Below are 72089 nucleotides of genomic sequence, written 5' to 3' on the forward strand. Positions count from 1 at the left end.
TGCCTACGCATCTTAGTAAAAGGGCCCCTGAGCCCCCTTTTTGAATACACTTGTAAAATTTAGATGCATAAATTGTAACTAAAGCCAATTAGCACCAATAATTGATTGTTAACATTCCTATTGGTGCTAATTGGCTCGTTATTCAATTTAGTGTGCTATTTATAGAATCCAAGGGTATTTGTCTTAGCCTTAGGGGTCCTTTTACTAAGGTGCACAGAAAAATGGCCTGCAGAAGCATAGACATGTGTTTTGGGTGCGCATGGAATTATTTTTCAGTGTACCTACAAAAAATGCCTTTTTTAAAATTTTTTACCAAAAATGGACCTGCCGCAAAATGAAAATGGCCACGCCTCCATTTGGGGTCTGAGACCTTACCTCCAGCCATTGACTTAGCAGTAAGGTCTCATGTGGTAACCGGGCAGCAATGACCTATGTGTGTTAAATGCCACTTGACGCGTACCGCACATTAAAAAATATTTTTGGGACGTGCGTCAAAATTGAAATTACCATGAGGGCCATGCAGTAACTGGGCAGTAACTCCAATTTAGTGCACGTTGGATGCACATAGGCGCCTATGTGGCTTAGTAAAAGGGCCTCTTAGTATATACATGAGGCAACTAAAATCAGAAATATGACTGAATTATGTGCTCATTATCTATTTTGTATTGCACACAAATATATTTCAAAGAATTTTCATGTGGTATCTTCATTTAAATACAATTTTATTAAGAATAGATGGGATTAACCTCTTCATGTGCATCCTCTTTCATTAAGAAGTTTTGTTTCCCCTAATAAGTAAACACTGATTTCCTTGAGAAATTCCCTTTGTTGAAAAACTATTTGATTGTCTGGAGGAGCAACAACATAAAATAGTGATTGCTAGAATGATGGTCTCTTTGCTATTATTTTCTGATGATGATAAACAGGGGAGGAAATGAAACTGACAGAACTTGGAAACAATCAGCATTAGTGAGACAGAAAAACAGAAAATAATGGTGCACTGTGGAATGCATCAGTATCAACTTCAAGTCACTCAAGCATATTTCAGTAGCCTAAACTAATCAGAATGAGATAAAAGGAAGCTCTGAACAAACAACCCGTAAGGAATAAATATCACAGAGATGTAGTTTTTAGTCATTAAAAAATGCTTCAAAGTATTACTACGTCTTAGTACCTATTGTTATCAAATCATTTCAAGTTTTACTTTATTTTTTTATATGACCATTAAAACAAATTTATATATATATATATATATATATACACACACACACACACACACACACACACACACACACAGAGGTAACTATTCCAAAGACTGCTTTTCATATCAACTCTCTTCACCTCCTAAAACTGTCCAATGGAGGATTTCATTTTGTGAAAAAAAAATGCTAATGAATGTCAAAAAGATTCACCCCGATGAATTGCCACTACTTAAGTGAACTATCAGGCTTATTTTCGAAAGAGAAGGGCACCCATCTTTCAACACAAATCGGGAGATGGGCGTCCTTCTCTCAGGGTCGCCCAAACCGGCATAATCGAAAGCCAATTTTGGGCATCCCCAACTGCTTCCCACCGCGGGGACGAGCAAAGTTCTCGGGGGCACGTCGGAGGCATAGCAAAAGTGGAACTGGGGCGTGCCTAACAGATGGGCATCCTCAAGCGATATTGGAAAAAAGAAGGGCGTCTCTGAGGAGCACTTGGGCGACTTTACTTGGTCTATTTTTTCTTATGACCAAGCCTCAAAAAGGTGCCCGAACTGACCAGATGACCACCGGAGGGAATTATGGATGACCTCCCCTGACTCCCCCAGTGGTCACTAACCCCCTCTCACCCTGAAAAAACAAATGTAAAAACTTTTTTTGCCAGCCTGAAATGTCATACTCAGGTCCATCACAGCAGTATGTAGGTCCCTGGGGGGGGAGGTATGTGTGTGTCAGCGGAGGCATAGCGAAGGCGTGGACTTCCTTCTTTCAAACATTTTGGACGTCCTGAACTGCCCCCCCCCCCCCCTCCACAGGGACAGCCAAATTTCAAGGGAGTGGAGTGGAGGAGTGGCCTAGTGGTTAGAGCACTGGTCTTGCAATCCAGAGCACTTGGACGTTTTCACCTGGACTTGGTGTTTTTCTAAGGTTGTAGACAGCTATTATACACGCAGCTTGTCTGCATGTATGAAGCCATCTTTGGCATGCGCAGAGCAGACACACATAATGCTCTGCTGCTCTGCACTGGCTTCCCCTCCTTAGGAAGGAAATCGTGTGCAAATGAGCTAACAGCGAGTAGCTCATTTGCATGCGATTTCCTTCATGCATGCCCGTTCCTTTCTGAATCGCTAAGGGATCGGTAAGGGAAGGGCTTTTTCCATTCAGTTAGTGCATCTGGCTGAAGGTAAGGGAGCTATGTACCTGGGAGCAATTTGTGAAGTCCACTGCAGTGGCCCCTAGGCTGCCCGGTTGGTGTCCTGGCATGTCAGGGGGACCAGTGCACTTCGAATGCTGGCTCCTCCCATGACCAAATGGCTTGGATTTGGTTGTTTCTGAGATGGGCGTCCTCGCTTTCCATTATCGCTGAAAATCAGAAACAACCAAGTCCTGGGGATGACCATCTCTGCTGGGGACGACCATCTGTAAGGTCTACCTAAATCTGCTGATCTGGGCGTCCCCGACTGTATTAGTGAAACGAAAGATGGACGCCCATCTTGTTTCAATAATATGGGTTTCCCTGCCCTTTGCTGGAGCCATCCTGCAAGGACATCCCCAGGAAAACTTGGACGTCCCTTTCGATTATGCCCCTCTATGTGTACTAGAGACATTGTTATCACTTTGGTGTTGTGAAGAGTACTTGAAGTCTGGCAGAGGGCCAGATCAGAACTGGAAATGAGATTAGCGAGAAACATGCTTAAAAGAGAATAATCCATTTGTTTATCTAAACTGTAAATTTCTACAGAAGACATGAAAATGTGATTCCATAAGCCCCAATGAAAGGAGAGTTTAATTTTACTTCCACTTAATTTAAATATATTCCAGCTGTATAACACCAAACTTCCCAAGGCAGATTTCAACAACAGTTAAAATGAACCCATGAGGAAACAGGATATCCTCACTGAAATTTAGCCATGTATTACTGTATTCTACAGAACAGTGTAGAAAAATGAGCATTAAATACAGAGAGTTTAATACTACTGTGTCTACCAACTACAATAATCTTTTATACTGTTTCAGTGATTTTCAATTTATTTATTTATTTATTTATTTGTTGCATTTGGAAGAGTGGCCTAGTGGTTAGGGTGGTGGACTTTGGTCCTGAGGAACTGAGTTCAATTCCCACTTCAGGCACAGGCAGCTCCTTGTGACTCTGGGCAAGTCACTTAACCCTCCATTGCCCCATGTAAGCCGCACTGAGCCTGCCATGAGTGGGAAAGCGCAGGGTACAAATGTAACAAAAATAAAATTTGTATCCCACATTTTCCCACCTATTTGCAGATTCAATGTGGCTTACAATTTTCCCACCTATTTGCAGGCTCAATGTGGCTTACAATACATCATGAATTTTATTTCATGATATATATATTTACATATGGGAAGCTTTCAAATAAATAAAAAAAGCTGTCAAATAAAACTGGTTTACTACAATGTGTCTAAGAGTCATGGTTTCTGTCATTTATATGCAGTTTTCTCTCCATCTTCAATGTCATTACTGCTTATGTTGCTGCATACTTTGTAGCTGGCTGTTCATGTTTGTTACTTGTCATAAATAATTATTTTAAAAAATAGCGTTTGCTATTGTTTTTATGTAGAAATATCTTTATTGTCATCACAAACAAAAATAAAAGCATATAGTGCAGAACTGAAATCCACATTACAGCATTCCAAATAACAAAGCAAGCACTTGAGCAATGACAAAAACATTATCAATATAACCTGCCCCTTTCACAAACCCCTCAAAAACTCCCTAACCCCCTCAACTCCCCCTACACCCCCCTTCTGATCCCCTCCTAAAAAGAATGAATGCAAAACAATATAAACCTCACAAGATTGCTATTGTTTCAGACGATTCAATCTGGTGGCAAGCTCTGCCCACTGGCTTCAACTCACATAATGGGCCAGATAGACTCAGGGAGTAGCCTAGTGGTTAGGGAGTGGACGTTGATCCTGGGAAACTGGTTTGATTCCCACTGCAGCTCCTTGTGACTCTGGGTAAATCACTTAACTCTCAATTGCCCCAGGTACAAATAAATACCTGTATATACTATGTAAACCGCTTTGAATGTAGTTGCAAAAACCACAGAAAGGTGGTATATGAAGTACCATTCCCTATCTCTTTTCCCCCTTGTTTTATTAAGCCTCCTTGCTTGGAACACACTGAAAGCAGCAGAATGAGGTTTGGAATACACCAAGAGAGGCTATTGGAGCACCAGAATGAGGCTTGTAATAAACAAAGAGGCAGCCAGAAGGCTCATGGTTGGAGGGTCACACTGTTGCATGCCCTGTCAAAAATTCCTGACTTTGCCACTGGCCTCCACTGGGAAGGTTTTAGGAGGTAACGAAAATTGATATGAAAAAGACACCCTTTTGGAATAATAAAAATAATCTGCTTTATGGTCAAAGTGATTTAACCGGGCAGGAGAGGCTTCTGCCCTCTTAAGTCACATATGGCTACCTAACCGTGATATTCAGTGGCACAACCGAAGAGTGCTTCTGAATATCTAACCATCCCTGCACTGAACAGTTAGTGTAGGGGTGGTCCATGGGCAGAGTTTGGGCAGAGCCTGGGAGGAGCCAGTACTTAACCAGTTAGTGGTGATAACAAATAACCATGTAAGTAAGTGGCTAAAGTTAGGACAGCAAAAAGGCTAACTGAGCACCAGTCAGAATATTGGCCAGTGCCCGATTAACTTCCAGGAAGTGGCATCAGGACTTCTAGGTCTGTCTGGTCTTGACCCCCTCCCTCCCAAAGATTAATCAAGCCTGGGTCAAGCCCCACCCACATTCCAACCCCATAAGCCCACCCAGGCATACCTCAGAAACTCCCAGATGGTCTCCATGGTGTGATGGCATCTCAAAAAAGATAGTGGAATAAGAAAAGGTACCAGAGAAGGGCAATTAAAATGAAAAGGGGATTGAGCAACTTACCTATGAGGAGAGGCTATGGTTCTTCAGCTTGGAGAAGAGAAGGCTGAGGGGAGATATGATACAGGTCTATAAAATCCCTCAAGGAGTGGAACGGGTAGACATAAATTGCTGTTTACTCTTTCCAAAATTAGAAGGACCAGGGTGCATGCAATGAATCTATTAAGTAGTAAATTTAAAACAAATTGGAGAAAATATTTCTTCACTTGATGTCTATATTTTGCTATTGAGATAGACATGGGAGAAGCCACTGCTTGCCGTGGATCAGTAACATGGAATCGTACTACTATTTGGGATTCAGCCAGGTACTTGTATCCTGAATTGGCCAGCTGTTGGAAGCAGGATACTGGGTTAGGTGGACCATTGGTCTAACCCATATGCTATTCTTATGTTTTTATAATGTACAATTAAACTCTAGAATTCATTACCAGAGAATGTGGTATAAGTGATTAACACAGCAAAGGTTCAAAAAAGCTTTGGATAAGTTCCTAATAGAAAAGTCCATAAGTCATTATTATGTCTATTGTGGCAAGCAGGGCCAGACACAGTGTGAGAAGACCAGGAAAGAAAAGGTTAGTAGGCAGGAGAAGTACTGTATTTTTCCCTATTCTCCAATAAAGATGGAAAAAGGGAGAAAACTGTCTTTATCTGAACAAGTGGGCTGGCAGGTTCCTGGAAAGCCTGGTTACTGAAACAGACAGAGGTCCTGGAACAAGGAACAAGTAGAAAGCCAAGCCCAGGAAACTGATCAGGCAGACAGCTTGGGGAACATAGAGGAGGACTATGGGAATTGTAGTTCCCTGCAAGTGAGCAGCAGATTCCTTAATTGCCCAACAAACCGTGTGAGAAACTTAGACAGGCAGCCTGGGAGCTGTAGTACTAGGAGCTGTTCTCTGCAGGGGAGCAATTAGTCAGTTTCTACCTTCCATAAGGAAGAAGGTGTGGCTCTCTGGTTGCAGCAGGCAAGTAGTATTTTAGTAGGCTCTGCATGCACAGGAGAGAGGGCTAAGGAGATGTGAAGCAAATTTCAGTTGGAAGGGGAGACACTAGCCCTGGAGAGGAATTAGGCTGGGGAAATTAGGCTGTTCTCAGTGCCGGACTTAGCAATTGTGGGGCCCTGTGCAGACCATTTTGGTGGGGTCCCCCCCCTCCCCGTCCCACCTAGCCCTGCCCCTTGTTGACAAGATGTGTTTTAAACATTTTTTTAAATTTCAAATAAAGATAAATCAAGCAAAACGTGTACAGAAAAACTAATTCAAATATGCACAATGCTATCATAGGAAACCTTTGGGTTTAAAAAGCAACACCATGTGCATGTAAGGACTGGATAAATGAATTAAAGCAAATCTCCTAATATATAAAACTTGGTAGCAATAATGAAACAATGAATATTCACAAAGCAAGCAGCCTGAATTAACAAATTTATTTTCCACTGAACATAATTAATTTTGTATGAACTTGGCTGCTAATAGTGTGCCGAACTGGACAATGTTGGCACATTTAGACTGACACTGGACAGTTTTGCACAAAGGAAACCCTTCTCTCATTAATCAATACCGTCTCTGTGAAATAGTAATAATAATAAAAAAGACGAGTGCACTTTTATAATATACCACTGCATTTCACAAAGCAAAAGGAGCAAGTTCCCTCATACCATCTTTTTTTTTCATTTGATGTAGGCACAGGAAAAAAAAAGGTTTTAGATGCTCACAGGTTTCAATCTAATTCATGTTTAATGTGGAATAAAATACTATAAGTAAATAGAAATGCTGAATGTTGAGCACCTAATTCTCATAACATGATGTCTGTTTAGTGGCCCTTTACCAGGAGAAAAAAAAATCTCTGCACGAATTTAATAGTACTAGGGTATCCCTTTATCCATCCCCTCCAAATGACATAGATATTACCTTGATTTTTTTATATTATCCTCCCCTCCCCCTCCCTTTAATCAGCCCCTCCAAATGACAGAGATAATACCTTGATTTGTTTTACAGTATCCTCCCCTCCCCTCCTACCCACCTACCCACCTATTCCAGACCTCCTCCCCACTCCCCCCAGCAGCGGGGTGCCCTCCCGGCACATACCTGAAGCCACCCTGGTGGTCTAGTGGAGTCTTTGAGGCGGGAAAGATCCTCAGTCTTTCCTGCCTGCTGCCAGCGTTGACCCTCATGTTGCTGCATCTTCTTTAAAATGGCTGCCTAGACTTCCAGGCTTCTGAAGATTGTGAAGCCTGTTAGGAACAGGACATAGTAACATAGTAGATGACGGCAAATAAAGACCTATACAATCCATCCAGTCTGCGTTTACAGGAACCCTGACTGCATATAGAGACTGTGAAACTTGTCAGGGACAGGATTATAAGAAGACTACAAGAAATTAAAAGGCATTACTTTATCCAGTCCATGAGCTAAACAGGCTTATGTAAATGAAAATACAATAAAAGTGCTTGTGTTTTGCTCCATCCCTTTATCTGACTGTATTTCTGAGGGTTCCAAACCTGACCGTGGGTCCTCGCTACCACCCAGAGAATATAGAAAATTGTCATGATGAACGTGGGGAAGAAGGGAGTAACAACAAAAATGGCATAAATAAGCAGGGTATATCCGAGAGCTGAAGGAAAAGAAAGGTACAGGGAGAGGGGTGGGAAAATCAGATAACCGAAGCCAAGAGAAAATGCTTAGAAAGAGAAGAAAAAAGACAAATATATAAAAGTTAAAGAGTGAGGAAGTCAAATAAAAACTATAAACTTTGTGGTCTATGTTTATAGTTTTTATTTGACTTCCTCACTCTTTAACTTTTGTGGTCTATGTTTCTATTAAATTTTGGCTTGGCATTTAAAAATATACCCAGATATTCAATGCCAGTCGCTATGTGGTATGGCCAATGATTGCCTGAATTATCCAGATTTCGGCACTATTCAGATACCTATCCAGACAACTTATGAAAGCAGTTTTTCTGTCCAAATCGTGATACTGAATATCACCACTATCCAGATAATTTCCTGCTCTGCTCTTTTACTGCCTCAGCGCCATCTGGACAGCATCACTGCAGTCTGTAATGATTTTCAGAGGCAATATCCAAATAGTGCTGCTGAAACTGATGGATGGCGTCAATGTGTGGCCTTTAGCCAGCTAACAGGTACTCCTACCCGGATAAGTGCTTTTTAATATCAACTCTGTTAAATTTTGATAGACTAGTTTTCTGGTTAGTATGAAAGACCTTTAAAGATTTGATTGAATTTGAAAGGGATAGAAGGATCCAATATTTGTCTGTAGAGAGCCAGGGAGAAGAGTGCTGTCTACTACTACTACTACTACTATTAAACATTTCTATAGCGCTACTAGACTTACGCAGCGCTGTACAAATTAACATGAAAAGACAGTCCCTGCTCAACAACAGAGCTTACAATCTAAATTGGACAGACGAACAGACAGCTAGGTGTGGGGAAATTGCAGTGGTAGGGGTGATAAGTGAGGGTGTTGAGTAAGAGAGTCATGGTTAGGAGTCGAAAGCAGTAGCAAAGAGGTGGGCTTTAAGCCTAGACTTGAAGACAGCCAGAGACTGAGCCTGACGTACTGGCTCAGGGAGTCTATTCCAGGCATAGGGAGCAGCGAGATAGAAGGAACAGAGCCGAGAGTTAGCAGTGGGGGAGAAGGGGGACGACAGGAGACATTTACCCAGCGAACGGAGTTCACGGGGAGGAGTGTAGGGAGAGATGAGAGCGGAAAGGTACTGAGGAGCTGCGGAGTGGATGCACTTGTAGGTCAAAAGGAGAAGAGTGCTGTCTATGCAATTATGGAAGGAAGAAGCTGTTTGACTTCTGCTATGTCAGGGACAAAAAGCATGAGTGTGAGACAGGGAAGAGAGGTCATTGTAAATTATGTTATCATAGAGAAGGGACAGGGCAGGGACAGGGACAGAACCTGCAGGGATGGAGACAGGGCCTGTGGGGATGGAGATAGAACCTGCGGGGATAGGTTGGGGATGGAGACAGAACCTGCAGGGACAAACTTTGTCCCCATGTCATTCTCTAACTTCACTGTCCCTGCACTGCTGGACCTCAGTCCCAAAAGGAGGGGTCACTACTCTGCTACTTCTCAGCTGCCAGACCTCCCTCCTGCCGTCCTGCAGGGGCACCTCTCTGCCACACATCAGATGTTGTAGCCCCTCTTTCTGGACTGTTTTGTCCAGGACACTCTCCTTATGAATCACCTTCTCCAGGCACCTCTCAACTACTCTGTTGCTACAGTTTGCGCCCCTGTGTAAATTTAAGATATTTTTTATTTCATCTAGTAGAGCCCATGGACCACAGTTACCTTACTCAGCTTGGAGAAACCTCCCCCCTCTTAGCTAAGAACTAGGCAGATGCACAAGATCTCAACTGCCTATTTTGTCTCTCTCTCTCCTTTTTTTTTTTTATTTGCTCTGAACACAGATATTAATGTGAAATCCTAGCTTTTCTGGTTATGTTAGAGAGTCTGCCTTCTCAGGGAATATGTTCCTGCCACCTTCTTAAAATATAGTATATATATTCCAATATATATGTATTTGTACCCTTCAGCTTTGAATGCTATTATTTATGTGTGTAAACAAAACTGCTGGTACGTAATTTTTTTCCATCAGTGAGTCAGCCATTTGTATGTCCTGCCCAGTAGCGCCCTCTAGATTGGGAACAACAGTTGCCTGGTTACCCACTGATGTATCATATTACTGTTTGTAACTCCTGCTTCCCTGTGCTGGCAGTTTATTCCAGCTATCAATAATAGCCTTCTCCATAAACAGTTTATTCTAGCAAAATAATCCTTCATCTCCCTAAAACCCCTTGGGGGAGAGGATCACAGTGGCAAGTAGACAACTCAGCTCTTGAAGGATTTCAACTGATTCATAATTATAAGTATTAAACCATACACTTCCATTAATAAACACTTTGAAAGCAAAATTTCTGCTCTTTATTTTTGTAAAAATAAAATATGCAATGGATGCATTGCAGTTTTGCAAAACAAATCATATTTCACAGTATTTTCACCCAGCTTTTTTTAAACTTTATTCTTATTCCAAAAAAAAATGTGGATTATGGAGGATTTGTCTCTCTCTCTCTCTCCCTCTCTCTGATTCAACTTTTCTTCAGACTAATGCAATATTGCATAACAAGAAACAGGTGTGCAAGAGTACCCAACAATAAGCAATTGGCAGATGGGTTTTTATAACATATTATGATTCAGCTCTCCATAGACAGAAACAAATGGCAACCCTTAAAGAAAGTGATTTCCTTTCTCTTTGATAAAGGTCAATGTTTATGAAAGTTGGGATCTGGGGATTTTATTGAATACTGAAAACAACTCTCTTTTATCCCACCAAGCATGAAAAATTCTGGGAGAACATGAGTCAAATTACTATGAGGGACAATATTATTAATGTTTGACAACATAACAACTTATAAGAAACCTAACATTTAAAGATGGACTAGTAGAAACAGGAAATTTGCATCTTTAAGATGTTTTTTTTCTTTTTTTAGCTCATGATTTTCTGAGTACAAATCTGCAGCTTTCATAACAAGTATAGAACTATTAGCCACATCTAGGTATTTTACTTACTTTGAGGACAATTTTCAAAGGGATATGCCCCAATTGTACCCACAGTAATCAAGACTGAGAGAATCAAGATGGCGTCCGTGGGAGGAGCAGCGTTTTGAAGCTCGGAGACGCAAGTAGGCTTTCTCTGTGTTTTCCCTTACCTTGCCCATAATATGGTCAAGAGGAAGGGAAAGATCGGTGCTAAAGCCGCCCCTAGCACCGGGGATAGCTTATCGCAGCAACAGCTGACTTTGGAAGCCTTTGGGCTTCATACGCTGGGATCACAGGTTCTTACCCAGGTTGGATCCCCAGAACATCATCTTACTGGGGATCTTGGCGGGGAGGTGGCGTCACTGAGTCCGCCCCTTCAGGTTGCGCCGTCGAGACCAAATGAAGAAACGGATCCTACAGGGGGCCTCTCTTGGAAAGTTTTGAGGCTGGTAGTGGCCCTGTAGGTTTTTCGACGCCAGATGCATCGACATCTGAGCGCAGGGCAGGAGGAATAAAATCTATGCCCCCTTCCTCCCAGACGCCTCCACCTGTGAGAATCGGTGAAATAATACGACCAGCAACCGTTACATTGGAGACCCTCTGGGATGCCATCCAGATGATGAATGTATCCCTACAACAAATTTCATCTGTATTGACTGCTGAAGTAAAGGAAATTAAAAACCAACAACAGCTAACTGAGTCAAGAATAGCGAAGCAGGAGGAGAGAAGTGAGTCAAATTTGCTTGCAATTAAAAAATTACAGACTCTAGTAGATAATGTTCTAATGGAGAAAGGGAACAAAGGAAAGTTGAATTTTTGGACAATTGCCTTAGACGAAATAATCTGAGATTCTTAAACTTTCCTTAAAACCCTTTATTACCTCCAATAGAGATGTTACAGAAATATTTCCTTGAGGTATTAAGGATTCCAAAAGAGGTTTTTCCTCCAATTGTGCAGGCCTATTATATTACAGGAACCAAACCAAAATTGGGGACAGTTCCAGATTTGAATCTTACTCAATTTCTTGAAACTTCTCTAGAGACTATTACTGAACGCACTACTCTCCTGGTGTCCTTTGCGTTCAAGACTGATGATCGAAATAATATACTGAGACTTTACTTCAAATCTATGGCAGCCCAGTTTTATGGATCGAAAATACAGATTTTCCCAGATGTCAGTAAGTCTACACAGAAAAAAAGGCGAGAGTTTTTGGGACTTAGGCCTCGAACTCTCTCTTTGGGAGGAACATTTAAATTAAAATTTGCATGTGTCATTAGGCAATGTTTATTACGTATTTTTTGATCCAGAAAAGCTGAAGCTCCTTTTAACAAGTAAAGAAAATAGGGACGTTCAAGCCTCGGTGACACCAGTAGGGAGCTGAAACCACTGGTAAAACCTGGGATTTCATCCTCCTTATGATGTTATAAGAGTTTACTCTAATTTTTCCTAGTGAAATTACTTTGTATCTTGATCATATTTACTTGTGGTCTAAGAATATAAGACATTTTCCGTAATCCATGAAAATGTAACGGATGAAGTATTTTTTCTTTTCCTTTGGTTGTATTGCCTGATTGCCAACATTTATTATATATGAATGTATTATATTGAAATTTAATAAATAAATAAAAATATAAATAAAAAAGACTGAATATTGCACTCCCTCAGTAATGCTATTCTTCTCAGCATGTTCGACAATAAACATAAGCCACATTTAGAAAAATCCCCAAGTGTGTGCTTACAGAAGCTTGCAAACATCTTCACACTCTTGTACAAGTTCTACTTCCTGCTGTCTAGAAAAAAAAGACTTTAGATGAAGAGGAGTAATAGAAAAGGGAAGATGACAATAGAGGGGAGAGAGGCAGAGAACAGAAATGCAACAGAGATGCAAAGATGAAAGAGAAAGAAAGAAAAGTCCAGCTGGAAGAAAAACATATAAAGAAAGATAAAATGAAATGGAGAATCAGGAAAATAAGTCAGACAGAGAAAAAGATGAAATCAGAAGAGACCCCAAGAGCAGTAATCAAGAGGAAAACTCAGAAAACAAAAGTAAAAAGTATTTAATAACTACTAAATATTACATAATCTAATGTCTCATTTATATATTGTACAATTATTATTAATTATGCTACCTTTTAAATAATAGAGCAGTTTCAGACAGCCCATGGGACCTGAAGGATCGTGTGGACATTGTCTAAAAGCCCATTTTCAAAAGTTTTCCTTTGAAAATGGGGCTAACTACAGGAATGGGATGCCATTCTTGACACAAATATTTACATCATCTTTGAAGCAACTGCAAAATTACCAAGTGCCCGTGTCGTAGACCTGTTCTATTTTGACCATGGGTAAAAATGTCCTGATTTTATAACAGGATGCCATTGTGACACTGATCTATAGAGTGGCCGAGAGCCGTAATCGACTGATCGGATAAGGAAGGAAGGAAGGAAGGCCATTTTGAGAAGTCCAAAAGATGACTATTTGAAGCAATGTTTATACACACATTTACCTGTGTCAGAGTAAGTGTAAATATGTGCATTTGCTTTACACAAGTAATCATGCATTTTATGAAAAATGCAGGTATATTGTTTGTTTATGTCTATTAGAGCTTGATATACTGCTTTTGCTAACTGATAGGACAAAACGGTTCACAAATAAAACAAAACAAATCATAAAAGCAGAAAAGGGAATGCCACAAAATGGAAAGAAAGAGCTTTTCATCCATGAATAAAGGATAGGGGAGAGATGGGAGACAGATCCCAGGAGTTAAATCTATGTGAAACACAGGAGTTAAATCTGTGCGAAACAGTCTACCATACAGAACCTTAGGCTAGGTAAAATAGATACATCTTCAATCGGATTTTAAACTTTTTAAATGATGACTTGGAGCGGATGCTGGAGGGAAGAGAGTTCCATAGGAAAGGTGATAAGAAAAAGAAAGCTGGGTGACGTGGATTCCCCATCGAGTGAGTCTAGGAGAGGGAAGAGTGAGCCAGTGAGAGTCCAAAGAGTGTAATGAGCATGTAGGGATATATGGGGAAATTAAAGAAAAAAGATAGGGAGGAGTACTTGAATAATAGGCCTTGTAAGTTAAAATAGTATCTTAAACTGGATTCTATAGTGAATAGGAAGTACATAAGTATTGCCATACTGGGAAAGATCAAAGGTCCATCAAGCCCAGCATCCTGTTTCCAACAGTGGCCAATCCAGGTCACAAATACCCGGTAAGATCCCAAAAATGTACAAAACATTTTATACTGCTTATCCCAGAAATAGAGGATTTTCCCCAAGTCCATTTAATAACGGTCTATGGACTTTTCCTTTAGGAAGCCGTCCAAACCTTTTTAAAACTCCGCTAAGCTGACCGCCTTTACACATTCTCTGGCAACCTCTCCCCCCCCCCCCCTGCAGTGCTCTGGAGTGGACTGGACTGGACTGTACCGTACTTACAGGCAGGCAGTGATTAGGACAGGATGCCGGCATCTGAGTCCTTCTGCTGCCACGTCCCACCTACTCTGATTCAACTTGCTGTTTCCACTTAGGCAGGATGCGGCAGTCAAAGGACACCATCGGGACCAAGGAGGTTTAATGTAAGTGAGCCTCTAGTCCACGGTAAGCAAGGAAGCCAATTTGGTTAATTTCTGTTTCCACTTCCCCCCCCCCCCCCGCGCAGCCGTCATCTCCTCTAGTACACTCAAACCAAAGCAAGGAAACCTATGAGCTGCTGCATCCATGTTGTCATTCTTTATTGTTTGTCCATCTGTAATAAGTCTAAAGCTATTTCAATTAGATAGGCAGTGCCTTAAAAGGTGGAGGTCAAAAGTTTTTGTTTTTTTTTACTTATTGGACAGCTTTTTAATTTATTTGAAAGCTTGTCATATAGATATAATTAACAATAATTGAATATCACTGAAACAGATTAAAAATTATTATAGCTGGTAGAAACAGCAATTTTAAGCTCTGTGTTTTGTGTTCATTTTTCTACACCGAAAAAATAATAATAATAAATAAATACGCTGTATACAATACAGATGGCCAAATTTCAGTGAGGATATCCTATTTCCTGATGGGTTCATCTTAACTGTTGTTGTAATCTGCCTTGGGAAGCCTGGTGTTATAAAGATGACGTAAAAAATTGAAATTAAATGGAAGTAGAATTACTCTCTCCTTTCATTGGGGCACATGGAATCACATCTTCATTTATTTATTTATTTATTGCATTTGTATCCCACATTTTCCCACCTTTTTGCGGGCTCAGTGTGGCTTACAATACATTATGAATGATGGAAATACAGTTTGTTACAATTCGGTTATGGATTACATAGTGAAGAGTTATACGAGACAAAATCAAAGTATCGTTAAGGAATATATCAATGGAAAAGAACATTGAAACATTGGAAGGAAAACAACGGGAAACTAGAGGGTCTGAGGACAATATATATATATATAATATATAACAACGAAAAACATATGGTATACATTTTCTGTGATTAAAGGTATGAGTGTGGTGAGATTTCAGGATTGAGAATTCATAAGTGGATGTGTTGATGTATAACTGAACAGTGAGTGTGGATTTTATATGTTTTGGTTCTTTCCGTAGATTTTATCAAAAAGATGTGTTTTCAGTAATTTGCGGAAGTTGGTTTGTTCGTAGATCGTTTTCTTGTAGAAGTTTACCTTTTAGATACACAAATGGATTATTCTGTTTTGAACATGGTTCAGGGGCAAGTGGTTTTATTAGTCAAAATAAAAATAACTGTTTTGTTTCATGCAGATTTCTTTTGTTTAAACATAAATGGGCTATAAGCCCCTAATGCAGCCCATTGGTTTTCTTATATTTTGTTCTTGTGATAAATTATTTATTTATTTATTTGTTACATTTTGTACCCCACATTTTCCCACCTCTTTGTAGGTTCAATGTGGCTTACATAGTGCCAGAGAGCAGTTGCAGACTCCGATGTATACAAATAACAAGGTGAAGTTGTGGTAGGATAAGGTTCATGTGGTAGGACCACATAGAGGAATCGTTTGACGGGAGAGTTTGGTGATGGCCATTATGAACTTTTGCGTTGTTGTGCCAAAACTGAAAATTCTATCTGGTCAATAATAAAAATCCCTGTTTGATCTGATTGTATAATCTGACTGTGTTTCAAACTGTTTGTGTTTCAAACTGGTTTATTGATATATGTGAATCTGAAAACTAGATTTCTGATTTCAAACTGCCAGCAAGTATTAGAAATCTTTCTTTTGCCAAGTTTCTGAGCTCCTTCCTTCCCCCACCCCATCTATCTCAGTTCACCTGGTTTTTTTTTTCTGCAGCCATTTTAAAAGCACAAGTGTGTTTTCTGTGGAGAGCTGTGTTGCTGGTCTCTGGCTGGGAGAAACTCAGATAAGATTTGTGCTGGCTATATTTGTGGCTTTTCCTACCCTAGAACTGTGGGGTTTTTTGCACATCTCTACCTACTATCCTTGTCCTCCCCTTGTCCCAATCAGCTTTGTAGAAAAGAGGCTTAATACAGGCCTAAGATAGGTTTTACAGCAAACACATTCCACAAGTTTAGGTTTATTCCCACCCACTCCAAGACTGACACTTCCTAAATCCCTATTCTAACTATACTACTTATCACAACTTAACTCCACCTGAATTACAACTGTCTCAAATTGCTGAGGAGTAAAGTTAATCTTGTACACTGTCAAGTCTCATCATAAAATACCTATTCATACCCATTCAACAAATCAAGATGACTTTTATTCTCTATAATAATTGTGGTGCTTTAGTTTCAAGGCCAATCATCTGGAAACTTAAGGCTTGTCCTATCTGTAATCAGCTCGCTAGTTTAAAACAAGAGGTCAGTAAATTAAAGCAGGAATTAGATGCACTTAAAGCAACTTCTAAGACTGCACAAAATCAAACCAAATTCACACCACTGCCTCAAAGGATAAAACCTCCTAAGAATAGATGGTTCACAGTAGGCTCAGGCAGACTTCGTCATGTGACACAGAGGCATACACCCTCACAAGTGTTACCCCTACAGAATTCTTTTGCTCCATTAGAGCTCTGTGAGGTTCCTAAAAATAGAACTGAGCCAGAAGAAACAGCAAAAGCAAAAGAAATTAAGGTGGAACAAAAAGATATGGAGGGACCCAAAGACAGAAAACACACCAAAATATCAAATGTTGAAACACATACCAGGAAATGTAAATGTAAATGGAAAGTGATGACCACAAATGCTCGCAGTCTTGGCAACAAAGTTCATGACCTTCAAGCCCTGATGTTGGAGGCAGACTTAGACGTTGTTGCAATCACAGAGACATGGCTCAATGGTTCCCATGAATGGGATGCAAACATACCAGGCTATAATCTATTTAGGAAGGATAGAGAGGGTCGTAAAGGTGGAGGAGTAGCTCTATATGTGAGAAATGATATCACAGCAACCGAAATGACAGGGACCTGGGGTAAGGAAGAAGTGATATGGATCACCTTAAAAAGAGATGATAGAACCTCTGTCCACGTGGGTGTTGTCTACAGACCTCCAACACAATTGGAAGAATTAGATAAAGACCTGATCGCAGATATTCAAAAGTTGGGAAAGAAGAGAGAGGTGCTGTTGCTGGGAGATTTCAATCTGCCGGATGTAGATTGGAAGGTTCCGTCTGCGGAATCGGAAAGAAGTAGAGAGATTGTGGATGCTTTCCAAAGTGCTCTGCTCAGACAAATGGTCATGGAACCCACGAGGGAGGGAGCGATGCTGGATCTGGTGCTCACAAATGTGGATAGCGTGTCAAATGTCTGAGTGGGTGCCCACCTGGGCGGCAGTGACCATCAAACGGTTTGGTTTGATATGACGGCTGAAGAGGAGGGTTGCCACTCAAAACTCAAAGTCCTGGATTTCAAGCGTGCTGACTTTAGTAAAATGGGGGAATACCTAAGGAGGGAGCTGATGGGCTGGGAGGACGTAAGAGAAGTGGAAGGACAGTGTTCCAGGCTGAAAGAAGCTATAAATAGGGCCACAAACCTTTATGTAAGGAAAGTAAATAAAAGCAAGAGAAAAAGGAAACCGCTATGGTTCTCCAAGAAAGTGGCTGAGAGAATAAAGGCTAAAGAGTTCGCATTCCAGAAATACAAAAAAACTCAAGACGAGGAACACGGGGAGGAATACCGGAGGAAACTGAAAGAAGCCAAGAGAGAGGTACGTCTGACGAAAGCGCAAGCAGAAGAACAAATGGCTAGAAAGGTAAGGAGGGGTGACAAAAATTTCTTCAGGTATATTAGTGAAAGGAGAATGACTAAAAAGGGAATTGTGAGACTAAAAGATACTGCAAACCGCTATGTAGATAATGATGAAGAAAAGGCAAATTTGCTAAATAGATACTTTTGTTCTGTTTTTACTGAAGAGAATCCGGGAGAAGGACCACGATGGACTGGCAAAAGTTCATTTGAGAATGGAGTGTATATAGCACAGTTTATGGAAGAGAGTGTGTATCAACAACTAGAAAAACTAAAGGTGGACAAAGTCATGGGACCAGATGGGATCCACCCCAGGATATTGAGGGAGCTCAGAGAGGTTCTGGCGGGTCCTCTTAAAGATTTGTTTAATAAATCTTTAGAAATGGGAGAGGTTCCGAGGGATTGGAGAACGGCGGAGGTGGTCCCTCTTCACAAAAGTGGTGATAGGGAAGATGCTGGAAACTACAGGCCGGTAAGCCTCACTTTGATTATTGGAAAAGTAATGGAAGCGATGCTGAAGGAAAGGATAGTGAATTTCCTGGAAGAAAATGAGTTGCAAGATCCGAGACAACATGGTTTTACCAAAGGGAAATCGTGCCAAACGAATCTCATTGAATTCTTTGATTGGGTGACCGGAGAATTGAACCGTGGACGTGCTATAGACATAATCTACTTAGATTTCAGCAAGGCTTTTGACACGGTTCCCCACAGGAGGCTCTTAAATAAACTGGATGGGCTGAAGATAGGACCCAAAGTGGTGAACTGGATTAGGAACTGGTTGACGGACAGGCGCCAGAGGGTGGTGGTGAATGGAGTTCGCTCGGAGGAGGGAAAGGTGAGTAGTGGAGTGCCTCAAGGATCAGTGCTGGGGCCGATTCTGTTCAATATATTTGTGAGTGACATTGCCGAAGGGTTAGAAAGTAAAGTTTGCCTATTTGCGGATGATACTAAGATTTGTAACACAGTGGACACCCCGGAGGGAGTGGAAAACATGAAAAAGGATCTGAAAAAGCTAGAAGAATGGTCTAAGGTTTGGCAATTAAAATTCAATGCGAAGAAATGCAAAGTGATGCACTTAGGGAGTAGAAATCCAAGAGAGGCGTATGTGTTAGGCGGTGAGAGTCTGCTAGGTACGGATGGGGAGAGGGATCTTGGGGTGATAGTATCTGAGGATCTGAAGGCGATGAAACAGTGTGACAAGGCGGTGGCCATAGCTAGAAGGTTACTAGGCTGTATAGAGAGAGATGTGACCAGCAGAAGAAAAGAGGTGTTGATGCCCCTGTACAAGTCGTTGGTGAGGCCCCACCTGGAGTATTGTGTTCAGTTTTGGAGGCCGTATATTGCTAAGGATGTAAAAAGAATTGAAGCCGTGCAAAGAAAAGCTACGAGGATGGTATGGGATTTGCGTTACACGACGTATGAGGAGAGACTTGCGGACCTGAACATGTATACCCTGGAGGAAAGGAGGAACAGGGGTGATATGATACAGACGTTCAAATATTTGAAAGGTATTAATCCGCAAACAAACCTTTTCCAGAGATGGGAAGGCGGTAGAACGAGAGGGCATGAAATGAGATTGAAGGGGGGCAGACTCAAGAAGAATATCAGGAAGTATTTTTTCATGGAGAGGGTGGTGGATGCTTGGAATGCCCTCCCGCGGGAGGTGGTGGAGATGAAAACGGTAACGGAATTCAAACATGCATGGGATAAACATAAAGGAATCCTGTGCAGAAGAAAGGGATCCTCAGGAGCTTAGCCTAGAATGGGTGGCAGAGCTGGTGGTTGGGAGGCGGGGCTAGTGTGGGCAGACATATACAGTCTGTGCTGGGGCTGGTGGTTGGGAGGCGGGACTAGTGCTGGGCAGACTTATACGGTCTGTGCCAGAGCCGGTGATGGGTGGCAGGGATAGTGCTGGGCAGACTTATACGGTCTGTGCCAGAGCTGGTGGTTGGGAGGCGGGGTTGGTGGTTGGGAGGCGGGGATAGGGCTGGCCAGACTTATACGGTCTGTGCACTGAAGAGGACAGTACAAATAAAAAAGTAGCACATATGAATTTATCTTCTTGGGCAGACTGGATGGACCGTGCAGGTCTTTTTCTGCCGTCATCTACTATGTTACTATGTTACTATCCACCCTAAAAGGTTGTTTTGTGGCTGTGCATGAAGAATTATGATAATGACTAAATATGTGTATGTGTGTGTCCCTAGTGATGCATCTGAAGTTTATATAATCCTTTCAAGAAATCCAGTTAATCTTTTAACTTATTAGTGGAGCATAACGACAGTCATGGTATGGTCATATTTTCAATTGGTAATTCTAGGGCCCATCTAAGGAACAGCCAGGTTATTTTGAGTTAGTTTTCACTGGACCAAATTTGCTTTCCTTGTGCCATCACTATCCAACAGGTAGGCAGTGTCTTAAAAGATGGAGGATAAAGGATATTTTTATTTTTTTAACATTAAAAGAAGGTAAATTTGGATGTAAGGATTGTTCAAAAGCACGCTCTTTCCCTGGGTATAGCCAGCTCTGCAATTTGGGGGGTGGGGGGTGCAGAGGTGGACCAGGGAGAGAGCCTGTTGTTAAAACTTTACCAGCACACCACTGCTCCAGACCTTACAGACAGAGCCAAACCTTCCAAGTCTCCCGCATTCAGCAGTAGACTCCCACTTTAGTGGGCCATCTCCCACACTCTCATCAGAGGGACAGGACTGATAAAACTAACAGTGATGTGCACAGGTCCTGCACCTGCTTCTTTTATGCTGCTTTTACCAAAGCCAACCAAAGAAAGCAGCAAGTGAGTACATAGGATGGAAGGTAATATATTGAGTTAAAACAGGTAATTCTGGAGTAGGGGGCGGGGAGAGATGGAGATAGACAAGCCATGGTGGATGAGGGAAGAGAGAGAGGTAAGGCAATTCTGGATTGGAGAGCTAGGGAGAGAGACAGATAGATGGGGTGATGCTGGATGGAGAGGAAGAGAGAGATGGATTAATGGTGGATGAGAGAAAGAGAGAGAGAGAGAGAGATAGAGAGAGCCTGAGTGCTGGTGGATGAGAGATAAGAGACAGAGAAAGAGGGTGATGCTGGATGGAGGAAGACACACACACACACACACACAGGGTGATGCTAAATAAGGAAAAGAGGTATGGGGTGATGCTGGATGGAGGAAGATAGAAAAACATGGGGTGGCTCCGGAAGGGGAAATAAAGACAAAGAAAGAGAGAGAGAGAGAGAGACTTGGGGATGGGTGAAAGCCAGAGAGAGAGACTGTGAGATGCTGAATGAGAGATGAGAATCACACAGAGAGAGAGAGAGAAGGTGATGCTGGATAGGGAAAAAAGAGATGAGAGAGATGGGGGAATGCTACATGGGAGAAGAGAGACATGAGGTGATGCTGAAGGGGGGAAAAGAGAGAGACATGGGGTGATGCTAGATAGGGAAGACAGAGAGAGAGGTGATGCTGGATGGGAAAGACAGAGAGAGAGAGACAGAGTGATGCTGGATGGAAGAAAACAGAAAGAGAGACAGGATGATACTAGATGGGGAAAGAGAGATGAGAGGGGACTGGAGTGAAACTAGTGGAGAAAGAGAGAGAGAAAGGGCAATGCTGGTTGGTAGGGGAGAGAGACAGAGAGAGGAAATGGAGTGAGAGGAAGAGAGGAGATGCAGCATAGCAGGAAAGAGATAGAAAGAGTTACTATATGATGGTGGAGAGATAGATGGGAGGTACTGGTTTGCAGGTGGAGAAAGGGAACGTTAAGAAAATGGGAAATAAGGAAAAAAAATTGGAGTGCTTGTGTGAGGAAAAGAGACAGAAGTCTGTAGATGGAGTGAAAAAAGGCAGATTGAAGATTAGATAGTGAGAATGAATGAACTCTGAAAAGACAGAAAGGCGGAAGAATAGAAGAAAACTGAAACAAAAAGATCACTGTCAGAGATAATTGTAGTGAAAGAAGTGATGAAGATAGGGGAGAGAAAAATGACAAATGAACAGGAAACCCTGGAAAGAGATATAAGGGAAGACAGGAAAACAGTAACCAGAAACTGGAGCCAACATGATTAGAAAAATTAAATGGCCAGACAATAAAGGTAGAAAAACAAATATTTTCATTTTTGTCTTTCAATGTCCAATTTTGTGAAGTATATCTACTGTCTTTATGTTGTTGTTTGGTACTCAAGAGTCTGTCTATTTCAGGGTTGCTGAGCCCCTCTTGTTGTTTTTTTTTTTTTTGGAACAGAAGATTTTATCTTGGTGGCAGCAAACTCTTTCAGGCACTAAATAGAAATTATGGGGTCTCTTTACTAAGGCATGCTGAAAATGGCTTGCAGTAGTGTAGGCGCGGGCTTTGGGTGTGCGCCAATCCATTTTTTAGCACGCCTGTAAAAAAGGCCCTTTTAGACGTGCGGCAAAATCAAAATTGCCGTGTGTCCATTTTTGGTCTGAGACCTTACTGCCAGCCATTGACCCAGTGGTAAAGAATCCGGGCGGTAATGACCTATGCATGTCAAATACCACTTGGCATGCGTCCGTTACACGCGCCCGAAAATAAAAAATATTTTTCAGACGCGTGTATCGGACGCGCGCCAAAAATGACATTACTGCAAGAGCCATGCAGTAGTCGGGCGGTAACTCCATTTTGGCACGCGTAGACGCTTATGCAGCTTAGTAAAAGGGCCCCTAAGAGTTCCTTTTGTAGGTTTAGGAGAAGCTTAAGGACAACCAAAGTTGAGCGGGCAAGGCTAAGGGATGTACTAAAATCTCCCTGTCAAAAATTGGACCCCCTTGGCAGCCCCGCAGAGTGGCCTAATCTTATTAAGGTTTCAGCATCTGTTGGTATTATGCAGGACTAATACATGGATCTATAAAGAGCAGCTTGTCAGGTGTCACTTGCTGGAACACCATGTAAATTGTTTACAGAGATGGCTGGAACATTTCTGGCAGTTCACTTACTATCCATCTCAGGCCTTGTTCTGAGATTTCAAATCAGAATCCTTAGTCCTAACTATTCTATTGTCTACTAAAGTAACACCTACTTTCCACCTTAACAGCAGCAAAGAGCATGTAATAAAGCCCTTGTCATGTACTAAAGCTTAAATAAAGCAGGGGTCTTACTGAAAAATAGTATGTTAATGGCTTTGTAGGTGAAAAAAAATCTAAAACCGCAAATCAGGTACCAAAATATAATAATCAGTTCTTGGATAATTTACTGGGTATTAGAAAAAGGATTGTATGCTTCATTGTGGAGAGAACAAAAGGACAACAGGGGAGCAGGTGAGAAGATGGAAGGAAGAGAAGAGATGCACTTGTAAGTAAATGCAAACAGCTTAAATATTATTTGCTACTTTATGGGAAACTAGCAGAGCACATGAAATTGAGGAGTGACATGTGAGTGGTGTGGGCGGTGATAAAGCAGATGGGTTGCTGAATTCTGCAAGAGTTTGAGCAGGAGGGAGACATTTAGCAAATATACCAGCTGCAGTAATGGAGTGTGAGAAAGAAGTACAGTGAGTGTAAGAAGGAATTTTGTGAATGCTAAACAGATGATAGTGTAGGAAAATATAAAGAGAAGAAATGTATGGGTGGAGGGAGAAGCACAGGCCAGAGGTGATCTCACCCTTCCCCCCACCCCATGCTCTTAATGAAATTAGAACTGAACATAAGTACATAAGAAAACCAAGATGAGTCAGATCAAGGAATATCAAGCTCTGCATCCTGTCTACAACAGTGGCAAGTCTGTCACAAGCATTTATACATTTATTTTTAAGGTTTTATCTGCCCCACCAAGAGACACCCAGACTAATTTATAGCATAACTAGCCGTTGAGCCCGTGAAAAGGGGCTACTTTTGGAATGGGGGCCCCCCCCCCCAGGAGTCGCTGCTGCCGCCCCTCCACCCGTCCCGAGCAACACTGTGAACTTACATCAGCACGCAGCAGCAGGCACATCAGCAAAGCTGCCATCGGGGCGGGCTTCCTTCTCTGCCTGTGTCCCGCTCTCGTGTGACGTAACGTCGGCGAGGGCGGGACAAAAGCAGAGAAGGAAGCCCAACGGCAGCTTTGCTGATGTGCCTGCTGCTGCGTGCTGATGTAAGTTCACAGTGCTCGGGCCAGATGGAGGGGCAGCGGCGACTCCGGGGGAGGGGGGGAGCGGTTCCGACGTCTGCAGCATGCCAGTAGAGACTTCCCTCTCTGTCCCGCCCCCATCATCACGTATTGAAGCGGGGGCGGGGCAGAGACGGAAGTCTCTACTGCGCATTTGCGAGTGAGTACGGTCACTCGCCGTTTATATGTTTGATATTTATAATAAAACCATAATGTAATACACAACAGATAAGAATAATAACATTGCTGTAACTCCCGAACCTGGTGCACTGCTAAAGGGAGGCTGTTCCATTACTGTGGTACTTGCATGAAAAAATACACACTCACATCCTTGCATATCTCATATCCCTCAGTGTGCGAGCAAACTGCCAACCCCTTGAAAATGCAAGGAGCAAGTTGCATGATATGACGGCAAATGCTTAGACAAATATTCCAGTCTCATCCCTTGCTGCAACTTAAATAAAAGAACCAGCACCCTATTTATACAGAGTGAATGTGAGCAGACATTTGCACAATACAAGTCATTAATTAGAGAGTTGACTTCATCTGCCTCTATCATTGGTGGGCTGTATCAGTTTGTTTCAAGTGGTCATATTTCCCAAATGGTTGTATGATTTCTAATTTTTCCCTCTTTGTTTGTTGATCTCAGTACTCAGTTGAGTGTTTTCCATTGTTGTGTAATTGCTACATGCTTCTCTATGTTTTTCAGGCTCTCCGGTGACTTTTAATGCTAACTTCTCACCCCGTTGCAGGAGCCTTGGGCTCCACCCACCAGACTCATGTGACCTGTTGTCTCAGCGACACTCTCCAATGACTTTGAACGCTAACTTCTCATCTTGCTGCGGGAACTTTGGGATTCACCCACCCAACTCATGTGACATGCTATCTCTGCAACGCTCTCCAGTGACTGTGAACGCTAACTTCTCACCCTGCTGCGGGAGCCTTGAGCTCCACCCACCTGACTCAAGTGACCTGTTGTCTCTGCGATGTAAGCAAGCCTACCTGGAAGCGTCCTTTAGTTTCTCTATATTTAGTTGCTTTCAGTACTCATTTGAGTGTTTTCCACTGTTGTTGTGTGATTGCTACATGCTTGTCTGTATTTTTCAGGCTTTACGGTGACTTTGAATGTTAACTTTTCATCCCACTGCGGGAGCCTTGGGCTCCGCCCACCCGACTCATGTGGCCTGTTGTCTCTGCGATATAAGCAAGCCCTACCCAGAAGCTTCCTTTAGTTTCTCTATATCTTATGGCTTTCAGGTGCGCTGCTTCATTTTTCTCAACTGTCTTTACTTTACACTCTGATTTTTTTTATTGCATCTTACTATACCACTTATCATGTCTATCTACAGTCTTGCGATTCTGAGCATTGGTCTGCGTCTTACACGGTTGTTGTTGTTTTTTTTTGTCAAATGATTCGCTCAATACTGTGCAGGGTTTTCCAATTTTATTTATTTTTTTTTTTTGTTTAACTTATTTTATTGAATTTTAACAAACATAAATCACAATAATGCTTGATAATACACAATTCAGAAACTTTTACAATTACATTGGAATTCAAGGCAAAATTTCAACTTAATATCGACCACTAGTTAAAGAAATTAGACAAGATGGAAGATTATATACTATAATCTAAAAGAAAATGTATAGGAAATAAGTAATAAATGATGCGCCTATCCCGGGTAATTCCTCCTAGCTCGAAAAACAGTGAACGTATGAGATTATACCTTTACATTTACTTCCTCCCTGCTAACTAGAAATTCCTCTAGCTGATTGGGGTCAAAGAATTGAAATTGTTTAGACTGAAACATAATTCTGCATATGCAGGGAAATTTCAATAGGAAACTAGCTCCTATTGCCAGAGTTCTTGTACGCAGAGCCAAAAAGGCCTTGCGTCTCCTTTGGGTTTCTCTCGATAAGTCTGGGTAAATTCTTATTTTAGACCCCAAAAAACTTGATTCTAAATGCCTCAATGAAAGTCTCAGTATTGCATCCCTATCTAGTTCCAAAGCGAATGAAACCAATAAGGTTGCCCTCTTTGTCACAACCTCCAATGATGATTCCAAAAAAGCAGTCAGATTCATCTCTCTGCCATCCTGAGACGTTGCTCCTGTTACATGAGGTGTATCAGTTCGTAAATAAAAAGCTCAAGTTATAGGTGGCAAAGAGGAGTCTGCCATACCCAAAATTTCAACGAAATATTTCTTCACCATTTGTACCGGTGGAATCAAAGGGGAACTAGGAAAATTTATAAATCTTAAATTTAATCTTCGAGACTGATTTTCAAGATGTTCCAACTTTCTAGAAGTAAAGTTCTTATCTTTAAGAAATGTCTGACCCACCAGTTCCAATTTAGAAGTTCTTTCAGTAAGAGATTTTACTTCCATAGTTTGAGAATCAGTCTTTTCCAATAAAGTTAGTGCAGTTTCAGATAAAGACTTTATAACTGCTGCATTCTTAACTACTAGAGATTGCAGGGAGGCTTGTGTTGTAAAAGTCAAATCCCATAGTGAATCTAAAGTCACTAAGGCTGGTTTTTTCAAGTTCCCCATTTGAAACTCAGGAAGGGGTGCTTTAGCCGCCTGCTCCAAAATACTCACTGTCTGTGGTAACAGCACAGGAGACGATGACCCTTTCGGATTTTCCAGGCTGGCAGCAACCAGCTCTAAACTTGTCTCTGAAAGGCTCCCTCCCTGGTCTCTCCGAAGTCCATTCCGGGCTGGAGTACAAGGGCTCTGACGGAGACTTTGACTTCCTGGTTGCGGGGGAGCCTCACGTTCGGCGGGGCTCAAGGAAACCCCGTCTACACTGTCGGAGAGCGCCGAAGCGCCAACATCCTCGGGCGGAGAAATATTCTTTCCGGGATCCTTCGCGACTCCATAATCCTCTATTTTCGTCTGACGAAGCTGGTTTGCCCCGTCCTGGAGAGAGGGATTCTCCCTGACTTTGCCTCTCCGTTTTCCCATAACATGGGACAGGTAAGGAACCTGCTTTGTCAAGTTGATAAGAAGAAAAGGAGGCGCGTCTGGTAGCGCGTCTCAGACCGCGGCCATCTTGTCCTTCCTCGGTTTTCCAATTTTAGTACTCCTTGGAAATTGTTACTACATCCATCCCACCTCCTCTTGTAACCCCTCCTCCCAAGCAACCCTTCCAAGTTGGTCTGTTAAACTGCAGGTCTTTACAATCCAAAACAGAGTTAATTCAGAACCTTATCCTCTCATCTGGCTTGAAAATCCTTTGCCTAATGGAAACATGGATTAAATCAGGTGAGGAACTTCATCTGAATAATTGTCTCCCTCCGGGCCCGCATATCAAGAGCAGGTGGTGGCCTTTCCATCTCTACCAAGTTGCAATTAGTTGAAGTGCCCTCTACTGAGATTCTTACTGTCCGTCTTTCAGGTCCCTCACCTGTGGTTGTTCTCCTATGTTATTGCCCCCCATCTTTTTTTCAAGCACAGTGGGACTCTTATTTCCAGGCACTGACAGAAGCCTTGATTCATTATAAGGACATTATTAATCTAGGTGATTTTAATATTCATATTGACACACTCACCTCTGTTCAAGATCATTTTTGTCAACTCTGGATGATTTGAAATTTCAGTAGTGGGCATTTGTCCTGACCATAATGGAGACCACATTTTAGATCTTATCATTACTCAAAATGATTCCTCTCTCTCCCCATATGCTTTGTTTTTTTACTTCGGTTCCGTGGTCAGATCATTCAATTATTCAATTTTACTACCTACTACTACTACTACTTAACATTTCTAAAGCACTACTAGGATTAAGCAGCGCTGTACAATTTACATAGAGGGACAGTCCCTGCTCAAAGAGCTTACAATCTAGAAGACAAGTGAACGGTCAGTCCGATAGGGACAGTCAAATTGGGGCAGTCTGGATTTACTGAACAGTAAGAGTTAGGTGCTGAATGCAGCAATGAACAGGTGGGTTTTAATTTTCTCTGTTGCTTCCCCTTCCTCAGTGCGATATTCATCCTAGTCCTAAACTTTCTAGATTTTCTGGCCCATGTTGATCCTCATGATATTCCCCATTCACTGCTCTCCTTCCCTTCCAATTTTGAAACTCTGGACCTTGATTCTATGGTCACTAGCTTTCATTCTACATTGTCCTCTACCCTTGACCTTGATATTGTATATCTGGATTTTCAGAAGGCGTTTGACAAAGTGCCGCACGAAAGACTCCTGAAGAAATTGCAGAGTCATGGAATCGGAGGTAGGGTATTATTATGGATTAAGAACTGGTTGAAAGATAGGAAGCAGAGAGTAGGATTGCGTGGCCAGTATTCTCAGTGGAGGAGGGTAGTTAGTGGGGTCCCGCAGGGGTCTGTGCTGGGTCCGTTGCTTTTTAATGTATTTATAAATGACCTAGAGATGGGAATAACTAGTGAGGTAATTAAATTCGCCGATGACACAAAATTATTCAGGGTCGTCAAGTCGCAGGAGGAATGTGAACGATTACAGGAGGACCTTGCGAGACTGGGAGATTGGGCGTGCAAGTGGCAGATGAAGTTCAATGTTGACAAGTGCAAAGTGATGCATGTGGGTAAGAGGAACCCGAATTATAGCTACGTCTTGCAAGGTTCCGCGTTAGGAGTTACGGATCAAGAAAGGGATCTGGGTGTCGTCGTCGATGATACGCTGAAACCTTCTGCTCAGTGTGCTGCTGCGGCTAGGAAAGCGAATAGAATGTTGGGTGTTATTAGGAAGGGTATGGAGTCCAGGTGTGCGGATGTTATAATGCCGTTGTATCGCTCCATGGTGCGACCGCACCTGGAGTATTGTGTTCAGTACTGGTCTCCGTATCTCAAAAAAGATATAGTAGAATTGGAAAAGGTACAGCGAAGGGCGACGAAAATGATAGTGGGGATGGGACGACTTTCCTATGAAGAGAGGCTGAGAAGGCTAGGGCTTTTTAGCTTGGAGAAGAGACAGCTGAGGGGAGATATGATAGAAGTGTATAAAATAATGAGTGGAATGGATCGGGTGGATGTGAAGCGACTGTTCACGCTATCCAAAAATACTAGGACTAGAGGGCATGAGTTGAAGCTACAGTGTGGTAAATTTAAAACGAATCGGAGAAAATGTTTCTTCACCCGTGTAATTAGACTCTGGAATTCGTTGCCGGAGAACGTGGTACGGGCGGTTAGCTTGACGGAGTTTAAAAAGGGGTTAGATAGATTCCTAAAGGACAAGTCCATAGACCGCTATTAAATGGACTTGGAAAAATTCCGCATTTTTAGGTATAACTTGTCTGGAATGTTTTTACGTTTGGGGAGCGTGCCAGGTGCCCTTGACCTGGATTGGCCACTGTCGGTGACAGGATGCTGGGCTAGATGGACCTTTGGTCTTTCCCAGTATGGCACTACTTATGTACTTATGTACTTATGTTCCTTTGAAACCAGTGACCGCACTATCATCTTCTCGGAAACAGCCCTGGTATCATTGTGGCTTGCAGTTGCTCAAGAGGCAACTTTGCAAAGCTGAAAGAAAATGGAGGAGGACAAAAGTTAGCAAGAATCTTCTTAACTTTCACATTAGACTAAACAGATCTGATCTAAGTATCTTAAAGAACGTATTAGGAAGGCTCCTAATCCTTCTAAGGAATTATTCTCTATTTTCCATAAACTGACCTCTCAGGCTAAGGACATCACCCCAATCTTGAACAAATCTCTTAAACCTTCAGCTGAAATACTATTGCACCATTTGTCAAGTCTTTTCCAACCTCGGGCGCTTGTTCAGTCCCATCCTTATCTTCTTCTACTCCATCATCTCCACAGTCTTCTGTTCACAATCTTATTCCTTCTTTTGGGCCTTCCTCTTGGTCCACCATTCAATTGTAGACACTATATTCACTTTTAAAGACTTTTTTTAAAACATGTCATTGGCTTATGATCTTGGAACTTGATCTTCTTCCAAAGATTCTTGCCATAATCAATTCCAGTGTCTCAATTGGTTAGGTTCCCTCATCATGGAAAATCAGCAATTATGTATACTATTCTTAAGAAACCACCTACAGACCCCCAAGTCCCCGCTCACTACTGCCCTGTATCCAACCTCTGTTTTCTTTCTAAGGTTCTGTAAAAAATATTTTTTTACCCAGCTAACATCTTTTCTTGATAAAACTTTTGCACTCCTCCCCAGACAGTCAGGATTTAGGCCTCATCACAGGACAGAGACCACTATAACGGCTGTTCTCAATGAAATTTACTTGTACCTGGATAATCAGCTTGGGTGGTATAACAAGTTTTAATAAACTATTGTAAACCCCCCATGGGGTTAATATTGTTTATTTCTTACCTGGGGCAGTCCGCTCTGTCTTCGGCTGCTTCAGGCCCTCTGCAATTTGTTGGTGGTTGGTGGGAGTCCCTGGTGGCAAGTGACTGCATTGGTGGCCAGTGGGCAAGTGTCGGTATGCTCCAGAGGTGTTTCAGGTATCCAGAGCTGTGCTTTTCGGACTGGGTCACACAAGGAAAATGAGAAAATTGCTGTCTTTGGCCTAGGTGCATTCCCAGAGCATGCATTTTCTTTTTGTGCATTTGCAATGGTGTACGGGAACGTGACTAGGCCTAAACTGAACCCGGGGGCTTGATTTTTGAGCTGCCTGGCCGGATTTTCATAGATTTCGCAGTTCTCTTTCAGTGGCTCTGAAATCGCTGGAGTCCGTCAGAACTCATACCAATGGTGGTCACCAGTTGGAGGGACCCTAGGGACCAAGGTAAGGGGTCTGGTGGCCCAAGGTTATGTTTAGTTTTTTTGTTTGTTTGTTTGAATGTGTGTTTTTTTTTACTTGGGCTGGGAGACAAAGGGTTAATGTTTAGTGAATTTGTTTGGAGGTTGTGAGTTCCTAAGAACCTCCTGTGGTGGGGTAGTGCTTTGAAATTTTTGGCAAAATTCATTTTTTAAGGGAAATCAGAAGGTTTTAGTTTTAGGTATTTCTAGCTTAAAATTTTGGTTTTCTTATATAGGAGTTATTTGGGGGTGTACATGGAACTTTAATGAATATTTTTTGAGAGGACATCTCTGGTTTTATTTTAGGGGGGTAATATTTGAGAAAAATGTGTTACCGCCTGTATATGTGGAGCTACATTTATGGGGTAAATATGAAATATGGCATTTGATGGGCTCTCAGGGAATATGTTTTTAGAAGTAAATTTTGTGATCATTTTTGTGTTAATTTTGGTAAAAATGTTTTTTTTCCCATTGATTTTAATGGGATCAAAATGGAGACTTTGGACTTTTCAGTTAAATTCCATAAGTTTCAAAGTTTTGTGAAAGGTGATCTGATTCGCCACTGGAGGTCAGCTGGTGACTCCGAGTCCTCGTCTCCCCTAGCAACAGCAGCAGAGGCTGTTGTCAGAGGGGCTGAAGATCTCTGAGAGGTTGGTTGCCTGTTTGTGAGCTCTGTGTGACAGAGAGGGTTTAAGTTTTAAAAAGCTGTCAGCTGTTTTAGAAAATCAGTGATGCTGACATTGGGGTTTAAAAGAGCATTTGTGTTCAATCTACTACTACTACTACTACTACTATTTAGCATTTCTATAGCGCTACAAGGCATACGCAGCGCTGCACAAACATAGAAGAAAGACAGTCCCTGCTCAAAGAGCTTACAATCTAATAGACAAAAAATAAATAAAGTAAGCAAATCAAATCAATTAATGTGAACGGGAAGGAAGAGAGGAGGGTAGGTGGAGGCGAGTGGTTACAAGTGGTTACTAGTCAAAAGCAATGTTAAAGAGGTGGGCTTTCAGTCTAGATTTAAAGGTGGCCAAGGATGGGGCAAGACGTAGGGGCTCAGGAAGTTTATTCCAGGCGTAGGGTGCAGCGAGACAGAAGGCGCGAAGTCTGGAGTTGGCAGTAGTGGAGAAGGGAACAGATAAGAAGGATTTATCCATGGAGCGGAGTGCACGGGAAGGGGTGTAGGGAAGGACGAGTGTGGAGAGATACTGGGGAGCAGCAGAGTGAATACATTTATAGGTTAGTAGAAGAAGTTTGAACAGGATGCGAAAACGGATAGGGAGCCAGTGAAGGGTCTTGAGGAGAGGGGTAGTATGAGTAAAGCGACCCTGGCGGAAGATGAGACGGGCAGCAGAGTTTTGAACCGACTGGAGAGGGGAGAGGTGACTAAGTGGGAGGCCAGCAAGAAGCAGATTGCAGTAGTCTAAACGAGAGGTGACAAGGGTGTGGATGAGGGTTTTTGTAGAGTGCTCAGAAAGAAAGGGGCGGATTTTACGGATGTTGTAAAGAAAGAAACGACAGGTCTTGGCGGTCTGCTGGATATGAGCAGAGAAGGAGAGAGAAGAGTCAAAGATGACCCCAAGGTTTCGAGCTGAGGAGACAGGGAGAATGAGAGAGCCATCAACAGAAATAGAAAACGGGGGGAGCGGGGAGGTGGGTTTGGGGGGGAAAATGAGAAGCTCGGTTTTGGTCATATTTAATTTCAGGTGGCGTTGAGACATCCAGACAGCAATGTCAGACAAGCACGCTGAAACTTTGGTTTGGATGCAAGGTGAGATATCAGGGGTAGAAAGGTAGATTTGGGAGTCATCAGCATAGAGATGGTAGGAAAAGCCATGGGATGAGATTAATGAACCAAGGGAAGAAGTGTAGATAGAAAAGAGGAGGGGACCAAGAACAGAACCCTGAGGTACGCCGACAGGCAGAGGGATAGAAGTAGAAGAGGATCCACTAAAGGTGCGGAGGGAGAGGTAGGAAGAGAACCAGGAAAGGACAGAGCCCTGGAATCCAAGTGAGGACAGGGTATCGAGAAGTATGCTGTGATCGACAGTGTCAAAAGCAGCGGAAAGATCAAGAAGAATGAGGATGGAATATTGACCTCTGGATTTAGCCAGTAATAGGTCATTGGAGACTTTAGTAAGCGCAGTTTCGGTTGAGTGGAGAGGGCGAAAACCAGATTGTAATGGGTCAAGAATAGCATGTGAGGAGAGAAAATCAAGGCAGCGGCGGTGAACAGCACGCTCAAGTAATTTGGAGAGAAAAGGAAGGAGGGAGATGGGTCGGTAATTAGAGGGACAAGTAGGGTCAAGTGAAGGCTTCTTAAGGAGAGGTGTGACCACAGCATGTTTAAAGGCAGCAGGGACAGTTGCAGTGGAAAGTGAGAGGTTGAGAATGTGACAGATAAAAGGAATAAGAGTAGGAGAGATGGCATTAAGAAGGTGGGTAGGAATGGGATCAGAGGAACAGGTGGTACATTTTGAGGAAGAAAGGAGAAGTGTAGTTTCCTCAATAGTAACTTCAGGAAAGGAGGAAAGGGAATGAGGGGAAGGAGAGAGAGGGGGACGGACTAGTGGAGGGAGAGGTGGTGAGGTAGAGAAAGCAAGGTTTATCTTTTGAACCTTGTTGTGAAAGAATTCAGCAAGGGTCTGAGGAGATAATGAAGGGGGAGTTGGGGGAGGGGGCACTTTGAGGAGAGAGTTCAATGTGGTGAAGAGAAGTCGAGGATTAGAGCCAAGAGAGTTGGTCAGTTGGATATAATAATCCTGTTTGGCACGTAAAAGAGCAGATTGGAAGGAGGTCAGCATGAACTTAAAGTGTAAGAAATCAGCAAGGGCCCGAGATTTCCGCCAGAGGCGTTCGGCGGAGCGGGTACAGGAACGTAGGTAGCGGATATTAGAAGTCAGCCAAGGTTGGGGTTTTGTACGCCTTACAGGGCGGGTCATCAAAGGTGCAAGAGTGTCTAAGGCAGAGGATAGAGTATTGTTGTAAGAAGAAACAGCCTCGTTGACAGACGTGGATGGTGCCACAGTAGAGAGGAGGTTAGAAACATGGGAGGATAGAGATGAAGGGTCAATATCATGAAGATTCCTAGATAAATTAGATAGGATAGGACGGAACTGGGAGGGGGGAGATTTAAGTGTGAAAGTTATAAGATGGTGATCAGAGGAGGGATGATCAGAGGCAAGGAAACTAGAAGGTGAACAGTTGGAGGAGAAGATGAGATCAAGACAGTGACCATTTTGATGAGTGGGGGAGGTGGAGCATAGTTGGAGATTAAAGGACGACGTTAAAGCGAGTAACTTGGAAATAGAAGAGTTGGAAGGATCATTAGCAGGAATATTAAAGTCACCAAGGATGAGAGAGGGGGAGGAAGGATCATGGAAGAAGGCAAGCCAGGCGTCAAAGTCACTGAGAAAGGATGAAAGGGACTTACCAGGGGGACGATAAATGACCGCTATTCGAAGAGGCAGAGGAGAGAAAAGGCGGATAGAGTGGACTTCAAAGGAGGAAAAACAGTGAGATTGAGGTGGAAGAAGGGGTTGAAATCTGGAGGAGGGAGAGAGAAGTAGTCCAACACCGCCACCACGGCCAGCAGGGCGAGGAGTATGTGAAAATAGATAACCGCCATGGCACAGGGCTGCGACTGAAGCAGAGTCATCAGGGCAGAGCCAGGTTTCTGTTATGGCGAGCAGATGGAGGTGACGCGAGATAAAGAGGTCCTGGATATAGGGGAGTTTGTTACAGATAGAGCGGGCATTCCATAGGGCGCAAGAGAAGGGCAGAGAAGAGGAGGGGAGTAGAGGAATAGAGATGAGGTTAGAGAGGTCACGGTGAGATCTGTAGAGTTTGGATAATAGTTGGTGCGGAGGTCCAGGATTGGGATTGATGTCACCAGCTGAGAGTAAGAGAAGGAGTAAAAGAGAGCGGAGGAGAATAGGAGAGGTGTGGCCACGAAGGCGTCGAAGGCGAGAGGTATTAGGTGGAATGGGGAAGGCAAAATGGAGGGAAGAAAGAGACGGAGATTAAAAGCCAAGAGGGAGGAAGAGGGTAGGAGAGAAGGTGAGGTGATGAAGTCAATGGATGGGAAGTGAGTTCCTGTAGTGGAGAGAGGTAGGGGGTGAGGGAAAAGATTAGGAAGGGACAGAGCTAGGAAGAGAATGTGAATAGGGGCCATAAACGATTAAGGTACTTTAGCAACTGGAAAAAGATTAGATACAAAGAGAAAAATGACCCCGGAGAAGGCTGTAAGGATATGCAGATGAGCTGCAAGTCCTCCACAGCACCTGGAGGGAGCGCTGGGCACCTAGAGCGGAGGCCCTGAGTGGATCGGGGTGGACCTGGGTGTCACCCCGGAGAAGGCTGTAAGGATATGCAGATGAGCTGCAAGTCCTCCACAGCACCTGAAAGGCAGCCGGTGGTAGTGGTTTCCTTTATATAAAAAAATAATGTTATATTCTCTCACTTTGGGCAATGCTGTGTGAACATGTGTGAGTGATTGGTGCCCGGTGAGAGTGAGGGTGCTGAAAAAGAGAAAAAGTATTTCTTCAGAATAGTTAATTTTGAGGTGGGCCTATAAAGTCTACGTTTGGCCTATAAGGCCTAAGTGCTGGCTCACTAGCATTGAGTGGCTGGTATTCTTTTGAAAGGTGGTTTATTTAAGGCTGAGGTACAAATTCGGAGATGGGATTTATTTCAAGTTATTTTTCCTAGCACAATTACACTGAAATTGGGAGCAAGGAACCAGAGTGAAAGGTTTGATACATGTGTTAGCCTGATAAGGTAGCACAAGTGTGTGTTTGCTTACCTGTACCCTTCCTAGTTTTGGAATAAAGTAACAAGATAGGTATCTAGATTAAGGACCTTTCAGTTTAATTTTTGTTTTGAAAAATAGCTAGAGGCCCATGTAATTTTCTTCCATTACTGAAAGTGTAACTTGATAATACAGGGAGTCAGACTTTGTTTTTCAGTTGTTTTTATTTAGAATAGTAGGTGAAGATACCTGAGTCCATGCCAGAGCCAGAGGGAAGCAAAGGGCCCCAACGTTATAAGAAAGACCAAAGACTAAGTCAAAACAGATTCCAGCTAAGTGAATAACTTCATATGACAGAACTGGGACTTTGGGAAGTCTGGGAAAGAAAAAAGTGTTTGAAGTTTATTTATGTTTTACTTACCTGAAGTCCAGTTTCCATAGGGAGACGCTGGGAAGGGCCTCCAAAATACAAAACATCACAAAGAATCATTTCTTGGAAAAGGGAAAAAGAAATTTCAACAATTAGTGGGGTTAATGTATCAACATAACTGATTAACATATATACTTAATCTGAATGGATGTGTTTCCGGTTTAATGCCCAAGTCATCTTGAAGTTGGTTCTTTCTAAAGTTACCTGAAAAAATAATTTGGTTAATTGAAAACATTGTTTTGTCTATGATATTCTGTTTACATTTTACAACATTAATTTTTTTACTTCAAAGAAATACATTCTTTTCAAAACAAAACTGGTGTTTGACTCATTTTGAAAAAATCCTGTAATTCAGTTTATTTCCTTCACTTGATTCTGGTCAAGTGCATGAGATTTGTAACTCTGAGCCACCTCACCAAATTGGAGCAAGCTTGAGGTAACTGGTCACGACTACTGGGTAAAAGGGCTTTCACCCTCTTCGAGTGGGGGGGGGGGGGGGAGGTTCACTATAAACTATAAAGATTTGTATCGGCTTAGTCATCTGGTTTCTAAGTTTTGTTGGGCTGGGGAAAAACCCAAAGTGTGATTTATTTGGCTGTTAGGGAATTGGTCCACTGGGGGTCTTGATTTGTCTAATTTTAAATTGTATAACTCTTACCGAATGGCCATTAGGCTTACTGCCACCTGTGGAGGTGGCGATAAGGTCTCCCACACTAAACCAGCGGTAACCAAACAGTGTATTCATCCTCATCCAATTATTTATTGCTTGCAAACAATCTAACAATCTAAGCACCTGAGTTTCATTGATCATCATCTGTAAATATTTCATAAAAGACCCCGAAAGCTGATTATAATAGCAGCTAATGCTCCAAATAGATGTTAAATAACATGGGGAAAAGCTAAGTTCCCAGAGGAATGCCAGTTTAAAGTGGAAAGAACTTAGATGCTGCATTACCTCTGGAGTGACTCCTAGGTCCACCCCAATCCACTTGGACTTCATTGTTTGTACCCTGTACTCCATACAGCTGCTTGCCAGAAGGCACATGCCATGTCAGTTGTATCATCTCCTCAGGTTTCTTCTTCTATTTCCTAGTGCTCCACTACACTTTCTCATCCTGGTGCTAACCCTCCCCAATTGTATTTTGTGTTTCAAACCACACTACCCATTCTGTACTTTTTTTCACCTGTCTAGCTATTTTCTGCCCTGTCCTCTGCTCTTGAGCTTCAACGCTTCTTCCTCTCATTCAGTCATCCCCGTTCTTTCTAAGAGCATTTCATCCTCATTGCTGTCATCATGCCTCCCCTTTTTTGTATTCTCCTGCTCTTCCTCCTCCTCCCTTCAGCAGGTGTTATTTTCAATCCCGAACATGACCCTCCAAAGTGATTTTCACCCCATCTTTGCAGATCAAACTACAACCCCTCCAGTCTCATTCAAATCCCTCTCCATAGTCTGACACAGCTATCACAGAACACATACTCCATGGCTTATCTGATGATTAGAGGAATCAGGATAATTAAACTAGATGGTAACATATGACTCTTCAGATGCCCTTCTGTGTCTATTGAAGGAGAAGAGCCCTGCAAATTACAAGGGCTAAATAGCAGCACTCCTAAATATTAGTTCATGAACATATTGTAAGGTTTCTGTATTAATGAAAGCCAAGAAACATTTTTGCTTTGCTTTTTCTTTCATTGTTTCTCATTTATATTTAAATTATTTGAGGAGCCCTTTTACTAAGCCAAATTGGCATTACAGCTCAGCTACATCGTGCCCCAGGCAGTAATTCTGAATTTGGTGTGCCGAAAACACACGGTAGAAAATATTTTTTATTTTCTACTGTGTGGTGCTTACCCAACAGTAAACAGCAGTGGATGCGCACTGCATGCCTACCGCCCGGGTAGCGTGTGAGACCTGACCACTGTCAATGGGTGGCAGTAAGGTCTCAGGCCAAAAATGGACGTGCACTGGTTTTATTTTGCCTCATGTACATTTTCCGACCCCTTCAAAAAAGGCCCTTTTCCAGTATGCGGCAAAAGCTGGCCCGGTGTGTGCCCAAAAGACGCGCTCGCACTGCCACAGGCCATTTTTTGCCATGGTTTGGTAAAAGGACCCCTTAGCCCTCCATTGCCCCAGGCACACTATATAACTTAGATTGTGAGTCCATTAGGGACAGTGCAAAGTACCTGTGATAAAAATTGTAAACTATATAGTCACCTCAGGGATCACTTGCAGTACCTCAAGCACCGAAAATAAGTAAAATAAGTAAGCAAATTCTATATAAGGTGTGCGCCCTTTATAGAATAATGCTTTAGCACTGAATTTTTTCAGCAATATTTATTGACTTTCCTCCTATGCACCGAGTTAATTGGTATGAATGTCCGCTGGTACTCAGATACCTTCCAGATAAGTGGACATATCCAGATATTCAATGCCAGGAGCCATATATGCCCTGGCATTGAATATATAGGGTTAATTCGGCCCACGGTTAATAGCAAAGTGCAAGCCACTTACCACAGTGGGCTAAATATTACCCCACACAATGTTAGAACATTCTTTTCCTGTCTGGATGCTTGTTGCTGATGTCAAGAGACAAGAAACTGAACCTATTCTGTCTGAGATTTAAAACTGCAAGACTTTCCCATTAAAATGGAGGACCTGCAGGCCATTCATTCTTCTCTAATAGAAGACAACTTTATATTACTTAGGAAAATAGAAATGGTTTTAGCTGAATTTGTTTTTAAATTGTTAATGTTATGTGTGGCTGTCAATTGTGTTGTAAACAACAACATAGCCTAATGGGATAGACGGTCTATAAAAATTGGCAAATAAAACAAATAATTAAATAAAGCAAGCAAGAAAAGCAACCTTCAGTTTCTCAGTTTATCTAAGCAGTTTAAGATTTCACAACAGGTTTTGCTTGGAAGATATTTTCTGACAGTTTTATAATCCTTGAGGTTGCATTACCAGTCATGTCAAGTGTGTCATTTCCCTGTAGGCAGGCATAAAGAAGCAGAGCTAAATGGAGTGTGTGTGGGGTGGGTGGGGGGGGGGGGGGGGGGAAGAGGGGATGATCAGTCAGCTCAGGTTAACCTGCAGTTCAATAATTCTTTTGTGGTCTCATTAAGAAATGGCACCATATATTTTCCCTATGTTTTGCTTTTTAATTTGTTTATGGGGGGGTGTTCATTTGTTTCATAATTATTTAATCTATTTAAAACAAAATAACCTAAGGGGTCCTTTTACAAAGGCACCCTGAAAAATGGCTTGCGGTAGTATAGGCGTGGGTTTTGGGCACACGCAGAATCATTTTTCAGCGCACCCGTAAAAAAGGCCTCTCTTTTTTTGCCGAAAATGGACGTGCGGCAAAATCAAAATTGCCGCACGTCCACTTTGGGTCTGAGACCTTACCGCCAGCCATAGAACTAGCGGTAAAGAATTTGGGTGGTAATGACCTACATGCATCAGATGCCACTTGGCACACGTCCTCTACGCGTGCCAGAAAGTAAAAAATATTTTTCAGATGCTCGTAGCGGACGCGCACCAAAATTGAAATTACTGCAAGGGCCACGCGTTAACCGAGCGGTAACTTCAATTTGGCATGCATTGGGCATGTGTAGGTGCCCACGCGACTTAGTAAAAGGGGCCCTAAATGAAATGTATTTATTTCTTCAATGCAGTATTTCACCTGACATTCTAAATCGTAAAGCAGATTACAAAGCAAATGTCTCATACAATGATTTGTAATAAATAAAACAAACTAAGGAAAAACAAAATGACACAAACAAAGCCATGCTGAAAGTCAGAGCAAGATCCATCAAGCACATCATCCTGTCTCTGACAGTAGCCAGTCCAGGTTGTAAGTGCCTGGTAGTTCTCAAAAAGTGCATTCATTTCTCCTAGCTCATTTCTAGGGATGAGCCATGGCTCTCCTGAGTCTACCTGGAAAATAAATTTTATGGACTTTTTCTCTAGGAACTTGTGCAAGCTTCTTTCAAAATTAAAAATGGTGTTTTATTTCTCTGGGCCCTACCTCTCACTACCAAAGTTGAGAGAAAAAAAAGTATATCTTCCAGGTTGCCACATCCCCTGATCAACTAACTGCCTAGGGGTCGCTATTTTAAAGCAATTTAGCTGGCCAGAAATGGCTCCTGGCCCGTTAAATCTCTTGTTTGGGGCCATCTGGTCATATTCAGTGGTACTTAACCAGATAGTGCAACTGAAATTGTCCAGTTAGCGCCCAACTCGAAACCAGCTATTTTGGGGGCATTCCGGGGGTGAAGTCAACACTTGGACGCTTAAGTGTCAATATTCAGCACTTAACTGGCCAAGGTAGCTGCATAAATAGGACCACATAAAAGTCAGTCTTATCTTTATGTGGTTCGCCATAAATGGTTAATTGCTGAATATTGAACTTAACTGGGGGGGTCCTTTTACTAAGGTGCACCAAAAAATGGCCTGCGCTGGTGTAGGCGCATATTGTGAATAAACAGAGATCCATTTTTCAGTGCACCTGTAAAAAAATCCCTTTTTTTTTTATTTTGTCCGAAAATTGACATGCAGCAAAAATGAAAATTGGTGCGCATCCATTTTGGGTCTAAGACTTTACTGCCACCCATTGACTTAGCGGTAAGGCTCCTTAGCGGTAATGGTCTACACATGTAGAATGCGTTTTACTGCCCAGTTAGCACCACACGCCAGAAATAAAAGTTATTTTCCAGCTCGTGTCATGGACGTGCGTAAAAAATGAAATTACTGCCAGGCCACGCGGTAACCAGGCAGTAATTCCAAATTGATGAGTGGTGGGCATGCGTAGGCGCCTACACGGCTTAGTAAAAGGGCCCCTATGTTTTCAATGGCTCTGTATACCTGGAAATTCAGTGGTGGAAAACAGTCATGACCTGGCATTGAATATCCAGGGATAACACTGATGGCAATCAGCAAAACACTGATCACTGCCAGCTGAATATCTGGCCCCTGATATCCTATCCCATTGCCATCTGGGTGTCTCACTGCAATCTTAAACTAAATATAGCCAAGGCTGAACCCCCAAATCTACTTCTCTCTTTCTCTGTCTATGTGGATGGCACTCTCATCCTTCTGATATTCTCGGCCTATCAATTCTAGGTTATCTATTATGCCTCTCTTTCTTTTTTTCCACATATTCCAAACACCGGTGACATATGTTGTTTATTCCTCTTTAACATTGCTAAATCTGTCCTTTCCTTCCTGAACAGGCTAAGAAAATGTTCATCTGCTCTATTTTCCCCACCTGTTTAGGCTACCAGAATCTGCTCCTTGTGGATCTCCTATCTTTCTTCACTACAATTTATTTATAATTCAGCTGCACGATTTATGTTCCTTCAGTGTTGCTATGGCCACATAAGCTCTCTTCTCTTTTCTACAATAAATACATTTCCCATAGACTGTTGTTTGTCACAGGGAGGGACTGTCATTTATGTGTATCTGTTCAATGCTGCATATGTCTAGTAGCACTTTAGAAATTAAGTGATAATAATAGCAGTAGTTGAGGTCCCCTGTTGTTCCTGAGCCCCCAGTACCATAATCCAAAACAGGCTGAGGGAATATGGGAATGGCAGGGATGGAGTTTGATGATGGGTTAGTGGGGTTTGGAAACAAAATGAAACATGAACAAAATTTAATTTACGTTTCTTTCATTTCATTTTCATAAGAGAACAAAATCAAAGCATACTCCTACCTCTCTCAAAGAGAGATTCAGGCTGTAGAGCAGTTTTTCTCAAGCCAGTCCCATTGTCAGTCTGGTTTTCACAATATTCACAATGACTATCCATGTGATAGATTTCCCTATACTGCCTCTATTGTAGGCAAATTTCTCATGTATTGTCCCACATAATGAAATCATTGGACTTACATCTTAAAATAGTTTTTATATTAAACATTTTAATTCTATATTTAGAAAATCCTTTTAAAACATATTTGAACTACCCACATCTGGTTAGGTTACCTTCACTGCTATTACCACCTGAAGCAATCTAACAATAATATCTAATGTTACAAAGTGCAATCCTTTCCTTCTGAATAAAAGGTCAATATATATATATATGACTTTAATAATCCTAAAGTAAAGAATTAAATGGACAGTTTTGTTCTTTCTGCTGTTATTCACATATCTTTGCGTTACTCTTGATGCCTCATTTCCTTGATTGCTGACAAAGAGCAGGCAATACATTTAACTGCAGAGGTGGTAAGGTCCCCAAATAATTTAAGCACAAGATTCATGAACTGGATTAGTCTCTGGACTCGAGCCAGTCAGGTTTTCAGGATACACTGACTTAATGTGAGAGAACTTAGTATCTCCTAAATAGGAGGTGATAAATGTCCCCACATTAACATTTTTGCAGGTTTTGCATACTAATGGAAAAATTAGCGTGCAATCTGCAGAAAGAATAAAAGCCCTATTTTAGGGATGTGTTAGAAAAGGGCTAGCAAATAGGAAAGTCCCACATTAAAACGTACTAAGCCCATTTTTTAATGCATTTTGGTAAAAGGTGAGTCTGACGTCGGTGCCGGGCAAAATTAACAACAAAATTACAGAGCATATTCAAAAGCATGGATTAATGAGACAAAGTCAACATGGATTTAGTGAAGAGAAATCTTGCCTCACCAATCTACTACATTTCTTTGAAGGGGTGAACAAGCATGTGGATAAAGGTGAGCCAGTTGATATTGTGTATCTGGATTTTCAGAAGGTGTTTAACAAAGTACCTCATGAAAGACTACAGAGGAAGTTGGAGAGTCATGGGATAGGAGGTAATGTTCTATTGTGGATTAAAAACTGGTTATAAGATGGAAAACAGAGAGTAGGGTTACATGGTCAGTATTCTCAATGGAGAAGGGTAGTTAGTGGGGTTCCCTAGGGGTCTGTGCTGGGACCGCTGCTTTTTAACATATTTCTAAATGACCTAGAGATGGGAGGAACTAGTGAGGTAATTAAATTTGCTGATGACACAAAGTTATTCAAAGTTGTTAAATCGTGGGAGGATTGTGAAAAATTACAAGAGGACCTTACGAGACTGGGAGACTGGGCATCTAAATGGCAGGTGACGTTTAATGTGAGCAAGTGCAAAGTGATGCATGTGGGTAAGAGGAACCTGAATTATAGCTACGTCATGCAAGGTTCCACGTTAGGAGTCACAGACCAAGAAAGGGATCTTGGTGTCATTGTTGATGATACATTGAAACCTTCTGCTCAGTGTGCTGCTGTGGCTAAGAAAGCAAATAGAACGTTAGTTATTATTAGGAAAGGAATGGAAAACAAACATGAGGATGTTATAATGCCTTTGTATCTCTCCATGGTGCAACCACACCTCGAATATTGTGTTCAATTCTGGTCACCGCATCTCAAAAAAGATATAGTGGAATTAGAAAAGGTGCAGAGAACGGCAACGAAAATGATAAAGGGGGTGGGACGACTTCCCTATGAGGAAAGGTTAAAGCAGCTAGGGCTCTTCAGCTTGGAGAAAAGGCGGCTGAGGGAAGATATGATAGAAGTCTATAAAATAATGAGTGGAGTTGAACGGTAGATGTGAAGCGTCTGTTTATGCTTTCCAAAAATACTAGGACTAGAGGGCATGCGATGAAGCTACAATGTAGTAAATTTAAAACGAATCAGAGAAAATTTTTCTTCACTCAACGTGTAATTAAACTCTGGAATTCGTTGCCAGAGAATGTGGTAAAGGTGGTTAGCTTAGCGGAGTTTAAAAAAAGGTTTGGACGACTTCCTAAAGGAAAAGTCCATAGACCATTATTAAATGGACTTGGGGAAAATCCACTATTTCTGGGATAAGCAGTATAAAATGATTTGTACTTTTTTGGGATCGTGCCAGGTATTTGTGACCTGGATTGGCCACTGTTGGAAACAGGATGCTGGGCTTGATGGACCTTTGGCCTTTCCCAGTATGGCTACACTTTATGTACTTATTTATTTATTTGTTACATTTGTACCCCAAATTTTCCCACCTATTTGCAGGCTCAATGTCGCTTACATAGTACCGGAGAGGCTTTGAAGTCTCCGGTGAACAAATACAAGGTAATGTTGTGATAGGATAGCGTTCATGTAGCACTGTCACATTAGGGAGTCGTACAACAGAAGAGTTGAGTAATGTCCATTATGTACTTGAGTTTTGTTGTGTAACAGAGTTCAGGCTTTTAGTTGGTTCGGTAGGGTATGCCTTTTGGAACAGGTTAGTCTTTAGTGATTTCCGGAAGTTTAGGTAGTTCTACGTCGTTTTCAAGGCTTTTGGTAATGCTTTCCTTAGTTAGGAGGAGTCATTAACCTTAACTGTGTTAGACACTAGCGTGTGCATAACACAGCAAAAAATAGACTACCGTGAGATGCGCTTGGACATAATGTGGTAACTGCCAAATCTATGCATACTAAAAAAATTTTCACATTTTTATTAATGGGGCATATCAGGGTGGGTGTTCCTGTGCTAACCAGTGAGCACATCTGCATTACCGCACGCTGCACTAACTGGCTCGCTCACGGACACCACGTGAGCCCTTACCATCTACAAAATAGGAGGTTGTAAGTACTCAGACAGTCATTTTAAAAAAAATGGCAGCACAGTAATTTTTTGAATCAATCATCTTCATACCCAATATATGCGTGAGAACATTCACTTCAGTCATGAGATTAAATGTATGAAATAATTACATATGTACTTCATAATGAGCAATTATAGGGGCAATTTCATAATGGGGCATCTAAAAAATTTAAAAAAAAATCCTTCTCCATACCTGCAATTCTTCTAGACTAGGGTAGTCCTGTGAAATCACATTGCATTTAAATCAAAATTGGTTTCAGCATTCCATATCAATGAACCCATTGTATTTCCCACTTTCTTCCCAAGGCCTCACAAAAACAAAATTGAACAGGCCTTGTTCTCACAGGACTGTAGCAGGATGCTGGCGTCAGGGGCATAGCCACTACTGAGCAAGCCCAGCAAAAAGCTAGGGGGCCACTCAATAATAGAGACTGCCTCCTATGCCCCAGACCAGCAAGCAAAAGACACCCCCCCCCCCCCACAACAGTATAAAGGCAACAGAAAGAAAATAGCAGCATGGCGCCTTGGAGACCTTGAGCATGCTTGATGTCTGCCATAAAGTTTGTTTTTGTTCAACGCAGTTGCCCCAGTTTCTGGAGTCATTGGTCCACTTCCCACTTCTTTTGTGATGTCTGCCAGTCCCACCCCCTCCAATATTAGATATCACAGTGGAAGGGGCGTGGATCTGGATGAACTATTAAGCAAAATAAGCACGTGCTTAGGACACCAAGGGAAGGGGACACCACAGAGTTTTTTCCACTAGCTATCATGCCCTTAACTCTTTGACTTTCATTGTTTTTCTAATCATGAATATATGTGATGTTTTGTTTCATTCAATAATGATATTTCTCAGCACTTTTTGAGTCTTAATGTCTTTTCCATTAAGCAATGGAAGAGCTGAGGGGTACCATTGTTGGGTTGTGCTTAGGGCATCAGATGGACAATCCAGCCCCGAAAGGGTGGGACCAAAAGATGCTGAGCATGTGTTCAAACCCTGAGGACCCCCCATTGCATTTTCTTCCTGCATCGGGCCTGAGGATGGCTGTGGTGGTGGAGTGGAAAGGGAAGTGAAAGGAGATGTTGAAGATGGGGAAGGGTTCTTTTGAATTAAATGTAAACACTCTGCATCCACAAGAATTGCCATACTGTGTGAGACCAAAGGTCTGTGAACGTCATGTATAAAGTGTGTCACATATGTGAGAATTGTCTATCAGGTGTGTCCCGACTGAAAAAAGGTTAAGAACCACTGCTCTAGATCCATACCCCTGCCCTTTACTGTGCACTCCCATGCCTTCCCCTCAGACATCTCCCTCTACTGCACCCCACACACACCCTCTATGCAGACCCATCTCAAACACCTTTCCACCCCCACTCTTTACCATCACTGCAGGCAAACCCTACTCAGACCAGACCCACCCCATGCCCTCACTGTGCACCCAATACCCCTCTTCTTGGTCTCTTATGAGACCTTTCAAGTCTCCAGCTTTTAGCAGGAGACTTCCGCTTTTGTGGGTCATTTCCCACTGAGAAATTAGGATCTCCCGCTGAGTGGCTTCCCATCCAGAGACAGCAGGAAGCACTTTCATAAAGCACCATCTCCCGCTACTGCTGATCCCATGCCTCATGGCAGCAGGAGATGACATTTTATGAAGGCGTTTCCTGCTGCCGCTGGATGGGGAGACCACTCCTGGCTGTGAATCAGCTCTGCTGGGGCAGAGAAATGGGTGGAGTTGTGCGTGGAGTTGGGAGGAGCAATGGGCAGGGAGGGACAGAGCTGGGGTGGGCTGGGGGCAGACCCTAAATCTCCCACTGAGTGGATCGGCATCCTTGGCAGCTCTGTATTATAGACATACCCCTCCCCACTTCCCACCTCCCTACATACACAAGTCCCTACACTCATACCTTAGACATCTCACAGCATATATCCCCACATGTTCCTACTGTCCTAGGTAACCCCTACACAGACCACATGTACCGTCCTGCCTTACATACAAAAACCCTAGGCCCACATATACTTCTACCCTTGATATCCACCCAAACACATTCTGTCCCAGATACCCCTCAATTTCCACAAACAGCTCCATGCTCCCTGACTAGAACGCTGAAGGGTGTCTACTCTTAACCTCCAATACATTGGGAAATAAGATATTATAGGGGCCCCTCTTAATTTTTCCACCCAGGGCCTATTTAGTTCTACCTGTGCCATTGGCTGGAATACTAAATGAAAAAGACATACCCATAATCACCATTTTATTTAACTCCTCTTATCCTGTCATTCTAACAGATTAGGTAACTTTATTAATCTGCCTAGTGGACTGCATAACCCACAGCTATCAGAACTACAATTATATGATCTAATGAAAGCATATCAAGTCAGAACCATGACAACATCAGTTGCCCATCTCTGCTGAGTTCCCATTAAAAAAAATTACAGAATTGCGACATGGTCATTTAGGGGCCCTTTTACAGAGTGGCGGTAAACTCAACACGGGTTTAACGCTCGCTCTTTCAGAACTACCGCCAGCCCAATGTGGCCACCAGCGGTACTCCTGCCATGAGCACGTGCCATTTATGGGGGAAAAAGAAACCCCCCTGGAAATGGCTTGCGCTGCGGCAACCCAACAAGAATCGGGCATTGCACGCGCTGCCCAGTTACCGGTGGCGGTAAGGACTTCCTGTCAAATGGCCATGCGGTATGAGTTCTCTTACCGTATGGCCATGTGTGCTGGGGGCTTTTTTACTCGCTGTGGTAAAAAGAGCCCTGGCACGCAGGAAAAAATGACCCCCGCTGCCAGCACCGGGCCCTTTTTCCCTCAGCGAGGTAAATGGGCGCTTAATTATTTGCATTTCTTAACTGCATGTATGAGAAACACTCATTGTGATTTCTAAAATATGACTGACTGAGTTCAGCTGCACACACTACAGCAGGATTAGCTTATCACGCACACACTGAGATAAGTTGCACACACCTATCTGACTATACCTGCAATTTTATCTATATCAACTCATTTGCTATTCCCTATCTTGTCTGTCTTTACTGCTGGTTTTGAACCACAGGGCTCTATGGTGTCCTGGCATTTGAAATTTAGCAGAAAGAGAGACCTGATGCTCAAAGGTTCGCAGCAGTCTTCACTCTGCCGCAAAATTAGCACCAAAAAACTGCTGTGGCGTGCTCAAATAATAAGCATACAATTTAACGCTCCTTTAAAATCATGACAGAAATATGCATCTCAGTGCTAAATGTCAACATTTTTGTCAGTGCATGAGCAGTTGACATTAAAAAAAAAAACACCACAGGCCCTTACCCCCAACCTGACACCTCTTTCCACCCTCCCCCCTCACCCCAAAAAAACACCTGGTATCTAGTTGCACTCATTTCACCCCCACATTCTTGACCCCCTCCTCCTAATATTAAAAAAAAAACACTCTCGGCCTCCCTCCAGCCTCAAACCAACCAGACCCCCCCCCCCTTCAAGCTAGGTTGGGTTAAGAGGGGGCATTGTTAAGCTGAGGAAGGTGGTGAGTTTGGAAAGGGTCAGGGCCGGTGCACAAAACAGCTCAAGGCAAGGTGGTTGGGTTGGAGGGAGAGAAGGGCTGCAGCTAGACACCACTCCTCTCAGCCAACCCTTCTAAACTGCCCTGGACCTGGACAAAAATTTACTGGCATGAGATTTTTTTTTTTTTAGAGCATGGCTGGGGAATACCAAATGATGCATTTTAATGTGTTCTGCCATAATGGTTTCACCGTGAGTTAATACCTGCACTAAATCAATTTGAGCATTGCTTGGCCAGTAAAACCCGCTGTTCAACCAGGTTAAGGCCGTACTAATACTTTGTGAATTAGCCCCAGAGACAGAGCAAGATGCAACCTGACATGCATCCATTCTTCTCCTGCTCCACTTTTACCAGTTAGCACCATGAAAGGGGGGGGGGGGCGCAGAAGAGAGCTTGGCTGGGGTGAATATCGGGCCCATAGTTTTTAATTTTTTGAACAGGATTCCCTCCAGGAATAAACTGTAATAAAAGACCAAATGTCAGCATAATACACAGCATTATGAAGTAAAATTGGAAATATGTAAATTAAATGACAATACTAAGATATGGCGTCAGTACCATAGACAAACAACACAGTATCACATTCATATTACAGACATATGATACTCACAGAGTCAGCTTGACTAAGGAATATTGTTAAACACAAGAAGTACTGCATACCAGTTTTTATGAATTAACAGGTATTATAATTATTCCACAGTTACCCAGAATTGCTGACAGTTGGGAACCACTGACAATAGTGGTTGTTCGGCTGCCCAAAAGCACTTGACCACAGTCTCTGCTGTGGCTACTGCTGCTGCTACTGCCTTCCCTGTTATTATTTGTTATTTGTTAGTTACATTTGTATCCCACATTTTCCCACTTATTTGCAGGCTCAATGTGACTTACATAATACTGTAGAGGTGATCGCCAATACCGGTTATAACAAATACAAAGTGAGGTTGTGGTAAACCAAAGTTCATGTGTGACAGACACATTGGGGAATCATAGGAAGAAGAGTTAAGTTAATCTGAATACACTACCAGAACCCTTGTCACCTCTCGTTTGGATTATTGCAATTTACTTCTCACTGGTCTTCCTCCCAGCCATCTCTCTCCTCTCCAGTCTGTCCAAAACTCTGCAGCACGACCCATCTTCCGCCAAAATCATTTTACCCACACTAGCCCACTCCTCAAGTCACTTCACTGGCTCCCCGTCCGCTTCCGCACACAGCTCAAACTTCTCTTACCAACCTTCAAATGCATCCATTCTGCAGACCCCCATCACCTCTCCACTCTCATCTCTCCCTACACTCCTTCCCATGACCTCCGCTCGCTGGACAAATCTCTCTTGTTGTCCCCCTTCTCCTCCAGGCTTCGTTCCTTTTCCCTCGCGGCACCTTATGCCTGGAATAGACTTCCTGAGCCTGTACGTCTAGCTCCATCTCTACCTGTTTTCAAATCTATGCTGAAAACCCACCTTTTCACCACTGCTTTTGGCTCCTCGCCACTAAATTGCCTCCCCCAGGGCTGCCGAGATATATATCTATAGCTATAGACAGATAGATAGATATCTACATATATCCTGCCAAATGACAAAATTCAGAGCAGATTACAATAAAATACATAATCAAATACAGCGAACATCATGACATAACAATTCCAGGGGGTTATATGAAAAGCCTGCACAAACAAATCAGATTTCATTGTCCATCAAAACAGTAACAGGTCATCAATCATTCACACCTCATTGGATTGTGAATTTCATAATGCAAGAACACCCTCTGGCCTCCGTCTCTTTCTACCCCCTACTGATGGCAATGCTAACATTGATGAACTGGCTGAGAAGACTTTATAATGGAACTATGGGTAAAAGACAGCTACAGGATAACCCCCTATAGATTAAGTTTCAAGTTTATTAAAAGCTTGATATATCATCGATAAGTATAACTTTTTCAAAGGTGTCCAATGTCATATAAACGAAAAAGAGAAAAGAATAAGACATCTGCAGCTATCCAGTAGAGATGTACCAGATAGCCACAGAAGTGAACTGTATATACCACGGACCCAGACGCAGTTTTCGAAACTCTGGCCATTGTCAGCCGTGAACAGCAGCAAGACGGAGTGCATTCTCACAAGATAAGTTTCTGCTTTTGATGTGGATTTTGGTTGTCTAATAACTTGTGGAGGTTTTTATGCCTATGATAACAGCAAGTACTCCTAGAAATTAACGGCAGTGTGCCCTGAAGTTAGGAGTCTGTTGAGGCTTTTCCTCCACTTTTTTGAATCTGTATGGTATATGGCTAAGAATTTTCCTACACTGACATTTATTTAAGTAGAGAGGATTGTTGTTTTTGTTAAGGACAAATCAAATTCAGGTATACATATAAAGTATCATATATACTTTATCAAATCTCTTTATCTGTTTGACCAGCCCTGGTGATTTATGTAGTTTTACACCAGCTGGGTAAGCCTCTCAGTCTTTTTAAACTGCTTCAATGATGGCTTTCACAGTTCCCTCTTCTAAAGTTTTGATGATTTCTATTTTTTAATTGAGATATTCAGTTTTGGCATTGTGTTACATGTTTTAAGATGTTTTAGAAGGAGTTACTTTTAGTATTCAAATTCATGTTTATATTGTATTTATATTGTATTACTTGCTGTAATACCAAATGTATGTTCTTTTCCATTTCCAGTATCCACGATGAATTGCAAGCCACATTGAGCCTGCAAAAAGGTGGGATAATGTGGGATACAAATGTAATAAATAAATAAATAAAAATAAATATCTGAGTGTTCTTTTTAATTTTGTACTTGCAGTAACCATTGCCCCTGACACAGCCTGTAATTCTGGTGAAACATGACCGTGTCGATGAAGACTGTGTTCTTCACAAGGTCTCCCTTTTGGTTTTATCTTCCACGTGCTAATTGAGAAATTAGCGCATTACCATTACAGAAAAATATGCAAAAGCGGACATTTTACCTCCATGCGAAAAGTGGACACAGAGTGCAAGAAACCCACACGCTAACAACAGCGCTAGCCACTTTTTAGCCCAGCTTAGTAAAAGGGATCCATAGTTTGCTACTTTAAAATACATCTTAAAATAACTTAATAGACAACATAGAGTGTAAGCAGAAGTAAAACATATAGAAAGAGTACAAGAATTAGATAGAGAATAAGAGTGACTAACTTAAGAAAAATTGCAGGTGCATGAAAATGATCTCAGCTAGTGTAGAAATGGATAAACAATTCCTGCTACCAAGGCTTTTTTTGTGTGCTGGTAAGTGCTGGTACAGCCTACCGGCACCTCTTTTTTTCCTTGCCCGCTCTTCCCCCCCACCCCGCCTGTCTGCATCACTTTCCCTGGATCCAGCACATCTCTTTCCCCCTCCATCCTGGTTCCAGCATCTCTTCCCTTTCCTTCCCCCCCCCCCCTTCCCAATGCCTTCCCAGACATATTTGAAGATGTGCTGGACCTCAGGCATTAGAGGGAGAGATAGAGGTAGAGGAATTGTCACTCTTAGGGTTTCTTTTGTTGGACCTAGGGACTGGTATACTATTTCTAATGATGAATTTTTATACGCGCCATGGCTGGTAAAATAGATGTGGCTACTGTGGAGGTATGGCTACTGTAGGGGCGGAGACATATATAGTTACCCCACCCTTAAAGTTGATACATTAAATGCCAGAAAGACAACACATAGAGGTTGAGGATAGATGTTACTCAATAAGACAGAAAGTGCCAAGCTCTGCGGTATCCCTTGTTCCAAAGAAAATCAGCCAGATACCTGGTCATGCATCTAAACCTGCTAGAAAGCTACAATTGAAATCACATTAATTCAGTCCCATGTATCTCCATTCACTTCAAACTATCCAACAAGAGACAATAGTTTATTGAAGCAAACAGAGCCAAAATATCTAGAAACAATAGCAAGAAGGCAGAGCCAGGTCTGGAGCAACTGATCAAACAGGGAAACCATTACACTGTTTGTGAAACCATACTGTTGATTATCAAAAGAACAATTGGATCAACAAAATCCTACAGCTATACTAAAACCTCCCACTCAAGTAATTTAGATGATAATGAGAGACTAGACATTGACCAGTATGTGCTGGGCATCAAAGGATCCAACCCTGTTTTCTTCTTAATAGTATAAATACTACCCTGCTTCAAGGCAGAAGGCATCTTTCCACAAAAAAAGGGGAAGATTAACCATTCGCTACAAAACACCAACAATATTGTCTCTCATAAATTTAATCCACTCCCACTGGACAAAATTCAAGAGCAGAGATTGTGATATAAATTTCCAAAATAACCAACCCCCAACTCCTCCTGCTCCAGCAAGAAACCCAGACTATAATGTTCCAATATCATTCACCTCCTGCTCTTTAACTGGCAGAAGAGGCTGGGTACCCTGACAGCATACAAAGGGGCAAAGACCACTCCCTGCTCCATACTCCCTGCTCCATACTCCCTCAAACAAGTACCACACTGATTACAGAATCCCAAGCCTGAACCAAACCATTCAAATAATCCACAACTACATACCCCAGAGAGAAGCCAATATTAAGCACTAAAATCTCTATTAAATTTGCCAAAACCACAATTCCCAAAACCACCATTAATGAAGCACAGACAAACCCACCCACCCACCATAGAATCCAAAAACCGTTTTTTTTTTTTTCAAAATGTTAATAAGATAACAAATGATAAAAAAAGGTTTATGACTACTTGCTTCAGCATGAGGTGAAAAGAAGGTAAATACCAATAATTATTATGGATGAACAGTCATTAACAATGACATTTCCTCTGTCGTTTCCTGTTATTGGCAAATGAAAAGAGGCAGGGTCAACAAGATGCTGTCTACACCATGAATGTTGACCCTGATATGGCCAAGATTTGTCACAAGCCCCCCCTCCTATGATCTAGACCCCACCTTCAGCCCCTCCCCACTTCCTGTAAGGCCTTAGCCCTACCTGAATATCTATTGTGGTCTAGTGGGGTCTGTTGGGGCTGAAGTGATGCCCATTTGTTCTTGCCCAGGGCCACACCATATCCAATATGATGACTACAACTTTTCACTGTAGTCTCGCGGTAATAGGGGTCATGTTAGTACCATAAGACTATGGAGAAAGTCATGCCCCCCCCCCCCCCCCATGTTGGATGCAGTGTGGCAATGGGAAAGAGAGGGTGAAGATCACTCCTGCCCCAATGGAGCCCATTAGACCACCACAGAAATTTAGGTAGGCCCACAGGGCCTATGGGGAGTTGGGGGGCACATGGAAGGGGGAGCATAGGGAAGGGGAGATTGTTTGCTTTTTGCATAGACCTGGAGTCCCTAAAATTTTTCATTTTGTGTTATCTCCCATGTTGACAAAAGGGAGGGTGGACCCCTGAACAAAACAAAAGTTCCCATAAATACAGGAAAGGACATAAAATGAAAATTTTTGGCTGCTCATTCTTAACAGTTATTAGCTGGGGAAAAGAATATATTACGAGTCCTAGTTCAGGGGCAATAAATTTAGCCACAACATTAATTCATCTTCTCCTTTCTATTACTATATTTCATATATGCATATATGCATGGAACATTTTTGTTGCAGTTTGCAGGTCATATTCAAGACTTTTCTCTCATTTCCAGATAATTTTTATTCGTGTCACATACATGTTTTAATTAAAAAAAATTAAACCATTGTTACAACTTTAAAAATGCATTAATTATTAGGTTAACTTGCATTAAATCAAGTTAGCATGTACTAACCCCCCCCCCCCCCCCCCCCCCCCCACACACACATACTTTTACAAAGCTGTTCTAGTGGCTGCTGGTGTGGTAATGCCGACACAGCCCATTCAAAGTGAATAAGCTCTGTCGGTATTACTGTACCGTCAGCCCCTAGCAAGGCTTTGTAAAAGGGGAGGGGTAAATGTTTTTAAGCCACAAATGTTTACTAATAAATGGATGTCACCACGTCATAGTTCCTTTTTATGTCTGTTATACAGAGAATTGTGTTTAAAATTTCAAGACTTCTGGAAAAATCAAATCAAATGAAGGCTGTTACTTCCATGACACTTTCCTTACAACAAACCCAAGCATTTTACCTAGTGGGAGGATAACTGAAACTCATTTTCTCAGCTGGACCATTTCAAACCATTTAATCAAGCCAAGGGTGCTCTAAGTGGACTAGTCATTCCTTCATAGCTGAGGAAGGTGAACTCTGAACCACACTGATTCTCAGTTCCCATAAATTTTCAGGTTTGCCAGGGAAGAGAACAATCAGACCAAGGTGAGAGGCTGATTCTTCTAATACAGAGGGAAGCTTGCTGTCTTGCCATATTTTAGTCTCAGGTTTCTTATAGATAAGAGGAATTTTCTTTCACTATAATATATAAAGGTTAGCGAGGGCTGGTAATGAACTAATAAAATCATTCATCAATGTATAAAGGTCATTTTACATACAAAACATGTGCAATATCATTTTCAAGTATCTCTCTCTCTCTCTCTCTCTCACTCACTCTTTCTAATTGCTGCATTAGGGCTATGCAGCTACTGACATCTAAAAGCCTGTATCCCTCCCAAGTGCTATGAATCTGCACATTTTAGTGAGACGATGAGAGCTAATATTCCCCGTCATGCCTTTCAAAGCACCATCAAACTTCATGGCAGGCTGTCTGGAAAACCCCAGGTATCCACAAGGCTTACAAAGCAGCAGCCTGCAGCAAGATAAATGAGATGACAGGATTGCTGCACGTTTCCAGCCAAGCAGAAATAGCTCAGGTGGAAAAAAAAAAAGATTTTGGACCCCTTTCAAAAGGCGTGAACATTTATACTTACATATGCATATTTGTACTGTGTGATACAATAAATTCTAACATTTTTATATATTTGGATCCTGTAAATTATCATAACTTAATATGCAGTTGATTAGAATATTCTTGGTTTTCAGCATTTTGGAATTGGGCATAAGAACAGCCCGATAAGTGTGAAAACAGTGCACCTTCTGTTCTGTCCTCAATCAGGCATAGCAAGTAAGTCCCTTATTTGTAAGAGGCAATTGAAATTCAGATTTCTCTTGCATGCACGGCTTCCTTTTTGTGAAAAAATAAAATAAAAACACTGATTTATTCCTGATGAAAAAAAAAGATCCATATCAAAATGAAACAGAATTTATTTATTTAATCATATTTAGCATGCACCCATTAGTCCAAAGACTCTCTAGGTGATTCACAAAGTAACATCAGCAATATGAGACAACAATAAAACTAAAGAATGAAGAAAACAAATGTTAAGAAATAAAATAGATTATTAGACACTAAAATCCACAGGAACAAAAGAAACAGAAAACAATAATCTAGAACTACAGAGAAGCCTCAGAGAAAAGAGAAAGGGCAAATTTACTAAAGTACCTCAAGGTGGTGCTAAGTGCAGTTATCACAGCTAGTGTGCAGCTCTGACTAGTGAGCTAGCTGTCAGTGCCAGCCCTGCCCTATTACCGTCCATGTCTTGTACAGATCCTGCCCCTACCAAGGCTAAGCAGCTAGTGTGGGATTTTTGCTCCACTAGCTGGTTTTAGCATGTGGTAGCCATTAGTCCAGGTCCACACTAATGATTACCACATGCTAACATCTATGCTAGCTGTTTAGCATAGCTTAGTAAATATGCCCCTAAGTGCAAATAATTGCTGGATAAGCCTCAAGGTGCACATTATTCCCAACATGATGGGCAAATCAAGAAAACATACATTTCCTAGTATATACCAGTGAGACCTTTCTAAAGGAGGTCTCCTTTAAGAGGAAACCAGAGATGAACATTTCAAGGCATGACAGATAGACATCACCTCAAAAAAAAAGAAAAAAAAAGAAAACACCCCCAACAATCTAACTGTTGTATCCTATCCACAGCTCAGTCCAAACTGACTGAAACTTCTTTGCAGCATACTATCTTCAAAATATATTAGTGAAGTGTTAGTATAGATAAAACTAACTTCCCTGGTTCTGTATTCTCTGATGCAACCCACTATTTCTATTTTTCTAGTCTGCATTACACTATTATAGTATAGTAAATTTTATCTACTGAACGTTTGCCTAAGAATATCAATTCTAACCACACAATTGCAAACTGCTGTGCCTCAAACAGCTTGTTTATTGAAGAGGTAAGGGACTTCAGATTCCCGGTGCTATTTCCCTTAATTTGGAAAAGCACCGCTCTGCTGTGCCGCTGGGTCTCTTTGCTTCCCAGTGCGGTAACTAGCAGGAATCCTCACTAGTCTTTCTCCTTCTGTTAAGTGCTTAAACTCCTATTTTTTAACCTTTTTTGTATTTTTATTTAGGGATTAGCACTTATCTTGTACTGGGCGTTTTCCATGGGCTTTTTTGTAGGTTCGCTCTACAGCGAGCTCCTGTTTCGCTGTTGCTTCATTAGGAGACGAACCCCCGATATTCGAGCCCTGTGAACAAAAAGTGAATTACTTATGCTGTGTGAAGCTTACCCTGTAGTCATGTACTCACTTGCTTTTTAGGTGTTTTCCTGCCATTACCTCTCCCCGTGTCAACCGCTTTTCTGCTTTCCTCTATCGCCCTCTTCAAAAAATGGCGCGTACCAGCTGATTCTTAAAGTGGTGACTACTTCCGGTTTCAACTACTACATTTCTATTAAAAGGAGATTCCCTATCTGTCACTAAATGTACATGTTCTTATTATCCAGTCCCTACTCCTGCCCAATTCACAGAAATGCTTTCCACTCTACCCTACTGTTCATTCCTATCGGGACCAAGGACCTTAGTTTATATATCCACCGTTGTACTTTACGTATTAGTTTTCTGTCTCTATAACCCCCCCCCCCTCCCCCGGATTGATTTAGGGATGTGGTCCAACACCGTACACCTATATTCAGAAAAGTTATGCATTTTCTCTATGCTGTGTACTACTATTGGTGCCTCTAAACGCTGATATTTTAGATTGTGTTTGTGATCGCTCAATCTTTGTTTCAGAGCTCTCGTGGTTTTCCCAACGTAAATTTTTGCACATTCGCACGTCAAGACATACACTACATGTGTGGTGTCACAGTCCGTATTATAGTTGAGTTTGTATTTCTTCTTATCAAGGGGATTAATGAATTCATCACCTTGGGTCATGATGGAACAAAATTTACACTTTCCACATGCTTTGTGACTTTTCACTTGATGATCTTCCTTACTTGACGATCTTTCTTGCAATGCTTCTTTTAAATTATGATTTCTAGTGTATGCAATCTGCAATCGTTGATTATGAACTGCTGGATGTATTTGCATCATTTTCCAGTGCTTTTTAATAATTCGTCACCTGACTATTCTCCTGCTTATACCTCATTACACAGGTCTGCACTTTGTTGTCTTTAGTGACGTTTTTATCTTGCTTTAATAATAATTGTTCTCTATGATTATATTTTGCCTGTGTATATGCCGGTTTCAACACGTTGTCTGGGTATCCTCTTGTTTTAAACTTCTCCACGAGCAGTTTGGCTTGTTCCTTGAAAGTCTTAGTGTTACTGCATATTCTTCTGTACCGTAATAATTGTGAGAATGGTAGACTTCCTTTAGTTTTCCTTGGATGATTACTGGTAAAATGTAGTAGTGTATCTCTATCTGTTGGTTCTGTATGGAGAAAATGGATTTCCATACAAAATATAACGTAATTTACACTACATTTTAATAAAAATTATATCATCCAGGTCACATTTTCCTGAATCCAGTCCATGTTTTATTTTTAAAACACCATTAATAGGCACCATTTCACACTATTTTTATCTAAAAACCCCATTAAAATTTAATGAAATTTTCCCAAAATTTCCACATATGTGAGGCGACATGTGCGCTCCTAAACCCCGTTGTCGGATTTTTAAAAAATGCAATTAGAGCAGCGCACGATGCTCCACACCAAAAATATCCCCAAAAATCTCTTCAAAATTAACTTTAAAATTTTTAAATGGTACAGTCCATCTAAACAGACCCCCCCCCCCCCCCAGACCCCCTGACCATAAAACTAAAATTTTAAAAAAATTCAGGGAAGGCCCGTCAAAAATCACTCCAAATTACTCAAAAATTAAACTAATTTAAGTCAAAATAAGGCCATGGGACCTCTTACCTTGCCTCTCTCACGTGCAGTCTGGGGTCCATTCGTCCATTCGTTTCCTGAGGGTCCCGATCACCCTCCAACGCTGCCCCATTCTCGGGCCCGAAAAATCCAAAAATCGAGGCCCAGGATCCATTCTCCGGTCTACCGGAGCTCCAGGCTGAATCACGCATGCGCCAGATCCAGCGCATACGTCAGCGAACAGGCCCGGAGCTGGCCAGTCTCTTCTCCTCCTGGCTCCCTTTCCATTGCGGCGGCGTGCCACTCGTGTCAGCCACGTATTCGGATGCTACTGCTGCCTCCTTCACTCCTCAGCCCTGGGACTTGCTCCGGTCCCGAAATGGGACCCAAAACGACGGAGCAAGCCTGAGGCAACTCAAAAAGCACTGCCCACCAACGAGGGAACCCCGAATAGGCTAAAAACGGGCCCAAAGATATTCCAGACCCACGGAAGGGTCACAGAAAACAATGGGACACAACAAAAAATGCACCAGGCAGACCACTGGACCCCAGTGCAGCCCAGCAGACCCCCCAGTAAGCCCCTTAAAGGGGACACACATCTTTTTATTATTTTATTACCCCATTTACAATATCACACTGATAGAGTGGATGAAATTGGAGGGAGAGTTGTGCTCTGTGTTAAGAGGGAAGTGATTCAAGCAAAATAAACATTTGCATGAAACAGCAACATGGAAATCTTATGGATAGAAATTCCATGTGTGAAGGGAAAGAATATACTGGTAAGGCTATACTACAGTCCACCAGGACAGAACAAATAGACACAGTAATGTTTTGTTTTGTTTTTTATTTATGCATTTTTCATTACATTCATGTTATTAACACAAACATTGGAAATTCAGCAAAACCCTAAGGTTATATAATATAGGCAAAAAGAAAATTAAAAAAGAAAATTATTTTCATATCGACACAGTAATGTTAACAGAAATTAGGAAACTTGACAAATTGGGCAACAGTATAATAATGGGTGATTTCAATTGCCACACTACTGACTGGATAAATGTCACATCAGGGAATGCTAGGGAAGTAAAATTCCTAGATATAATAAAGTACTGCTTCATAGAGCAACTGGTCCAGGAACTGACAAGAGGAGGATATATTTTAGATCTAGTCCTTAGTGGAATGCAGGGCTTAGTAAGAGAGGTAACAAGTGTTGGGTCCACTGGGAAACAGTGATCATAATATAATCAGATTTGTGCTAATAACTGGAGTGAAGTCACTAAGAAAATCTACTGAAACAGCATTTAATTTTAGAAAGGACAACTATGATAAAAATGAGAAAAATAGTTAAAAAGAAGCTAAAAAAATAAAAAGAATCTGTGGGCTAAATGCATAAATGTTTATTTACTCTGTGATCTAACTGGCCAGAAACGGCTCCTGGCTGATTATATTGCCAGTTTGGTGCTAACTGCTATTTTTCAGTGGCTCTTAACCAGTGCCACTGAAAATAACTGGTTAGTGCTGAACTGAAAACTGGCTGGGGAGTTTCAGGGGCAGAGTTGACACTCGGCCAGTTAAGTACCGATATTCAGCATTTCACTGGCTAGCATAACAATATAAATTGGACCGCATAAAAAATCAGTCCTATCTTTATGTAGTAGCTCCAGAAACCTGTAGTAGCTCCAGAAACCTGGAAATTCAATGCTGCTGCTGCCCAGACCTGGCCAGTCTGGGTTTAACACTGGCGGATGTCAGTAAAATACTGATTGCTGATGGCTGATTATTGGGCCCAAAATTTCACTAAAAAATTTAGGACCATAAAAAATGGATGGTTACAGAGGTGGATTTAGGGCAGGCAAAAGAAGTTAGGAGTTTAGTACTGATTATCAGCACTAGGCTCATAGGCTCATAAATGTAAGCAAATAAATGGCAAGCTTAAACTTATTAGCATAACGCTTATGCCCCAAATTTAAGATGAATTTTCAGCTGAAAATTTAGGCTTCTATGTTTTGCTGAAAATAGGGCATAAATTTAGGAGCTCAGCTTTTTTTCAATATTTATTTTATTTTTATTTTATTGTTTGCATTTGTATCCCACATTTTCCCACCTCTTTGCGGGCTCAGTAATAAGATATGAATAAAGAGAGTACAGTTGATACAAATTGGTTATGGGTTACATTGTACAAGTTATGCGAGATAATCAAATTATCATTAGGAATATCACAATGGGACATCAACAGGGAGACTTTGGGAGGAGATAATAGGAAGTTTAAGGGCAGTGTTAAGACATGTAGGCACATGGTTTACCTATTCCTGTAAGTATATGTATGAGTTATGTGGAGTTGGGGGGAATGAGAGATCTTGAGTGGATGTGTGATGTGTTGATGTAAGTGAGTGTAGACTCTATATTGGACTCATTGAATAGTGTTGGGGCTAAAATGGAGCCCTGAGGGACACCACACTTCAGAGGAAAAGGTGAAGAGGAAGGCTATTGTCAATGGATAATACCTACTCATTCTATCCTGAAAGTAGGAATGAAACCAGACAAAAACTGTACATACAATACTGATCTTTCTCATCCTTCAAGATATAGAGCATGATCAACCAAGTCAACTACAGATGAAATGTCTAAGAAAATCAAGAGAACTGTAGATCCTGGTCTAAATGAAAACAAATAAATGCTGCGAGTCCAATAAGAGCAGTTTTTGTGTTATTCCGAGTTCTAAATCTAGTTTGATGTAGATGCAAGATTTTTTTTGTTTTTTCCAGAAAGACTGCCAGCTGTACAGACACAATATTTTCTACCACCTTAGAGATAAAAGGTAGGGTTGACATCATTACTTGGCTTTCATTGATGATTTTAGAATATTGTGCCCCCCCCCCCCCCCCCCATAAAACAAGTTTGTGCCAAAGGCTATATAAATGGCAAGAAAAATCTATTGAATTTCTGTGATAAACCATTTTGGAAATGGATTGGATACAGCAGTAGTAGCTTTAAAAAACTGTAGGAACTTTTCCAGAGATAAAAGAGAGGGAATAGTGAAATCTGTAAAGGAGCTGAAAGGAGCCAAAGCAGCTGTTTGAGTATCAAATAAAGGAGAGGAAGTAAGAGAATGATTAATTTCTTTATCAGACAAAATGGCTGAACCTAAGTGACGCTTGCAAGGAGCCAATTCTGTTAGAAAAATAATCTGCTAAGTCTTGTGCTATAAGATCAATAATAGTGATGTCAGAACCTCCAGAAGGAGTAAGTGGTGTTGTGCATTAAAAAGCCTAGCGGAATGAGATGCCTTAGTGATCAGCTCCTACAGTAGTCCTTGTTTTCCTGAGTTATGGCATTGTTATAAGTTTTCATCAAGGATTTATATATATTTGGTAGCTTCCTTCACTGCTTGTCATGATGATGCAATAGTCATCTCACCAGATGAAGGCTAGGACTATAGCAGGGGTCTGTCTTCCTGTACTGTTTAACAACCTTAAAAGGCTCAAAAGGAGCTAATCTATCTAGTGTGGCGCTCAAACCATCATCCCAAACAATAGCCTGTACATCAATGAAGAAAATACAAAATTTCCCTGTGATAGTCAATGCTTCCAACAATGACTCAGAAGTTATCAACTGTCAATTCCTAAACCATTTGGAAACACATGAGGTTGGCTGGATACATTTAGAAATATGAATATCACAAACTATCAAAGGATAATCAGTCCAAGAGAGTGCTACTGAGACGTTTTGTAGAACAAATGAAGAAGCAGTTTTACTCAAAGCAACTACGTGTTTAGAAGTGTATATATTGCTCTAGGCCGAGATCCCAAGTTAACGTCAGCCACTCCTGAACCAGTGCAGAATCAAGGAATTTAAAAGTATAACTAGATGGAGTTGCCCAAACCAAATAAACAGTCTCTGCATCCGTTAACCAACTCTTCACAAGACAAAAGATATCAACACGATGGGTAAAGATCAAATCCCTCACAAAATATTGTTTACCTCTCAAAGAGTGAACATTAAACTTAAGTGAACAATGGTTAGTTCTTTGGGTGGATTTTCTAACAGCAAACGGGTAGACAAAGAATTACCATTAGGAATTAGCATAATAAGAGTTGATGAAAAGCCTACCTCCTAACTGGGTGGTTTCCAACCCTGGTGAGGCCTGTTACCAACAAATACCAGGATTCTGGAAGATAAGCACATAGCCAGAATACTAAAACGCATAGAACTCCCAAGCTCCATATTTGAAAAAGTTGTATATTCAGTTGTCTATGAAGGAGCACAGCCTGCCACAATGCTAACTCAAATATATATAGGAAATCAAAACCGGCAATTAATGATGTTATCTCAGAGATCAGTGGGTGGAGCTAGGGAACCCTTGACTCACAATCAGAAAGGAACCTGCAAACAGAGCAACACACAGAAATACTTGGTAAGCAACAGCTAGTGGCAACGTCACAACAATAAATCAAATATATAGGAAATCTCAACCATCAATAGCCCTTCTGCAATATCACTTATAAATATGTTGAAAAGGGCAATTATACTACCAGTAAAACCCTTTTCATTGGAGTGAATCCCATTTACCATTTATCTTTCTTGTCTCCCTCTTAATCACTTTCCATCCCAGTCAGTCACATTAAGGCCTATAAGTATTTTATTTATAGGTACCTACATGGGACTATATCAAAGGACTTCCTCTAACACTCTGCCCATTCCAACTCTTAAGTCACCCACTCAAAAAATTGATCAGATTCATCTGATAAGACCTGCCTCCTCTGCTCAAGTACCTATTCCATTATTTTATTCACCATAGAGGTCAGACTGATTGGACTGTAGTTCCCAGTTTCCTCCTTATGTATACTTTTGTGAAGAAGAACCACATCACCCATTTCTAGTCCTCTGAAACCACTCTAGACTCTCAGGGGCAGACTGTTGTAAAATAGTGGCCCAGATGTATTTTATTCATTTCAACCCAGCCTATCTCCTTCACTTACTTTCCCTACAGAGGCCCAGTCTGCGGCCTGAAGGTATAAAGTAAGCACAGGGAGGTGCTGCAGAACTCAAAGCTCTGCTGTGTCCTTCAGGAGAGTCCAGTCCTTGATGAACATGGCAGATCCTTAAGCCCCATACTTGTTTAAGGGCCCTAAACTTCCATATTTCTCTTTGCTTCTTAGGTGGCAACACAGTTTTCATGCACATACCAGTGGTGCTCCCTGTTCCTGACTTTTGGTAGCATTCCCACTGGGGCATGTCCAAATGCCTAAAAGGACAATCCATACCTTCTACTCTAAAGAAGTGTTATAAAGGCCAGATAATATAGTGGGCATAACTTCACTAATTTCCCTTAATACTCTTGAATGTACAGTATTGCATCGGGCCACATTGCTTTTTCCACTAGCTAGCTCCTCATAAACATAGTGCTTTGAAAACTGATGCCTATCTCACTTTCATTGCTATTTATGGGCTTCTTTACAAAGATGTGCTAGCGATTCCTGCTTGGCAAATGAGAGGAAGCCCATTCAATTTCTATGAACTTCCTCTCATTTGCCACATAGGAATCACTAGCGCAGCTTTATAAAAGAAGCCTTATATTAGTTTTCTGTGTTTCTATTCCTAATCCTTTTTCAATGAACACTGAACAGAAATACTTTTGATTTAAAAATAGATTTGCTTAATCAGCCTCTACAAATACCTCTTTTACATCTCACAGTGCCACTTTTCCTTTGATCTTTACTAATATATCTAAAAAGGTCTTGCCCTTTTCTTTTACCATATTACCTCTTTTTTAATTCCATTTGTAGCTTCAGACTGCTTTCATAGTTTATATTAGCCTTTCTAGATACTATTACCGGTCCTTCTTTTTGTCCTTACCTTATCATCTACTACTTTAAAACCCGTGGAGGGGCATAATCAAAAGGGGCGCCCACGTTTTCCTGAGGATATCCTCGCAGGACGTCCCGGCAAAGGGGCAGGGAAACCTGTATTATCGAAACAAGATGGGCGTCCATCTTTCATTTCAATAATACGGTCAGGGACGCCCAAATCTTGACATGCCAGGACACCAACCGGGCACCCTAGGGGGCACTGCAGTGGACTTCAGAAATTGCTCCCAGGTACATAGCTCCCTTACCTTGTGTGCTGAGCCCCCTCAACCCCCCCCCCCAAAACCCACTACCCACAACTGTACATCACTACCATAGCCCTTACAGGTAAAGGGGGGCATCTAGATGTGGGTACAGTGGGTTTGTGGTGGGTTTTGGAGGGCTCACATTTATCACCAGAAGTGTAACAGGTAGGAGGGGGGTGGGCCTGGGTCCGCCTGCCTGAAGTGCACTGCACCCACTAAAACTGCTCCAGGGACCTGCATACTACTGTCATGGAGCCGGGTATGATATTTGAGGCTGGCATAGAGGCTGGCAAAAAATATTTTTTAAAAATTTTTTTGACGGTGGGAGTGGGTTAGTGACCACTGGGGGAGTAAGGGGAAGTCATGCCCGATTCCCTCCGGTGGTCATCTGGTCAGTTTGGGCACCTTTTCATGGTTTGGTCGTAAGAAAAAAAAGGACCAAGTAAAGTCGTCCAAGTGCTCATGAGGGACGCCCTTTTTTTCCATTATGGGTCGAGGACGCCCATGTGTTAGGCACGCCCAAGACCCGCCTTTGTTAAGCTTCCGACATGCCCCCGGGAACTTTGGTCATCCCCGCGACAGAAAGCAGTTGGGGATGCCCAAAATCAGCTTTTGATTATGTCGATTTGGGCGACCCTGGGAGAAGGACGCTCATCTCCCGATTTGTGTCGAAAGATGGGCGTCCTTCTCTTTCGAAAATAACCCTGATAGTGACCTTTTCCTTGCTGGAGGAGGGGTTGTAGCTGGTCACAGAGGTGCTGAATTCCTGGTTCATGAGGTTGAGGAAGTGGGATCTGGGCCTAAAGACTCTGAGATAGGGCTATCTCCTCTGGGGCTTCCCCTCCAAACTCTCATCCACAGCCAGCAAAGCATCACCCACAATAGCATTCAGTGCATCCATGATTGACATCTTGAGGTATTCCCCAATCTCAACAAAGTTATTTTCCTGAAGTCCAATATGGCTGTTCTTATGCTCTGTGTATATGCATGTTACCATGGCCATGCTCTGAGTATGTGTACTTATTTGTTTGATTGCCCTGTCCAGACATTGCCCTATTTTGAGCTGGGCAAATCAAGAGTATAACTGTACTATCCACTGGTATTTTTTAGGCAACTTCTTTAGAGCTTTTTTCTTTTCTTTTTCCTTGGCTTTTTGAACTGATATCCCATCTCTGTGCACTGTGGCAATATAGCCACAATTCTCCTTCATATCCTCTCTCCGTGCATGGGAGACTAGAGACTGCCATGAATACCTTCTATCTGTAACCAGAAACTGTGTGAGCTGATTATTCTGCTGACATCATATTAAAGGTATCTATTGTATCTTATTTCCTGGGTGAATATGTGAGTCTGTAGTCTATGCACATTTGTCATCCGAAAATGCAAAAGAATTCACAAGGTACCAGGAGTCACTGATGTTCTACATCAAGTAGCCAGGCCAGACTGCATCTCCTGCTCTCCTCCTGGATGAATCTTATCTACTCCACCTTCTGGTCACACCATTTTGCTTCTCCATGGATGGATCATGGCTACTCCCACTACATTCACTGGATAACTGCAGAAGCAGCTGGCTGCATCTAAGAAACTCTTCACCAGCTGTGTTCCCAGGGTCAGCTGCAGGTAGTAAATGGGATCCCATACCTACAAGACTGCCTTGCCCAAGGGACTGCAGGGTTGCTGTACTAGATATGCCCACTATATGGAGCAACCCATGGTGTTGGGTGCCAATCAAACTTTGCCAATTTTGTAATGTGAAGGAGAGTACCACAAAGGCTCTGTCTAGCCACTCCACTAGTCTCATATTCCGTAAACACTGCATAAGCAGCTCCATCTTCTTAATGTCTCCTAGACCTCTGCATTCCTAGAAATATAAGCTTCAGGCACAGACAAAGAACATGTCAACTTTGTCATGGGGGGGGGGGGGGGGTGTCAAGGATACAAAATGCAGAAGACCAGGAGAACAGAACTGCCAATTGATCCACTTCGAGGAGGGAGATCTCTGGCCACCATATGTAAATGCATTATAAGACCTGTAGCTCTGATTTCAATGGGTAGAAGCAGGGACATCAGACCCCACACAGCTTTGGGAGGGTGGTGCTAAACCTGCATTGTCCCTAAAGTTTCCCTTCTGGAAGAGGCTTATTTGAAAGCTTGGGGTGTCCTTCATTGAATGGGAGGATGGAGAAACCTTCTACAGGAAAGAGACAACCACTGTTGTGAAAAGGATTTGAAGGCATGCATTGACTTTTTTTATTAGAGGGTATTTTAATGTATAATGGAAGATTAAAATGTTCTTATATTAATACTTGTATCAATGCTATTATGGGAATCTCAGATATCTGTGATCTGCCTTGAGCCAATAATGTCCCTGGTTAAGTGGAATACAAATGTACTATTAAATTAAATTAACTTACACTAAGGGGTCCTTTTACTAAGCTGCGGGAAAAAAGGCCCTGCAGTAGCAGCAGAGGCCATTTTCCCACGCACCAGGGCCCTTTATACCGCAATGGATAAAAAGCCCCCCAAAAATAGACATGCGGTAAGATAACTGCCCATGCGGCGGGGAGCACTTTGCCACCTATTGAGATGGCGGTAAGGGCTCCCTCATTAACCCGGAAGTAACCGGGTCATGCGCCAGGTTACTGCCGTGGTAAAAAAAAATAAAAAATTTCCAGAGTGCTGAAAATGGTGCACACTCGATCCAGAACTACCATCAGTGGCAGTGTTGGGCCAGCTGTAGTTCAGATTTAGCGTGTGGTAAGCCTGTGTTGGGCTTACCACTGCTTTGTAAAAGACCCCCTTAGTGCCTTAGTCTTGCCCTGGAGCCACATTTCAGAATATATATGGTGAGACAGTGGAGAATGCTGTCAGTATCTCAGAGCGGATAATAATGTCAGTACTTGTTTGGTGTTCGCCACAATCACTATGACAATACCGGTAACAAAAGGCCTGTAATATTCTGCATATGTAACGGTAGCACCAATAGTCTTCCACGCTGCCTATTATGATGTAACATTTGTACTCTGTCATTTATTATATTTTTATTATATGATTGTTCTACCATGCTGTGTAATTGTGTATTTTTGATACCACGTTATGTAGCTCTTATTTCTAGGATTCGATTTGTCTTCTCCAAGCTTACCTCATTGACTGTATTTATGCTTATATTTGATTTGTTATGTTAATGAAAATGTAAATTTTATGCCCAAGTTTTACTTGCTGTACATTGCCTTAGGCAAAGCTCTTCATAAAGGTAGTTAATAAATCCTGATAAATAAACAGTCATGTACATACAGAGGGATGAAAGACTGTAGATATATGTTCCATGCTATCTAGGGAGCATATATCTGAAAGTACATGTTGGCTGTCTACATGTATATACTTCCACAGAAAGTATGGAGCTAAGAGATGAATTTACATTCTTTCACTTCCAACATGAATGGTACTGTGTATGGAATAGCATTGGTATGCCACCTAGGCCTTTACACAGCCCTTTAAAAGAAGTCAGTTCAAGATAGCACTATGTATTTACACAGAAGGAGAGTATTGTAATCTTACCTTGTTCAGCTGTCAGATTATCTCTTAGCTCTTAAGGTTTCTATGTCACAATATCTGTATAAAAGACAAGATGTGTCCGGCAAAAGAGACTTGTAAGCAGCCTACATTAGCGTCTCCATTCCTCCATCCAAACGTCTATCCTGATAAGCCTCTTCCTCATAGCTGGTCCTTTTTATCTTAAACCACAGGTTCTCTTTCCCATGTCTTGCCTTTCTCATAATTCAACATTTATTGTAGGCAAAGATGGGAACAGGGGTATTATTGAAAGACACAAGTCATAGTAGCTTCTGCCACTGCCCTTTTCATAAGAAGCCTTCACTCTGGCCTGTTCTTTAGATAATCAGACTTGGAGATGGGCCTGCTGTGTGAATTGTCAGAATACACTGTCCAGCTTATTTTCGAAAGAGAAAGACGCCCATATTTCGACCCAAATCGGGAGATGGGCATCTTTCTCCCGTGCACTCCGTCGCAGGAATGAACAAAGTGGACGGGGGCGTGTCGGAGGCGTGGTGAAGGTGGGACAGTGGCGTGGTTATTGGCTGAGGAGAGATGGGCGTCTTTAGGTGATAATCGAAACAAGAAGGGAGTTTTGGACGAGAATTTGGTCCGCTTTATTTGGACCCTTTTTTTTCAGGTCCAAGTCCCAAAAAAATGCCCCAACTGACCAGATGACCACTGGAGGGAATCGTGGATCACCTCCCCTGACTCCCCCAGTGGTCATTAACCCCCTCCCACCAAAAAAACACCCACTTTACAAACTTTTTTTTCCCAGCCTGTATGCCAGCCTCAAATACCGTACCCACCTCCATGACAACAGAATGTGTTCTATCCTGTGACAGCCTTTCCCTGGTTCTGATGTGGCTCTCGGGTGAGTGTGACACCTTTTCTGTTATGCGCACTGCAGAGTCACATCAGCAATGCATTGTGGTGGGTGTAGGGTATTGAGCTCCGTGATTCCACTAGCTTGTGTTACATGCTCACGATGTTGCTAGTTGGTAGGCTCTACTCCCATAGTGCTTTTCCTTCTGCTTACTGGGTTAAAGTGTGCCCTGTTTTGTTTCCGGTAGTCCATGAGGTAGTGGCCATTTTTGTAAGCCAGTTTTAGATAACTTTCATGTGTTACCCACGTTACTGAAAGTGGGCATTGTACAGCATTCTGCCAGCTCTGACCTACTGCTAATCTCAGTACCAGGAAGACTCTTTGCCAGTGGGGCACAACCTCTGATCTGCAGTTAACTGTGAGTAAACGTGCTTATTCCAATAAAGGACGTTTTCAGAGCAATTAGTCTTCAGGTGTCAACTGCTGTGCCAATGTTATACAGTAGCAACAAGTCCTAGAGGCCTGCGTGTATGCAGGTCCCTGGAGCACTTTTAGTTGGTACCTCAGTGCACTTCAGCCAGGCGGACCCAAGCCCATCCCCCCCTACCTGTAACACTTGTACTGGTAAATGGGAGGCCTCCAAAACCCACTGTACCCACATGTAGGTGCCCCCTTCACCCCTAAGAGCTATGGTAGTATTGTACATTTGTGGGTAGTGGGTTTTGGGGGAGGGGTTGGGAGCTCAGCACCCGTGGTAATGGAGCTATGCATGTGGGAGCTGTTTCTGAAGTCCACCGCACTGACCTCTAGGGTGCCCAGTTGGTGTCCTGGCATGTCAGGGGGGCCAGTGTACTACAAATCCTGGCCCCTCCCACGACCAAATGGCTCGGATTAGGACGTTTTTGAGCTGGCCGGTATTTGTTTCCATTATCACAAAAAAAAAAAAACATCCAGCTCAGAAACGAACAAATCCATGGCATTTGGTCCATACAAACCGTATTTTCGAAACAAAAAAAAGACGTCCATTTTTTTTCGAAAATATGGCCTGTCCCTCCTCTTCACTTACCCGTTTTTGGACATAGACGCCCATGGAGTTAGGCGTTCGCGTTCGATTATGCCCCTCCACGTGATCTAGTAGACACTCCAGCTTATTTTAGAAAGAAAAAATGCCTATAGTGCGACCTAAATCGGGAGATAGACGTTTGTCTCGCAAAGGCGCCCAAATCGGTATAATCGAAAGCCGATTTTGGGCATTTCCAACTGCACTCCGTCGCGGAAATGAATAAAGTTGACGGGGGCATGTCGAAGGCATGGTGGAGGCGGAACTGGGGCGTGGTTATCAGCCGAGGAGAGATGAGCCCTTTAGCTCATAATCGAAAAAAAAGGCGTTTTTACCGCGATTTTGGGTCACTTTTTTGGACCCTTTTTTTTCACGAACAAGTCCCAAAAAAGTGCTCCAACTGCCCAGATGACCACTGGAGGGAATCAGGGATGACCTCCCCCGACTCCCCCAGTGGTCACTAACCCCCTCCCACCAAAAAAAATCCACTTTAAAAACTTTTTTTCCAGCCTGTATGCCAGCCTCAAATGCCGTACCCACCTCCATGACAGCAGAATGTGTTCGATCCTGTCACAGCCTTTCCCTGGGTCAGATGTGGCTCTCGGGTGCAGTACAGGGTCACATCAGCATTGCATTGTGGTGGGTGTAGGCTATTGGGCTCTGTGATTTCATTAGCTTGTGTTACAGTCTCACGATGTTGGTAGTTGGTAGGCTCTTCTCCCATGGTGCTTTTCCCCCTGCCTACTGGGTCAGAGTGTGCCCTGTTGTGTTTCCTGTTGTAGTCCATGCGGTAATGGCCATTTTTGTAAGCCAGTTTTAGTTCCCTTTCCTGAGTTAGCCACGTTACAGAACTTAGTTCTTCCCTTGAATGTGGCTGAAAGAGGGCATTGTACAGCATTCTGCCAGCTCTGACATACTGCTCATCTCAGTACCAGGGAGACTCGTTGCCAGTGGGGCACAACCTCTGATCTGCAGTTAACTGTGAGTAAAGGCGGTTATTCCAATAAAGGACATTTTCGGAGAGACATCTCAGTAACTTTAAGGTGGATTTCTACGAAACCACACAACATTGTTTGAAATAGAAGTCACTTTCTGCACTTAAAAGTTTAATTAATTCGGTGCAGGTTTGCGGTTGTTATTGCAAAATGTTTAGGGGCTCACCTTTTTCTGGACTCAGTGTAACCTTGGCACACCAGTCTTCAGGTGTCAACTGGTGTGCCAAGGTTATATAGCAGCAACCAGTCCTAGAGGCCTGCGTGTATGCAGGTCCCTGGAGCACTTTTAGTGGGTATCGCAGTGCACTTCAGCCAGGTGGCCCCAGGCCCATCCCCCCCCCACCTGTAACACTTGTGCTGGTAAATGGGAGGCCTCCAAAACCCACTGTACCCACATGTAGGTGCCCCCTTCACCCCTAAGAGCTATGGTAGTGTTGTACATTTGTGGGTTTTGGGGGAGGGGTTGGGTGTTCAGCACCCTTGGTAAGGGAGCTATGCATGTGGGAGCTTTTTCTGAAGTCCACCACACTGACCTAGGGTGCCCAGTTGGTGTCCTGGCATATCAGGGGGGGCCAGTATACTACCAATCATGGCCCCTCCCACGACCAAATGGCTCGGATTAGGACGTTTTTGAGCTGGGCGTTTTTAGTTTCCATTATCGCTAAAAAAACCAAAAGCCCAGCTCAAAAACGTCCATTTTTTCGAAAATACGGTTCAGCCCGCCCGTTCACGGACCCGTTCTCGGAGATAAACGCCCATGGAGATAGGCGTTTCCATTCGATTATGCCCCTCACTGTCAGTTAATGGTGACAGCTTGCTCCCTATTTCAGACCTAAGTGTAGAGAGGTGTGGTAGCCGTGTTAGTCCACTTTTAAAGGTAATCAATAGAAATACAACAAAATAAAACATGGAAAAGAAAATAAGATGATACTTTTTTTTATTGGACATAACTTAACACATTTCTTGATTAGCTTTCGAAGGTTGCCCTTCTTCGTCAGATTGGAAATAAGCAAATGTTGGTAGGTGACAGTATATATAAGTGAAATATCAAAGCATTTCAGTGACAGTCTAACAGGATGAGGGTGGATAGGTGAGAGACAGGAAGAGTCGGGTGGATGAGGGACAGGGAGATATGCATGGATATAGGAGGGTGACAAAGCAGTACAATTTTATGGTCTCTCACCTATCCACCCTCGTCCTGTTAACCTGTCACTGAAATGCTTTGATGTTTCACTTATATATACTGTCACCTACCAACATTTCCTTATTTCCGATCTGACAAAGAAGGGCAACCTTCGAAAGCTAATCAAGAAATGTATTAAGTTATGTCAAATAAAAAAGGTATCATCTTATTTTCTTTTCTATGTTTTATTTTGTTTTATTTCTATAGACCCAAGTGTGAAGGTAGGAGGA

This window comes from Microcaecilia unicolor, chromosome 3 (assembly GCF_901765095.1).
Source record: "Microcaecilia unicolor chromosome 3, aMicUni1.1, whole genome shotgun sequence".
Taxonomy (NCBI): Eukaryota; Metazoa; Chordata; class Amphibia; order Gymnophiona; family Siphonopidae; genus Microcaecilia; species Microcaecilia unicolor.